This window comes from Sorghum bicolor, chromosome 8 (assembly GCF_000003195.3).
Source record: "Sorghum bicolor cultivar BTx623 chromosome 8, Sorghum_bicolor_NCBIv3, whole genome shotgun sequence".
In the NCBI taxonomy this organism is placed as follows: domain Eukaryota; kingdom Viridiplantae; phylum Streptophyta; class Magnoliopsida; order Poales; family Poaceae; genus Sorghum; species Sorghum bicolor.
Genome location: NC_012877.2, coordinates 15,901,770 through 15,973,060, shown reverse-complemented (window position 1 = coordinate 15,973,060; position 71,291 = coordinate 15,901,770). Strand labels below are relative to the sequence as shown.

Genomic DNA, 71,291 nt, shown 5'->3' with positions numbered 1-71,291 from the left:
GGATGTGCGTGCGCCGTAGGATCAAATCGACTTAACGAAGGGCCGAGATGACTCCTCGTAGGCGGTGGAGGAAGCTTCCAGAAGAGGGGCCAAAACCCTAGCAACAGGGGGCGGCTGGCGCTATGGTGGGGCCAGCCAACCCCACCAGGCGGCCTCTGGCCCCCGGCTCTTCGGGTGTCTTATGGATCCTTCCCACATCCCGATTGTGATCTTTTCGTGGCGGATAAGTTTCATGTTTATTTTACACTTGAATCCCTCTTTTTAGCTTTTCTAGAAATAGACCTTGGAAAATATAGAATCACCAAAACTCGTGGAAATTGTCAATTTAAACCCTAGACTAGTGTGTTTTCATGTTCTCCTTTAGGTTTAAAGTTCTAATAAAAGTTGATGTTATCGACCGTCAACAATTCCTCCAAGCTTACCTTTTGCCAGTCCGTTGGCAAACTAAGCCTAAGCAGTATATGTGGTATTTATGGTTCTCTCTTAAGGCATTAATGATGTTATGCCTCCTATAGCTAAAGGTATATATGGTAGAGCTTATAGGAGTGTCTGCAATGGATGTATTGTAAAGTCAACTAATGGATCCATATAGAATCGAGGCATACAATCAAACCAAGATGTGCATGTGTATGGAATATGGTGGATAGGTGTATTTGTGCTATTTGTGGCTAATTTCTATTTTTGGAAATATCTCTCTGTTGAAACTTTTTAGAAAAGGCATGGGCTATCTTTATTATTTATTTTTATTCACGGAGGTGGGCATCTAGTCCCCCTTGTTTTAATTACTGGGACACTTGTCCATCTTTTACTCCCTCTTTTCTCTTCTTCTCTCTTCTTTTTTAGTAACTTTTTGCATAGCCACATGCATCCTTTAAGTACAATAAATGAATCAAGAGATATAATGAGGACTTAGAGCATTAAAGACATGGGTTATCCTATAGGGTGATTCGAGCATTCGCCTTATTCTTTTTGCGATTTTTATTCCCTTAATTTGGGTATCCCGTTTTATGGTACCCAACAGTAGCCCCCGAGCCTATGGAGGGGTGAAGATGCCCCTTCAAAGGCTCTTTTAAGGGATAATCTGTTGGATTGAGGATGTTATTTTCTCCGGGGGGTGCGTGCGAGCGCACCCGCCGGGTGTAGCCCCCGAGCCTTTTGGAGGAATGGGGTTATTCCTTCAAAGGCTTTTACTACTTGGTGTTATCGTCGGGAGTATTTGGAGAGTAGGTTACGTGTCCTTTACACGTAGTGCTCATTTCCCTTGCGCGGGTGAAGCCCCCGAGCCCTTTTCCCCACAAGGATCGATCAGGGTCTTTCCCATCTTCATTTTACGCCCTTGATTCGTCCTTTGGCTCGGAGGAGGGATGGGTGGCACCGTACTACCCTCGATGGGCGAGTATCGGCGTTCCCGGGGAGCTGCTAGCGGGTAGATCCAAGCGGATGTCCGAGTCCCATTCAATAGGGGTCGGCTTGTGGCCCTATGGGCACATCTCGAAATACCCGACGGCAGTCACGGTGGATGTCGGAACCGTTCGATAGGTTATGAGGGCTCGATGCCTCCCTCGATGGGATCCCACTCGCGCGACACCCGCGTGGGTCTCGGATACGACTTGTAAGGATGCACCGATCCCCTGTGGGGGTCGAACCATGGCCTCTATCGTGCTCATCCTCAGTCATCCCTCGCTCGGTTATCCTGAGGCAACTGTTCGAACCCAGCTAGTGGGTCAGTCTTGCAACCTCTGGAACGTAAGTGGCCATGGCCTGGGGATTTTTACCTTGAGAGGTTTCAGCTCGGGCGCAGCAGAGGGGTCGGGCGTCGCTTGTCCTGGAAGGAACCGCCCTGACTTTCGGCTCGAGTGTAGGAGGGGTCGGGCACCGCTTGCCCTGGAAGGAACCGCCTTGACTTACCTTTTGGGGGCGCTCCTTTTGAGACGACTCACATTGGGAGCCAGAGCGACCGCGCCGTTGTGCCTGAGCCAGACGTGACGTTTTGCCTGTGAATTTAATGCGCGCGTGGGCGCAGTAGGCGTGAGAATCGGGAGAAGTGGGCGCTTTGGATATTTCACCAGGTTAACGAGGCGGACGGCAGTTGCTCTTTTTTCCCCCTGATGTGCTGTGCGGAAGGAGCCGTGATATGCCTTTCCTATAAAAGCCATCGCAGGGGTCTTCTGTTTCTCTACTTGCCTTTGCCTCCAGACGCTCTTGCCCCAAACCTTCTGCCGCCGGCTTCTTGACATCGCCTTGTTAGCGCAAGCGCCCTCCCTCGCAGCCATGGCTGGTGATGATGCGTCGTACTCGTGCAACACGACCAAGACGGCGTTGGACGCCTGTGTGAAGAGCGGACTTCTCCGCCCTATCACGGATGCGAGGGCGCCAGAGTGGATCGTTCCCCCGGCGAATGACAGGGAGCCCAACCCGCCTCCGGGCTATGTGGTCTCCTTCCTATCGTTCCTAGACCAGGGGTTCGGAACGCCCGCCAGCCGACTCATCCGGGCCCTCCTCCACTACTACAAGGTGGAGCTGCACAACCTCAACCCCAACTCCATCATGCAAGCGGCCATCTTCACCACGGTGTGCGAGGGGTATCTGGGGATTCCTCCCCATTGGTACTTCTGGCTCCACCTCTTCAAGGTGGAGATGTCCTCCCGCAATGAGGGAGGGGAGAAGAGGCCCCTGAGGGCCGGCGGCTGCATGCTCTAGCTTCGGCAGTCGCGCTCTCATCTGTACATCTAGAGCGTCATGCCCTCGTCGAACCGGGCATGGCAGAACGGATGGTTCTACCTCCGGAACGACAGCGGGCTTCTCCCGGAGTACACCGGGAGGATGGTGGTCGAGTGCCCCGCGAAGTGGGGGTGGGGCGCTCCTGCAGACGAGCAGAAGAGGCTAGACGCCCTCCATGTGGGCCTCAAGAAGCTCCGTCACACTGACGTCACCGCGGCCACGGTGGCGGTTGCCTTCCACAAGCGGAGCCTCCTGCCGCTGGCGCAGCAGGCGGTGCCCATGTGGGAGATGACCCGTGACACCCCCTAGGTCGGGACATAGATGCTGGAGGCGCCAGTGTCCGTGACGGAGATTAACACTCGGATTTTGAGGACAATATCCTCGGATCTGAAGAATTACCGTGTGGTGCCGATGCGTCCTGATAGGGGCTATATTTCATTGGTAAGACATCTTCTTTGTCTTTGATTCTGCCTCATTACCCCATTTCTTCGCACCAATTTTAACTTCCGCTTGTTTGCAGGGTATGGGTATCGTCAGATACGCCCTGCCCCCGGTCCCAGAGGATAGAGAAATCCGGGCTCAGAACTGGGCAAGGAACGAGGAGCAGCATCGTCGGAAGAAAGAGAAGAAGAAGAAGGCGAAGAAGGTGAGGAAAACGGAGGCCTCCGCCAAGCGCCGCTGTGAAGCCGAGAAGGTGGGGCTCACCGAGCTCGAATCTTCTGAGGCCTCGACCTCAGAAGTTGAGGGCAAGGAGGAGGGCTCGCACTGCCTAAACGAGCTGGCCGATGAAGAGGAGGATGAAGAGATCCCCCTGCTGGTGGGGGGACGGAGGCCCCAAGGGGGTCTCAGGCTCCAGGGGGCGCAAGGGTCGCCCCCTACATTATCGTTGATGACGAGGAGGACGGGGCCCTGCGAGGGGGCTCGGTTCCCCCACATCTCGAAGAGGGGGAGTTGGCGCCGGGCGGAGGGCATGAGGTGCCCGAGGGGCCGGAGGTGCCAGAAGGCCCAACTGAGCCTCGCCCAGCAGCAGGGGCAGAGGCAGAGGGTTCGGTGGAGGCGCCGAGGGATGGAACAACCATCGGAGCCCCTGCGACCCCTGGAGCGAAGACGGGCGCTCGCCCGATGACCCTTGGCGCCCAGGGAGCTTCGAGCTCCTAAAAGAGCGCTGCACCCCGGGCGAGGTAAGTGCCAAACCTTGATTTTTTTTCTTTTTTGTTTTTCTCTTTCTTCTTATTTGCGTCGCTTTTCTGTCAGCCGGAAGCACAAGGTGGTCTCGGTGGGGCTGGCGCCCCTGAAGGCCATGAAGAGGGGGGGCGCTGTCGACCCTTAGGTCAGCGAGGCCCAGGTCGCCGCCCCCTTTGAGCTGCGAAGAGGGAGAGCGCCCCACGAGGAAAGGGGGCAAGAGACGGGGCACGAGACGCCAGATCCCCCAGCGAGGGAGGCAGAGGCGCCGAGGCCCCAGGAGCTAGAGGAAACAGTCCTAGCTCTTGGGGCCGTTCCCCCTTCTGGGATGCCGACCTGGGGGATCCGGCGTGGCCCGGGAAAACCGAGGAGGGTCAGGCCGAGATGGCCCTCAGTGCAGTGCCCTTAGAAAGGCCCCACGGAAAGGGCCTGGCCCAACCCGAGGCCCCCACAGGGGAAGTAGGGGCCAGCGCGCCCTAGGGTAGGAGCCCCGTGGTCTGGCCCGACCTTGATGACCTAGAGGGGAGGGCCAGATTCGTGCTGGATGACCCGTCGAAGGCCTACCTTTGGCAGGGTCTGGACGCGTGTGGGTGTGCCAGCGTCGATGCTATCAACCGAGCGTCTGAGCTCATGAGCCGAGACATGTACAAGCTTGCCCAGGTAAAGTCGCCTCCCCTTTTTATGAAGGGTCTTTTATTTGTGCCTTTGGAATTGACCCCTTGTGTGGTATTCGATCCTGCAGGCGCTCAAAGCTGTCTCTGGAGAAATCAGTTTTCCTCCGTAGGGAGCAGGACGCCTGGGCGGCCTATGAGAATGAGAAGGCTACCCGTGAAGCGGCCGAGGGGGAACTCATGAGGGAGTGCGAGATATCCGCCGAGCTTCGGTGGAAGTGCTCTGATCTTGTGACCGAGCCTCGGGAAGCCCGGGACAAGGTCGCCCCCTTGGAGAAGAGGGTCAGTGAGCTCGTCCTGGATTCCCAGGAGCAGTCCGCCGCCGCCGAGAGGTACAAGGGCGAGGTCACTCGGGTAGAGTCTTTGCTCGCCCAGAGGGACCTTGCCCTTAACCAAGCCCAAATCGACCTATCTGGGGCTCAGGGTGAGGTTGCCCTCTGGCATAGGCGTGCAGAGGAGAATCGGAAGCGAGTTGAAGGTAAGAGTTGTGTTCTCACCTTGTTTTTAGTATGCAGATTCTTTTTCTAACTTTCACCCCTCCCCTCTGTTTTTTGGCAGAGCTGGAGAAGAAGGTGGCCGAGGTGACCTCTGCCGCTGATGCCCTAAAGAGGTCTCTTGACGCCGAGGTGTCGGAACGCTCGGCGTTAGAGGTCGCGGTCGCCTCGGCGTGCGAGGGACTTGGGGTCGAGGCGGGCGTGTCGGGGTCGTCTCTATGGTGCCGCGTCGGTGCTCTGTACTCCCGAGCCAGGGAGAGACTGAGGGAGGCTCTCCACGTTGGGGTGAAGAAAGCTCTATCCATGGTGAGCTCTCACTACGTCGGCATCGACTTCCCAACGACGAGGTGGAGGCCCAGGAGGAGTTGCAGAAGCTTGCCGACGCGGCGGAGGCTCCGAGAGACGCCTTGGCCAGTTTCTGCGACGCCAAAGTGGAGCTGCCCCCCCTTGGCTTGTAGGATCCTGGGCAGTCAGGGCAGTGAAGCCCTTGTATCTAGTTAGTTTATGTTTGTGAACATCAGAGGCCAATGGGCCTTGTATTTTGTAAACTTAATGTTAATATGAGTGTTTCTTTCTAGAAATTCTTTGTGCTTTTTGCTATCTTACCCTCGGGCCGACCCGGCCTCAGCAGTGCGAGGTCAGGTGCGCCACCAAGGGTCTGACTTATTAGTTAGAGCGTCCTGAGCCTGAGTCTCCTTTCCTTCCTTAGTGATCTAAAAGTCTGGACAGATTCATCTCCCGATCTTAGGGGGTGACTAGAGGGTGTCTTAGCCCATGGGTGTGGATCTTCCCTCAGGCTCACACCTTCTTAAGTTTTGGGTGATGAATCTACGGTTTTTTAGTTTCTTTTTAAGAAAAGAAGAGAAGACCTTGGGTCGGGGCGTTTCTAACTTGTGCGAAAAAATTGGAGTTTATCACAGGGGGTTCCCCCCGTGTAGCCCCCGAGGGAGGCTCGGACTCTGCAGAGTAGAGCCGAGGCTCACTCTCTAAAAAGAAACAGTCATATGATTCATATTTTTATTATTTCTCTGAGGTAAAGAACAAATGACTTTATTTACAGAATTTTAAGGATAGAAGCGACGTAGATGCTCTATGTTCAATGTGTTGTTGTAGACCTCTCTTGCTTCGTTGGCGAGCTTGTATGTGTCGGGTCGGAGGACCTCGGCGATGACGAAGGGTCCTTCCCAGGGAGGTGTGAGCTTGTGACGGCCCTTGTTGCTTTGCCTGAGCCTCAGCACTAAGTCGCTGACTTTAAAGGCTCGGCCTCGGACTCGTCGAGCATGGTAGTGTCGGAGGGCTTGCTGGTACTTGGCGGAGTGTAGGAGGGCTACATCCCTAGCTTCGTCCAGCTGGTCCAACGCATCTTCTTGGAACGTCTTGTAGCTATTTTCGTCGTAAGCTTGTACCCTCGGAGACCCGTACTTTAGGTCCGTGGGGAGGACAGCCTCGAACCCATAGACCATGAAGAACGGGGTGAAGCCCGTGGCTCGGCTTTGGGAAGTCCTTAGACTCCAGATTACGGCTGGTAGCTCTTTGAGCCACTTTTTTCTGAACTTGTCCAACCGGTTAAAAATCCTAGGCTTCAGTCCTTGGAGGATCATGCCGTTGGCACGTTCTACCTGACCATTGGTCTTTGGATGAGCCACTGCTGCCCAGTCCACACGTATGTGGTGTCTGTCGCAGAACTCCAGGAATTTTTGCCCGGTGAACTGTGTGCCATTATCCGTGATGATGGAGTTAGGCACTCCAAATCGATGGATAATGTCAGTGCAAAACAGCACTGCTTGCTCGGCCTTGATTCTTGTGATGGGTTGGACCTCAATCCTCTTGGAGAACTTGTCGATTGCGAGAAGTAAGTGAGTGAAGCCCCCGAGCGCTTTCTGCAGAGGCCCGACGAGGTCGAGGCCACAAACAGCAAAGGGCCAAGTGATGGGGATCGTCTGTAGAGCCTGAGCTTGGAGGTGGATCTGCCGAGCATAAAACTGGCATCCTTCACAGGTCCAGACGATCTGTGTGGCGTCAGCCACCGCGGTGGGCCAGTAGAAGCCTTGTCGGAAGGAATTTCCTACTAGCGTCCGAGGCGCAGCATGGTGGCCACAAGCCCCCGAGTGTATCTCCTCAAGGAGCTTGATTCCTTCCTGATGGGTGATGCAGTGCATGAGAATTCCCGAGGGGCTACGCTTGTACATCTCTCCATCGAGAAGTACCAAGGCTTTGGCGTGACGAGCTATTCGTCGTGCCTCGGCTTGATCTGGGGGCAAAGTGCCGTCGATGAGGCGTTGTAGGAGTGGATAGCGCCAATTCGACAAATCGTCTCGTGCAGGAGCCTCGGACTCGATGTCCATAGCTTCTGGTTCGGGTGCCGTGGGGGGCTCGAGATCAAGACCTAGGTTGGTTGGGGGAGGATCCGAGCCCCCATCTTCTTTGTAGTCGATGGAGGGCTTGTAGAGGTCACTGACAAAGACGTCCGGGGGGACCGTAGCCCACTCGGATGCCATTTTTGCAAGTGCATCGGTGGCCTCATTGTATTTTCTCAACACGTGGTTAAGTTCGAGGCCGTCGAACTTTTCCTCCAGGCGCCGAACTACTTTGCAGTACGCATCCATCTTGGGATCATGGCAACTAGACTCTTTCATGACCTGGTCAATGATGAGCCTAGAGTCGCCTCGGACATCGAGCCACTTGATCCCAAGCTCAGTCGCGATATGGAGACCATTGACAAGGGCCTCATACTCCGCTACGTTGTTTGAGGTGGGGAAGTGGAGTCGGATTGCGTATCGCATCCTTACTCCAAAGGGAGAGATGAAGACGAGGCCCGCACCGGCCCCAGTCTTCATCAGGGACCCGTCGAAGTACAAGGTCCAACACTCAAACTAGATCTGGGGTGGAGGGAGCTGAGTTCCCGTCCACTCATCCACGAAATCAGCCAAGACTTGAGATTTTATGGCCTTCCGAGGCTCATAGGTGATCCCGTCACCCATGAGTTCTATAGCCCATTTAGCGACTCTGCCATTAGCCTCTCGGTTTTGGATCACCTCCCCCAGAGGGAAGGATGATACTATAGAGACGGGATGAGACTCAAAGTAATGGTGGAGCTTGCGTCGGGCTAAGACTACCGCGTAGAGCAGTTTTTGGATTTGGGGGTATCGGGTCTTAGTGTCGGATAGTACCTCGCTAACGAAGTACACTAGCCTCTGGACCGGTAGAGCGTGCCCTTCTTCCGTTCTTTCGACCACAATAGCCGCACTTGCCACTTGGTCGGTGGTTGCGACATAGAGAAGTAGTGGCTCCCCCTCGGCGGGGGCACCAAGACGGGGGGTTGGTGAGCAAAGCTTTGAGCTTGTCAAGGGCTTCCTGGGCCTCGGAGGTCTAGGAAAATGCTCAGATGTTCTAAGTAACATATACAGAGGCAGTCCTTTCTCCACGAGACGGGAGATGAAACGACTAGCGACGCCAGGCATCCCATGACTCTCTGCACTGCCTTTAGGTTATGGATTGGGCCCATGTTCATGATGGCCGAGACCTTTTCGGGGTTGGCCTCGATCCCTCGCTCAGACACTATAAACCCAAGGAGCATGCCTCGGGGGACCCCAAAAACACATTTTTCGGGGTTCAGTCTGATGCCCTTAGCCTTGAGGCATCGGAACGTTTCGTCCATGTCGGTGTTGATGGTCCTTAATGCTCACATTTAACCGTCAACTAATCATGGAAAAGGACCTATATGCAACCAACATCCAAAATTAGGGTTTCATCTGACAGAATTCTACGAGTTTTGGTGTTTGTCTATTTCTACAGGGGGTTATCAGGAAATATGGAGGAAAGGCCCACACGTCGGGTTTACATAGAGATATTAACGTGTGCGCCAATTTTCTATCATCTAGAAGACTCCAGAAGCCACGGGAACGAACGGGAGGCCGAGCGGGCCCGGGGGTGGGGCGCCCGCCCTTCCCCCTTGGGCGACCGCTCTGCTGTCTCAGCCAATCAGGCTCCGTCTCGCGGATAATGCTCCACTGACCTAAAGGATTAAGGAAAACCGTGCGATTAAGGTCGGTTTGATCCGACGGCTAATATTCATTTGGAGGGGCTATATAAGCACGCCCCCACCAGCCCCTAAAGGCACACCTCTTCTACAGAATCAAAGCTAGGGTTTCAATTATTCATCCAAGTAGAGAGGATCCCTCTAGTTCATCCAGTTCTAGTTCTAGTTCATCTAGTTCTAGTTCTAGTTAGTTCTAGTTGTAATCTAGAAAATAGGGAGAGAGAAGAGGAGAGCGGAGGAGGAGCCAGATGTGTCGAATCTTCCTCAACATTGTACTTTTGAAGCAACTGGTTTGTTCTTCATCGTTCTCCAAGTTCTTTAATTCATAATTCCTGAGTTCTTTAATTACTTTTATTTACATTTAAGTTATTTATTGGATTCCCGCTTGCATCAAGTGCTCTAGTCTTTGCAACGCTAGAGTAGTAATTAATAGATTAGACGTGGTGTTTAGTCTTGCAATTACCTAGAATTGCACCTAATCCTGCAGATTGTTGTGGTAACCCTAGGGTAGTGACAGCCCTAACGGTCGACGTATTCCACCTCGTTCGGATCGATGTTTGTAGGACCGTAGTCAGAGCTTCCTAGTCCCCTTCTCATCTCCTTCTGTGGTTAGTGTTCTGCTGTCCTAAAATAAATAATCTTTGAAGTAATTCTTGATTCTTAGATCAACTAGAGAACTCTCAGAAAACTTCCTCTCTTCCCACCAAAAATAATTATATAGTTATCCTTGGGCGATTTTGAATCTTAATTAGTACACTCACGTTCCCTGTGGAAAATCGATACTCTGGAATACTCCCGGGTGAAAGCTACATCGGTATCCGTGCGCTTGCGGATTTTTCTGTTTGCGTTTAAAATACCCAACAAGCTTTCTGGCGTCATTGCCGGGGAACGGTAGTTGTGCTAGTTTCGAACCAAGTCGTCCGTGTATCCTTTTTCTTTTCTTTACCACACTCACCTTACCGTTTTCACCATACCACATGGATTTTACTCCTATCAATAAATTCTTTGCTCCAAAGGGCGAGTTATTAGATCCACCACCATCATCACATCCAATTCTTATAGATGGCTACGACCTCGGCCCTGATCTAATAGCCATGATTCAGGAGCAACCCTTCTGTGGGCAAGTAGATGAAGATCCATACACCCACCTTAGAGAATTCGAGCAGTTGTGCTCTTGCCGATCTATTTTTGGCATGACACAAGAAACCCTTAAATGGAAATTATTTCTGTTCTCCCTTTTGGGAAAAGCAAAAAAGTGGTATGCTCATTCTGTAGGAGGCGTTAATGGAAATTGGGATGAACTTCGGGACAACTTTTGTCTCGCTTTCTTCCCACTTTTTCGAATCGCTGACCTTAGAATCGAAATTCTTACATTCAAACAAAGAGAGAAGGAAACTTTGGGAGCAGCTTGGGCTAGGATCACAAGCCTTACCAATTCCGGTCCAAACCTTTCCCTACCTGACCATGTACTGTACTACCACTTTTATCGTGGTCTAAACAAGGAGGCTGCTCTTCACCTCGACATTGCTTCAGGAGGCTCATTCACACACAAACTCACAGATGAGGGGAGAGTTATCCTAGAGACAATCCTTGAAAATACCCCTTACACAGGCATTTATGATGAGTTTCCTGAAGAAGAAAAAGAAGTCGAGCCTAATCCTAAACCAAAAGATGAGGAACTTGCAACCGAGTTAGAAATTCCACCTGACCCATCCATTAATTTGGTTGTAGAGAAACCTCCTGATAAGGGAATGCAAAACCAACTATGGGATGATGAACCACCACCTTTAGAGCATCCCTTTGAATTCGAGGAAGATCTTTTTGAAGATTATGGAAACACCTCGAATTTTCCTATCCAAACACAACCTCTAGCAGGGATCACTCAATCTGTTCTAAGAGTAGAATCTATTGACGTAGAACACATCAAAAGCCTTTCGGCTATTCTAGGTTATGAATGGCTAATAGAAGCAGAGCTGTCTCCTGAGGTAGCTCGAATCATCACTCCTTCAACCATTCTTCTGTGCTAAATTACAGGGTCCACTAGGAAGGTCCACTACAATCCATATGTTGGGATAAATGTTATTTCCAAGGAGTTAGCTGACACTCTTTATCCCAACGAGTCCATAACCCCATCTCAAAAACTTTTACAAAGTCCATCTGGATTAATTCTAGAAAGCCATGGGGTATTAAGGGCAGTTCATGTTAGAATCAAGGACTCTGGAATATGTCTAGATTTTCACATTTTTGACATACCAGAGATTCTTCTCTTGATTGGCAGACCAATCATGAAACTTCTACAAGAACAACCACAACGAGGTCATTTAGACTTCAAGGTTGGGAATTCTACTATTGTTGTTCCTCTTGCTAGATCAATTAACACGATAGTGGAACCCAAACTTGAACCAGATCCTATTGAGGAGATCTTAATGCTGACTCAAGAGGAGATGGCCCAACCATTCTTTAATCATGAACACTTTGTTCAAGAAGAAGAAGAGTTGGTAGAACCCGTTGAGCTAGACAAAAATGAACAACCTTCAACTCCTTCGATAGAGTTAAATCCTCTTCCTTCTAGCCTTAAATATGTCTTTTTGCACAACAACCCAAAAACTCTAGTAATTATCAGTGACAAGGTTTCCAATTATGAAACACAACAACTTGTCACTGTTCCTGAAAGGCATAGATCAGCATTTGGCTACTCTCTCGAAGATCCCACAGGCATTAGTCCCATTCTCTACACTCATTGTATCCCTATTGATCCCAATTTTACACCTTCAAGGGAACCACAACAGAGACTTAACAATGCTATGTGAGAGGTTGTTAAGAAAGAGGTCCTCAAACTCTATCATGCTGGGATTATTTATCTTGTGCCACATAGTGAGTGGGTTAGCCCTGTCCAAGTAGTGCCAAAGAAAAGAGGAATGATGGTCGTTAGGAATGAGAAGAATGAACTCATCCCTCAACGAATTGTCACTGGGTGGCGTATGTGTATTGACTATCGAAAACTCAACAAGGCTACAAAGAAAGATCACTTTCCGTTATGAAATGTTGGAACGGCTTGCAAACCACTCTTTCTTCTGTTTCCTTGATGGTTTTCAAAATAAATCTTCAGAACTTAGTAATGCTAGGAATAAGATAAATAGCAGCTCAAACTTTCAATGATCATATCAACCAACTACCTAGACTTAGTTCAAACTTATGCCTCCACAAATTGCAGGTTCAGAGTAAACCTTCAAACTAAAACAGTAATGTCCAAAACTCGAGAGAATCTAACGTTGGAATCTAGGTACTTGTAAAGAATTATAACACAGCAACTATTCATCATCTCCTAGACAAAATTTTAATGTTCATAATTTTTTATTTAGCTCTAGTTTAACCTGACTCTAGATAGACTTTAACACTTAACTAATTATAAACTCTCAAAAAGACTCTAGGACTTGTGGACCTTCATGTACCCATATACTTTTGGTATTTTTATGACTATATCGACACAAAAAATCACTTAGGTATAATTACCTAATAACTAGGGGATCCTCCTCCCCCAAGATAGATGTTTGCAATATCTGATGTAGACGTCCTTCAGAGCGAGCTAGCCAGTAGCGGACCTAGTGGGTGCCACTGATAGACTCTCTTCTTACTATGATATTCCTGCATAGTCATACTCCAACAAGAAAACCAAAACTCGAGGCTTGAATTTAATAATGGGTTAACGGCCAGCCAATGAGCAATTGATTATTCTTATGAGCTAATTTTGTAGAATTTCATTTTTCTATCTTTTTTTTGTATTTTCTGATTTTATAATGCATGAAATAAATATGAATGTTGTAAAAAAAATTTTATGCCACCACAGTAACTCCTAAGGGGTTACCATAAGTTTATTCACATGGGGCATTGGTATTTATAATGCAGTAATTAAAAGTAAATTTTTTTTGTTTTTATATTAATATGCCAAGAGAAATAAATATGCTACTAGGTGTATTAAAGCAAAATTACTAATGTATGCTAACTTAACTAGATAACTACTATTCTAACCTTATGGCTAGGGTACGGAATTTTAAAGTCTACCGACAGGACTTAGATAGAAGGGAGCACTTACTTAGTGGGTTCATTGTCTGAGGTAACCTTAGTCAACTCCCCGTTTTATGGTGATGCATCACGTGCGTCTTCCATCCATCCTGCTTCTGTCTCTTTTGCTTCTTTCTTCTTTAGCTCCAACTTTTCAGCTTTATTCTCTTTCTTGGTGATTTGGTTCATCCTTTTAGCTTCTTCTGCCCACTCACTTCAATGGGGTGCTCACGTGTTCTCTTCTTGCTCCATGAAGCGATCTTCATATTTTCACAATCTTGCCAAGAAAGTCTTCCCATCCATAGTGAGGCTGGGCAGCCTGACGGTGGGCTTGGCGTCTTCTCCTGTTGCGTTGCTTCCTGATCTACACATGGTTAACTAGTGTTCTAAATTGACAACGTACCTTTCTAGCAGGTAGGTTGAAGTGGATATGTCTGGAACCGATGTAGATGTTGGCGTTGGCTGAGTAGAGGAACGGTCTTCCCAAGAGGATCGGGGAATCATTGTCTCCCTGTATGTCAAGAACTAGAAAATCTGCAAGTATATATTGTCCTTGAATTCTTACCATGACATCCTTGACCACTCCTTCAGGGAACCTTAGTGATTGATCCACCATCTACAACTGAATACATGTTGGGTATAAAGGTAAATCAAATAACACATCGTATACCTGTTTTGATATTATGTTGCAGCCTGATCCAGTGTCGCAGACGGTGTGGGCGAAGGTGGTGTTTTTGATTGTGCATTCAATGATTGGAACTCCTGGATCACCTCTCTTGGTTGGAAATGGCATGGGTAGCATATGATCATTCTCTATGTTGAGAGCAGTGATCAATTGAGTTGTCTCTGCTGGTGCATGCTTGGTCCTCCTCCATCTTCTGTTGTCTCTATTGTTCTTCTTCTTTGGCATTGGTTGTTGTTCTTGCTTTTTTTGTTGATGGAATTGCTTCGGGGCTGCAGAAGCTTTCAGGACGCGGTTCTTGAATATGAATCTCTCTTTCTCGTCCTTAATGGATAGGACAATCTTGGCGTACTCCACATAGATGATGGCTTTTGTTGTGCACAAGAATGGTTTGCCCAAAATGATGGGTGCCTTCTCATCTACTCCTGTCTCCATGACCACGAAGTCAACTGGGATATATGATTGCCCCACTCTAATGACAACTTCTTCTAGTACTCCCTCAGGGTAGCAAATGGATTGATCTGCAAGCTGCAAATGCATATTTGTGTACAACAGGGGATCATTTAAAATTTTTTCATAAATTACCTTGGGCATGATGTTGACACTTGTGCCGAAATCATAGATAGCCTCTGGAAAGCTGTGACATCCTATAGAGATAGGAATGACAGGTCTTCTAGGGTCTCCCATCTTCTCTAGTAAAGAGTGGTCAATCCACTGTACATCTACAAGCTCAATATGATATTGGGTTGCATTGTGAATATCAACAAGGTTAGCAGTTTCTAAATCTTCTAGTTAGCCTAGAATCTTGCCTTTTTCTAATGGAGGAACAACAGTAGCTAATTGAGCTAATTGTGATTCTAGCATTTTATTGAAACTATGTTGATTCTTTATGGCAGAAGCAAAAGTATCCATTCTAGCATGTATGTTTTCCAAAGTTTTATCATTTGATGTTAGTTTCCTAGTCATTTGATCTAGCAGTTTGGATTGACTAGTAACTAATTCTCTCAAAGGCAGAAGGTTGTTATTAAAATTATTACCTTGGTTGTTACCTTGGTAATTACCTTGTCGAGGTTGTTGGTTCCACCCTTAATTTTGTTGAGGACGATAGTAGGTGTTGTTGTTGGTGAAGTTCACATCCTCTTGTAGTGTAGGGCAACTGACAGTTGAGTGCCTATAGTCTCCACATTCTTCACATGTCATATGGGAATCACTGATGTGCATGACTTCCTTCTTCTCTATGTCGAGCTTCTTCATGATGAGGTCTAGTTTGGCAGTGACCATGTCGGCTTCCTTGAGATGATGGATTCCTCCTCCTTTCTTCCGAGGCTGAGTACGTTCTTCATTGCATGTTGAATTTGAGGCCATCTTCTCAACAAGTTCTTTAGCGTCTCAGAGCTTAAGTTACAGGAAAGCTCCCCCAGCTGCAGCATCAATAGACTCAAGGGTACTAGAGATGAGCCTGTGATAGAAAGTCTGCATTAACAGCCACTCCTCTATCCCATGATGAGGACAGTCTTCAATGTAATTCTAGAATCTTTCCCATGCTTCAGTGAATGATTCACCATGTTGTTGTTGGAAACTTGCAATCATCCCACACAGAGCATTGGTCTTGGTTGTAGGAAAGAATTTTGCCACGAAAGTAGTCGAGCAAAGGTCCAATGTATTGTGTTTGTCTTTGTTAATGTAGAACCACTCCTTGGCTTTCCCTAACAATGAGAACGGGAAAAGACGGAGTAAGATAGCATCTTCTGATACACCTCTGATCGTGAAGGTGCTGCAAATCTCTAGAAAATATTATAAGTATGTACTTGCATCTTCATGAGCTTTTCCATAGAATTGGCTGTCTTGAACCATGGTAATGAGAGCAGCTTGAGCTCGAATCCATTCTCCCTAGTGTTGACTGCTGGTCCAGTCCGAATGTTTGTTGTTGTTGGGGCAGAGAACTCTTGCAATGTCTTTTCAGCCATGTTTTCAACCGCAGGAGCTAGGTTTTCACCTAAATGCTCTTTTGCTTGTTCTTCTACTTGTTCATCAAATTCCTCTTCCAATGTTGGAGCTGGCTCCTCTGAAGAACTAGCTTGAGCAGCAGAGGTGTTCTTGATTGTGATTCAAATTTGTCCCTTGCTTCTACAAACTTCTTCTTTCTAAGGAGTTTCTCTAGATCTTCAATAAAGTTTCTTGGAAGAGAAAAACCATTCATTCATCACCCTGTATAAGATAAGAAAATGATAACGATGAAGGGTGTACCTGATTGAGTTAGAATCGATTGGTAATATGAGTTTATTCATGTGTATATATGTTATCAATATATCCTAAGATTATTGTGCCTTCCCCAGCAACGACGCCAAAAATGCTTGTTGACATTGACTATCGTCATTACGAAAAACAGAGATAAACTCTACCTCTAGCAACAACGCCAGAAATGTTTGGTATACAATTAACTTGTCATTTAGCAACTAGCCATTGTTGACGGTCCTTAAGTATCAAATATAATCATCAAATAAATAAAGAAAAGGATCCAAATGCAACCAACACCTAGACGGGTTTTATCTGACAGAATTCCATGATTTTTGATGTTTGTCTATTTCTGCAGGGGGTTATTAGGAAATATGGAAGAAAGGCCCACACGTCGGGATTACATAGAGATATTAACGTGCCGCGCAATTTTCTATCATCTAGAAGACTCCAGAAGCCACGGGAACGAACGGGAGGCCGAACGGGCCTGGGGGCAGGGCGCCCGCCCTCTCCCCTTGGGCGCCCGCCCAGGTGTTTCCACCAATCACAGAATGGAGTACACCATTGCAAAGATCTCGTCGAGCTGATCGAAATGCATATATTATTTGCTATATTTGGAGTTCGGAATCAAGAGATATTAATAAAAGAAGGACTCTATATAAAAGAGCTGCGGGATTAATTGGGCCCAAATCAGGTTTTGGTCCATTAAGGCCTATGTGCATTTTAATGAGATATGGTGGAAAGTTTAGTACCACATCGCCTGCTGAACCAAAAACGCATAGAGGAGAAGGACTATATAAGGAGACCCCCCTGGCCCTTGGAGGAGAGAAGAAATTATCATAGAGATTGAGGGGTGCCCTCGAAGGAAAACCTCTTCTCTAAATAATATTTCTTTTTAGGCTTAGCAACCAATGTAAAGTAGAAATAGATCTTCTAGTTTCTATTAGATTGAGAGAGATAGAGTGGAGGTGTAGATCGGAGGAAGGCCGGCCTGTCGGTGTCTACTCCGAGTTGTACCTGCAGGATCAAGTCTGCTAACCCGAGGCTTGCTTCTAAGATTCTTCAGTAATTCGACTTCTAATGCTAGTAAGTTCTTGTTTTATTGTTCTTTGGTTTATGAGTTTACTTTAATCCTCTTCCGGTTGAGTATTAGAGTAATCACTTGCTAGCGTAAACGTGGTGTTTAGGCTAGGGTACTCATAGATATCCCCTGACTAGCTGGACCATGGTAGTAGCGAGGAACGTGACATTTCTGAGTTACCTTTGTATCCCATATCTTGTTAGCAGGACGGGTAGGTTTATAGGTGCGGGTCGAACATCCTTTGTGTTGTCTAGATTCCGTGAGCCTCCCCAATAGAACAGTAGATCATCCTTACCAAGGTTAGAACGAGACTACAGTTGCAGTCTTCTCTATACATCACTCACATCGAGAAACATTCTTTGTAGCCTAAAGGGATAGTAGCAATAGATTTGGTTAGTCAGATGCACCCTTTCTCCCAGTGGTAAAAATATAAATACGATAACTCTGGATAACCTCCCGGGTGAAATGCTCCCCGATATCCGTGCGCTTGCGGATCATTTTCTAATTGCGTTACCAAATATCAACAAGCATTTCTCGCGCCGTTGCCGGGGAGAAAGACGGTTTGCTGAGATAACTTTGAATCGCTATTATCTTGTATTATACTTTTATACTTTTATTCTTTTATCTTTTTATTTTTATGGATAACTTAAATTCCATACCTATTATTGAATTCTTTGCACCTTCGGAGACCAACCATAGACCATGGGAGTCAACACGTCCTGCCCCTAATTATGATCTGTGTCCGAAGTTGATTGCAATAGGTCAAAACCAACCCTTTTCTATAGCCGAGGTCCTATCTTTTAATCAAGAAGATAATGCACTTTTAGCTACACCTAGGGAATCTGTTAATCTTTCTATAAATTCTGGTTTAGACCTAGCCCTACATGACCATGTTTTTCCTAGATATTTTCACATTGGTCTTAATCATATAACCTTTGGTAGAGTCTTTCTTTCTTTATCTATTAGTAAAGGAAGGTATGTCTTCATTTGTGGACATCCTTCTTGCACTAGTCTTCATAAAAATATCCTAGAGATAGAGAAGGAATCATCTCCCAGACGAGGAAAGGAAGTTTCAATAGCCAATTTCCAAATATTTCAATCCCATGATTCGGCTATCCGACCCATCCTTGAGCTTAATAGTTTCTACTATGCTCTTTCTCTTGAACCTCCCGATAATCCTATGAATCTCTCTAGACATCCCATACATAAGAAGGAGGATCGAGAAGAGCAACATCGATGGCTAGAGGCATTAAAAATCCATGTGCTATCACCATTGAATGGATAGATAAAACAAACTTGAGAGACAATCCTAGAGGAATTTTAAGCATTCATGAAGAATCATCCTTGGAGTTTGAGAATGGGAGAAACAACAGTGAGCATGGAAGTTATTTCATAAATACCTTACCAAGTCCATGCTCATATGCAACATCTCCCCAATCAATTGGTCTCTCCAACATTACCACATTTGAGATCTCCAACCCTCTCTTCTTTTCTATTTATAACAACTTTAAAAGAGCGGTTGTCGATGCATATGTCTATAATAAATATTGCAGATCTCGTTGAGTTAATTGATGGTTTCCCAAGGACAAGCTTAGTGTCCTAAAACAAGCACTTCTAATTATTTGCAACATTGCCTTGTGTATTGAGCATATAAAGATAATTGTAGAAATATTCCTTCGGGTATTCTTGGCACTAACCTTTCCAGGATTGGAGCAAGAAGATGAGATGAATGACAAGTACAAGGTATGCCCAACCAACCATCATGCAACATTGAATTAAATTCATCCAAGCTTGAATTTTGTAAAATTCAAGCTTGGGGGAGTACTTTACATAAAAACATCTTTTGCCATGTTGCTATGTTGGTTGTCCTTACCTTTGAGACATGCTCAATTTGTTAAATACTAATTACACTACTTCATCTCCACTTAAGTAGATCTCTATAAATGCTCTCATGCTACCTTTATTTGCTTTAGTATATGTCTAGGTTTGGAATAGTTTCATTTATCTCTTAATTAAGCATGGTGCTTAGTTTAGGAATGATGATCTTACTTCCAAGGGATTTTAAATTAAGCATGGTGCTTAGGTTAAAATGCCCTTCTAAATCAAATTAGACATGGTGTCTTGGTTGATTTTTGAGCCGATAGTATGCTATAGTAGATATGGGATATTTTGTTGGACTAACCCCTGCAGGAAAACTTTCAACCTGGGAAGTCCTGAGATACAAACTCACATAGGAGATAAAGGAGACACATGAAATTTAATGACTTGCACAAGGAAGACATAGCTCATTCATCATAAAGAGATGATCCATGGAGGGTGCCACAAACACGATGCACAACCGCTAAGAAAGGAAAGCTTCCACAAGGTGATACTATACCGTCACTCTTCAAGTAAGGTAACATTTTAAGGTACTTGACTATCACTTTTATAAGCTTCTCCTTGGTTCTAGCGTTCACATAAAATAAAGAAACAAACATGTATGATTTGTAGCTCCAAATTAATCAACCCAATTAATTCAACATGTTTAGTCCTTTAATCTTTGTTCTTAGTACTACCTGTGTGATCCCACGCTCCTAAACATATAAGCTAATATGTTGCACATTCAATCTTTGGAAGATATAAACAAAACATAAATATAGATAGATTATCTTTCCATTAGGTTGAGCCATATGATCTGACAAATGTTTCAAATGCTACACTCATGATCCATCAACTTTTTCTTGGTCACTATGCTTAAGGTTAGAGAAGAACAAATACACTTTTGGTTCTGTTGGTGTTTTCCACCAACAGGGCCCATGCACTTTATCTCTGCCTTGTCTCTATGAATAGGTACACTTCAAACAAAACATGGAGGAGTTTTACAACTCCCAGACTCCACCAAGTGAAGGACTTGGATCTATGAGCACAAACATAATGAGCAGGATATTGTCAACACCGCACTTCGAACTGCTGGGCGAACAAAGAACATGGGTGACTCCATATCAAGAGGTGCAGACGTCAAGATTCACACCTAATCAAATGATACACCTAAAGGATGAAGACGGTGAGAAGTCTTGTCCAAAAGACTTAAAACATTGGATCCTTGTCGGAGGAGGTCAAGATCGTCGACTCAAGTCGCCTTTCCTGATCAAGAAGGACGACCCTGGTGTTCCAAGCATCGAGTGCACAATCAATGGATACTCTTTTCAGAAGACACTCTACGACACCAGATCTGACGACAACATAATGGCCGCAGTCACTTATCAGCTCCTGCATGGAACCATGCTCCTACAACCAACATACATTCAGCTCCAGATAATTTTCAGGTCATTAACATGGGAGAAGACGAGTATGATCCACCCACCATCCTTGGAAGACCGTTCCTCAAACACTATCAAAGCCATCATCTATATTGGAACCGGAGAAGTTTACATGCACTTCCCCTCTGAGAAGGTACGCCGCTATTTTACTGACCCTAACTATATAGTTGAAGACTCTAAGCAGGTCAGTACAAGAAGAAGATAACGCAACCGCAACCAGAGGAGGCAAATCATCAAGGACGGATGGGTAGACTACGAAGGAGAAGTGATAAGGTCTTAAGACATACAACTTGAACAGAATTGTCCTGAGGAGACCGTAGCACCGAGTCAGGTGTGGAGGGAGAAGATAGTTATACACGAAGAGGAGGCACCGCCGGAACCACCGACTACGCCACCTAGCGAATCCCAGGACGACTGAGAAAACGGAGAGTCCCGTTCGGAGGACTTAAAAATACCGAACGCCTTGCCAAGAGGTAAACTTGGTAGTTATCCTTTTCCATTCAATAGTTTGCTTAGTTAATCAGGTTCATGCTATCTTGAAAAGAAAATAAAAATGTTAAAAAAAACAAAACATAGTAAGCCCCATGTGAGTATGCTCATGGCATAAAACCCATAAGTACATTCACTGTGGTGGCATAAAAATAAAATAAATAAGTTTTCATCTTACAATAAAAATATAAAAAATAATAAGTGCATGATCCTGCTAAATAAGTAATATTTATTGAGGAGGCTCAACATGATAAAGGCTAGATATTTATGCTAACACTTAACTAGTTCCACAAAGCTTTGTTGTCTATTTGAGCTCTACAGAATTTAAGAATCAAGAAGACTAGCAGACGGAGGACATTCTAATCGCTGTCAGAATACTGCTGACTTTCAAATACACCTCTACCACCTGCTAGCTACATCAGAAGAAATTACGTCAAAACCCAGCTTGGGGGAGAGCACCCCCATTTATCCAGCTAAGTGTTTCTACTCGTGTTTATACTTTACTCAAATAATAAAAAGATGCATAATCATGAAAACCCAAATAAAGATTTTGTGCTTATATATATATATATATATTTGCTTAGTATGCTAAATAAATAAATAAATAAAGTTTGCTATGAACCCTCATGATAAACTCTCACATGGAAATGATGAATAGTTGCTCTGCCATGACTAGTTCTTAAAATTGAAATCTCTCTCAAGTTTAGGCATGACTGTTATGAAGTAAGATTTGCTCTAAACCTGAACTTGTGGGAAGAGTACTTGATCTAAAGTCTAAGTCGTTAACGGATATGATATGGGAAGGTTGAGCTGCTGTTTATCTGTTCCTAGATATGCTAGAATTCTGGAGAATTTTATCTTTAAAAATCTTTAAAATAACACATGATGAGTTCCTGTATGATGAGAGTTTAAAATCCTACCACAGCCATATATACATGCTTATTAGACTTTGAGCCACACATTTACTTTTTACTGCTTATGAGCATTGAGTGTGGTCAAGCTGTGTAGACCCTTAGGAGCTTGTCATGTGGTTAAAATCAAGATTCACTTACACGTTCACTCATACATGCTACTTCTACTCCGGAAGTACCATCCACATATATCCACTCATTTCCATCTCCAGAACCACCCAAAAACATTCTACTCCTAATCCGGGAAAGAATGGCCAAAAATATTTCTGTTATTCCCTGTGAAATAAATGCTCCAGTTATTTTGGCTACTACCACTTGCTATATTATTTCAAGAGATGAGTGCTCTAGTAAAAAAAAGAGAGAGAAAAAAGAGAGAAAAAAAAGAGAAAAAAAAAGAGAGAGAAAGGATACGAGGAAATAAAAAGGGGCAAGTGCCCGGAACCTCGAAGAAAAGAAAAAGTGAGACGAGAGATAAAAATGGACAAGTGTTCGACAGTAAAATTAGGGGTACAAGATACCCACCTGAGAGGAAAGAAAAAGAAAATGTAGAGCATCTCATTCTCCCCAAAAAGCTTCAAAGTGCAAGAAAGGTATGTATCCCCTCAAAAGAGCAAAAGTAGAATTAGACTTTCACCATTATTATCACCATCATCACCATACACCATTCATTCGCCACGCATGCACATCTTGATTTGACTTATTGACTTGTTTCTCTGGATCCATGGTTTGACTATGCAATAAATGTCTTGTAAGTATGTATTAGCTGTCTCCCACCTATGAGCTCCAGATATCAAAACCTTATTAGAGTAGGGTGAGAGAGAAGGCAATATCACTATGCACTACACCAAAAATACCACATACTTTGAGAGAAGACATATACAATTATTGCCGTGGTAAGGATCCAGAAATACCATAAAAGAGAGATTCGAGAGAATCATATAAGGAATCTCTGAGTTTTATTTGAAAATCTACAAAAACTCCAGAGCTATAGCTGATCAAGAATAAGAGACATGGCGCTTGACTTGACCGTTCTATCTTTTAACTGCTCAAGACACAAGTGACGGTTACAAGCCCCATGGTGAAAGGTAAAATGAGTATGTTTTAAGTCTTAACAGTTTATTCTCAGAGATGAGATCTTGCTTGAATGCGTGTGTACTTTTAAGGCATAAAACCACTGCAGAAACTCTTGAGTTCATCCTTGCTCAGGGACGAGCAAGAGGTAAGCTTGGGGGAGTTTGTTGACGGTCCTTAAGTATCAAATATAATCATCAAATAAATAAAGAAAAAGGATCCAAATGCAACCAACACCTAGACTTAGGGTTTTATCTGACAGAATTCCACGAGTTTTGGTGTTTGTCTATTTCTGCAGGGGGTTATCAGGAAATATGGAAGAAAGGCCCACACGTCGGGATTACATAGATATATTAACGTGCCGTGCAATTTTCTATCATCTAGAAGACTCCAGAAGCCACGGGAACGAACGGGAGGCCGAACGGGCCCGGGGGCAGGGCGCCCGCCCTCTCCCCTTGGGCGCCCGCCCAGGTGTTTCCACCAATCACAGAATGGAGTACACCATTGCAAAGATCTCGTCGAGCTTTACAGTATACACTTTCTGAGTATTTGTATGATATCTTCATTATATTTAGAATTCCTCATTTTATTTCTTTTTAGGTCTACATTCACTTCAGGGATAAATGGTGCTTATTAAGAATCAACTGTTAAATCCTTCATGGATTAAATCCTTCAAGGATGTTCTCATTCTTAGCGAATAATATTTCTCTTCTATGAGATATATTATCTACTACATGAGAGATTATTATGTGATATACATAATGAAATAGTGATACTCACTACAAGGTCATTCAATGACTCTTTTCCTTCTAGGATATGCTCTTCTTGAGACTTCAATATTCATACAGGAATATATATTCTATCTTAGACTTCTTAATACTTAGTATGTGATTAATTTTTATATGTTGCGATTTCTTTTCTTCAGGAACTATATGGATTTTTTGAATCCACTTACTAACTGCATATTTCATATTTATCATTTTATTTGCTAGAGATATTGCAGAACATTTATTTCTTCTTAGTAGGAGATTCAACCTCAATTGCTTTCTTTATGACCCGATATAATCGATTCAAGCAACTTTGCCATGGACTTTATTTTCCGGATCCGGATTCTCATAAGAGAAACATTTGCAATTGTAGAGGTAGCATTGTCGACAACTATTATTTTCTTCCAATACGCTCACAATGTGAGATTATCCTATCTCTTTGTCATTTTCTAAACAAGAGATAATTTGTTGTTCCGCATACCAATACTATGATGCGCACGCTTAGTGTGTTGGATTCCATCTTCATGATGATCCTCTTCATGAGGTGTCTAACCTTCTTCATGAGGTGTTCTCTTCGTGAGAATGGAAGAATTTTATTTTTATTTTATTTAACAAGTATACACTAAACTAGAACTCATAGGCGTCCCCATAGATTTTAGCTTCATAGTATACATTTAGTTTACTACTAGTAAACACAACTTCTTGTTTATAACTTTAAGTTACTCCTCTCATTTTTAAAAAATATCTTGCATATGCTCTGCTTCATGCTTCAAAGAGCATTAGTCAAACTATTGTTTGATTGTGCGTGGTATTATTTTTGCTTCAAGCTTTAAGGAATATTTTCTCTTAAGATCATTTTCCTTTTATGGAAATAATATTTGGCATTTAACATAGGCTTTCTCTCCCACTAATGTCAATATTATATCTTTAATAGCATACTTCAAAAGAAATCCCCTATGATGAGCTTAAAATAGTTCAAATTCATATATCTTCAACTACAAGCGGAGGCCCATTCATATATGCTATGATAAAATTTTATGTGAAATATTCACGCACATATTTAAATATGGGGGTTATTATATATTATATGCAGTGAGCTAGAATAAAGTACACTTAAGAACGTTCGGCATTCCTACAAAATCAAGGATGTCTCCCCCTGATTTGCACATATCATAGTTTATAAAACTATTTTATCATCTAGCTTCTTTATTCTTTAGCCTAAAAATTGATCCAAGTACTCATACATAAAAAATTGACCATACACTTCAAATGTATAAAATACGCAACATTCAAATTTACATAGAATTTCTTCAAAAATTTTAGTTGCCATTAATGCAACATCCTCAAATGCCTTTTCTTCATAAATCCCAAATCATCTAAGTGTGTTATCCACCATATTAATTCTACAATAATTACTCCCTTCAATTGGGTTACTTCTCTATTTAGTTAATTTCATATTAACTCACTCTCATATTTACTTGAAATTCCTCCCCCTTTTTATGCCATAACTACTTCAAGTAGTAATATGCTTCATGCATCATCTATGATTAATCATTTCAAATGCTCCATAGAATTTAATCATACTTCTAGTATTCAATGGTTGTGGCATAAAATTCACATATCCCGTGTACTATTCAGTGTAGAGCAACATATTCGGTGTAGGACATAAACTTCTAGTTTTTGGATAAGTCCAATTTATTCTTGTGCTTAGGAAATCTGGTTTCCCTCCAATCTACATGGTAGTAGTGCACAAAGACTATAATCTGCATGGTTAATTGAGGCTTCTTCATGCATAAAATTAATAAAAACTTATTTAGATAGGCAATAATTAGCAATTGTTTATATGTAAAAATATAATCTAATTTATTCCACATATATTACTGAAAGTATGAATTGCAAAAAAAAGAATATTAAATGCTTTATATTAGTCTTCAAGCTAATAAAATAACCATTAACTCTTCTACGAGTTTATAAAATCCACTTAATTCAATGGGAATTAAAACTTAAAGCATTGCCACCACTAATACTTCAGGATAGTAATTCTAAAGACAAAACAAGTCTATAAGCACATGATTTAAGTTCTTCTTCAAGAAAACCTTAAATATTCTATTTTTTATCTATTCTTACATGTCTTAGCTTCTATGCTTGACATTTAGCAGCTTCATGCATACTCTACTTTATAGTTGTGATATGTAATCATAATCCTTCTAGGAGTATAACATATGCATATCATATATCCTAGTTCATAGAGCCATCTAAAAATTCTAACTCAACTTCTAGTTGAGTAATTTCTGATGATAAATTTAAATACTTCATGTATTATATTGCTCTTTGATACTATATATACAAGAGAAATTTTTTCAAGAATATTCATCGATAAAATCTTTATTTACCTTCATGTCTTCTATGACATTTAATACAAAGCTTCAAGCCATTGTATTTGTTTGTAGAGGAGCATATATATCTCATAGGATCGTGTATAGCTTGAAAATTTAATTTTCAATAATATGGGACATCTTCTAAAATTTCTCATGCATCCCACAAAGACCTTTGAGATTTATTATGGCCATATACTCATTTAAGAGAGTAATACTAGGAACTATAGTGCCTGAGTCTACTACACTTCAGTGGTAGTAGAATACCCTACTAGGATTTAACAATGACTATTGTTATATAATTTTGTCATTCAAAACAAACCCAGGATATTCCTTCTTCATGAAGGTATGCATATATATCATTATAACTAGAATCATTATGTGCTTATAAGTTTACTACGAGTAAACAAGTAGCAAGGTGCAAAAAGATAATGGATGGTTATACAAAATACTCTTTAAAAACATCCTAGCATTTTTCAAGATTATGGTATATATAAATTTTCAGAACTAATACCAATCATTATATTATCCCAAAAAATCATTATGCTAGGAAAAACGGGTTTTTTAGTTATTTGCCACCACATGCCATCGTTATGGGTGTGTTCTTGCAGATTTGCCATTGCTGGCCCACATGTTAGTGATTTATATGGTCCCACATGTCATTGACACACACAGGGTTGGCACACTTAAGGGTGGCAAATGAGAGAAGTTTAACATCAAATTTGCCATTTTTGCATTTGTGGCATGCCACACCAGCTTAACATGTCAGCCAGGGCATGTAAAAAGTCCATCCTACCCCTGCGTGCTCTTCTCTCTCCCTCTCCGATAGCCAGGTCCCGGAGCTCCTCTCACTGCAAGGCAGGCCCCACTTGTCAGCTTCGTCTTCTACCTCCAGCACAAGCAGCCCTAGCCCGACGGTGGCCGACAGTAGCCCCATCCCGGTGGTGGCGCTCCCTCCCGTTCACGAGCGCGGGCACTAGCAGCCCCGCCGCTCAACCACGGCCTCGCTGGCGCGCGTGCGAGTAGTAGCTCCGTCGCGGCCTTGCCGGCGTGCGCGAGAGAAGCAGTTGCGCTACGGCCTCGCAGGCACAAGCGTGAGCAGCCCTTGCTCGGCTCCCTTTTGCCGCCGGCGGAGCAGTCGCCGGACCATCGCCTGTGCGCGTGGCCAGGGTGCCACCGCTAGCCTAGGACCATGCAGAATGCCTCCAATGGAGCACGAAGGCCCGAGATAGCTGCGGCATGGCCACTCATCAATAGGGAAGCCTCCCCGTGTGGCTGGCCTTTGGCCCTAGCGACCATGCTGCTGCTCTACTCTCGTTGGGGTGAGGTAGGAGATGAAGCTGACGAGCAGGGCCTAGCTGGCAGTGTGAGAAGTTAAGGGACCTAGCTGTTGGAGAGAGAAATGTGGTGTAGAGGGTAGGGGCAGCTTTGTCTTTTCACTAAGATGTCTCCATGCTGACACCGTGACATGGCACGCCACATACACAAAAATGTTCGCTTTTGGTAAACTTGTAAGATTTTTTTCTTTCCGATGATAATTTTGTAAGTGACATTCCAAAGATGATATTCGGATAAGCGACATTCTTTATAATGGTAAAAATATAAATCTCCCTGGCTTGGGGGATCGGGACATTTGCTATAAATAATTGCTCAGCTGTTCTAAAAATGGCAATGTCTATAGATTGGACCCTCTTGATGATGTTGAAGCTGAGCAATTATTTATAGCAAAGGCCTTTCCCCACAAAGGATGCCCTCCTAACCTAGATGAAGTTTGTCATAAAGTATTGAAAAAATGTGGTGGGTCTCTATTGGCAATTCTAACTCTGTCTAGTTTGTTAGCTAATAAAGAGACACAAGATCAATGGGAAAGGGTGCTAGATTCTCTAAGTAATGCAGTTGTAGAGGACTCGGATGTTAATCTGATGATGATGAGGAGGATACTATCTTTCAGCTACTTTGATGTTCCCCAGCATCTAAGGACATGCCTATTATATATGAGTATATTTCCTGAAGATGCTGTGATAAAAAGGAAGCACTTGGTAAACAGATGGATTGCTCAAGGATTCATCTCTACCGAAGTTAGGAGTACAACTGAAACTAGAGAACATTATTTCAATGAGCTTATTAACAGATGCTTGATCCAACCAATGAACATAAAGTACGACAGACGAGCACGTGCCTGCAAAGTTCATGACACAATCTTGGATTTCATCAAGCATAAATCTAAAGAGGAAAATTTTGTTGCATTTCTCAGTTCCCAGGAAGGAAGACCAAAAGGCAAGGCCCTTCATTTCATTTCACGTGACATGGCAGTCTTGGAAACAACGCCGTGAAACTCCCCACTGAGACTGGCCCTTATTATTCTTTTTCAAGATTCACTAGTTTGAGAGTTCTAGATTTGAAGAGTTTTCTTCCACCATATCATACAATACATGAGCACCATGGTACTGTTATCGATGTATTAGTATCACTGCTTTTTCACCTGAAGTACTTCGCAACAGGCTGAATATTTGCAAAGGCTAGGATGCGCCGCGTATGGTGGGCCTTTACTGGCATTGCATCACTGCTGCTTCCTAGCAGGTGGCTGCTATGCTGGCTGCGGCGGCGGCAACTGCGCTAGGCTGTGGTAGCCGTAGTGTGCATCATGCTTCATCCAAGGCATAGAGCTTCAGTCCTTGGTGGTGGTGATGTCGTGGTGGCTGTGGAGGGCTCGCATATGTGAAGTGTGGATGCTTGGAGAAATCACAACCTAGCCATAGCTCCTCGGCGGTGGCGATGTCGTAGCTTGTGTCATTTACCTTTTTGTAGGCGTCATCGAAGATTTCATTCTATCGTCCACTTGCTAGTGTCGGTCTTGGGTCAATACCCTTCTTCCGTGGATGCCACTCTCCTTCTTGGCGATGTCGTTGTTGTGTACCTATCGCCCTGCCTTCATTGGATCTATATTTTCTCTCGCTGGTTCATTGTAGTGACTAGTTTTAGGGCCATCAAAAAGTAGTCATTGGAGGCATGCAGTGTCGCACCCCGTTGCGTGCACAGACCGTGCAGTTTTTACCTAACAGCTTGTTGGTTGTATAGATACTTGTGTGGCTAGCCATTTTAGGTCCCTTGGCACCCTTGGCTGATATTGTGACACATATAAAGCTCAAGCAACTACTCCAACTCAGTTGCTAACTTTGTGATTGCATTTGTTTAAGTAGGTGGTCTAGTGGACTGTAAATTGAGAGATTGCATTTGGTGGCACTAGGTGGTCTTTGTGACTTAGTATTTCTTGTTACTCGTGGTGAGTGACATCACCTAGCTAGTTTGGTGTTTGTGGAGGATCATCAAGGGGCTCTTGGTGATTGTTGCTACCCTCCGATCATTGGCCATTATGAGAGGTTTTGTGTTCAACCCCATGGCAGATTCGCAAAGAGTAACTATAGTGAAATCAATCGAGGCTTGGAGAGGTCCTTTTTTGATCTCTGGTCTTCTATGTGAAGTGGTGATCTAAGGAACCACCTCAACAAGGACGTAAATTGCCAGAAAGCAATAGAACCTCAGGGAAAAATCTTTGTGTCACTTGCCCTCGTTGGTGCGCCCTCTAAACACTTGCATTTACATTTCATATCGTGTGCTTGTGTTGTTGCTTGATAGCCTAACTTAGCTGTAATGAGTAGTATAGTTTTGTTTCTCTCTTTGTTGGCTCACTAATGCTAGGTAGCCTTTATAGTTGCTTGCTTGTTTGAGTGCTTAAATACTTGTCCTTGCAACTAGACTTGTGTAGGGGCTTGCTTTGTATGATTACACCTAGAGTTTGAGTTTGTTGATTTTTCTATTAGACTATTCAACATCTCTACACCACTACAGAGATTGTGTGTGCCAAAGTACGCATGTTGGGACTACTCGAAGCAGAGATCATACATACCTAGGCTATGACAGAGGCCGCAAGTGCTAGGGGTAATACATGTTAGGTCGTCACACCTTGTATCGCCCTTGCCACCCATATGGGAGAGAAAGAGAGAGAGGATAAAGTGAAATTAGGAGGGAGAAAAAAAGAGTTTACAGCCGATGTGAGAAAAATAAAAATGCACACAAGAGTTCATGGATCTATTAATATATGTCCCGCTTGTATTCTAATCATCATTCTGAGAAAGCACATGCGAGAAGATGATGTCACTTATCTTTACCATGAGTTCATATTATGAACCGTTAGTGAAAATCACTTTATTTTCACCTACGGTTTATATTACGAACTGATGATGAAATTATTTTCACCGTGGTCCATACTATAACCAGTGGTGAAAATTTTCACTTTGCGCTTTTTATAAAACCGGCAATGAAGGTATCGTTAGCAAAAAAAAGCAGCAGATAGTTATTTTTGGCACCAAAGGCATCAATACGTTTGCGTGGCAGCGAGCGTATGCAGTTTATCGGTGGCTTGCACACATCCGTTCCTTGATTGCGGCTAGAGACACCCACATATGCCCATCCTTGACACGTGCAGCCACCGATGCATGCACGGGCACAGGTTGTGCAGTTTTTTATAATAAACAACTTTATTATTAACAGCAAGTGGCTGTTAGCAGAGATATAGAGTGCAAAGCTGCAGGGAGAAGTGCTTCTCTTAAAGAGCACTGAACATGATCTGCATGGGAGCAGGTATTAGTGAAACTAGAAGAAGAAGTGGATTGCATTTGGATGAAACTTTGCATGGCTAAAGTATCAGCCATACAATTTTGATCTCTCTTGATCCTATGAATTGTATTGGCAGCCGCAGTGGAGAGATTAATGAAGGTCTAAGTGTAGTACTTGATTCTCTAGTCAGGTGGATCGGCTTGATTCGGAGCATTAAGGAAGTGCACTAGTTGTTGGTTATCTGAAAGGAAGGAAACCTGCTGTAAATCAAGAAGATTAGTGGCAGTTGCCGCAAGGGCAAGCGTTGCTGCTTTGGCCAACAGTACAGAAGAAGTTCCCTTCATAAGTGCTTTGATGTAGATGGTTTGCACCGGATGTACCTAGTTGCTGATAATAAAAATACCAATGCCTGCATTTCTAGATGAGTTAGAAGAAAGATCAGGGGATGTGGAAGCATCAATGTAGCATCTAACTCCTCTCAGCAAAGCTGGCAGTCGAACAAGGTAGAGGTCTCTGTCATTTGGTCCTGCAGTGGAGAATGGTGTATCCCTGCTTCTGGTTGTGCTTGGATGGTAGCCCTGTTGAGTATGTACCTGTACCAAGGATAGATGTTGTATAGTATTTGGAGTAGCTTGTGAAGTAGAATGGTTGGTCTGGGCTGCATTGTGGTGAGTAGCGTTGTTGGAGTCCTGATGGTTAGGGTTGTTAGAGCTGCAAGGATCATCATTATTAAGGTTGGCCAGCATAGCAGCAACTGCACTATGTACCTGAATAGTAGACCAAGTTTTGTTGTTGAAATACTTATCATTCCTAGCTTTCCAGATGAATCATAAACTTATTAAGATACTTTGTAATTGAACCTCAGTAGTATTAGCATTGACTATAATCTGTAAAATATTTTGTATACCATCTTGTTCCTGAGGTAGAGAATCAGTTCCTAGAGTAAGATTGAAAGTGAACCAAACAGCTCTAGGGAGTGCGACTATGCTACACAGGCTGCTAGGTAGTACTACTCTTTTCATATGTTCCATTCGTGAACCTTGACTACGGGCGTGGGTCTATGACCGATCGACCCAGCAAGATGAATTGTCACCACGTGGCCCTGCGTGCGTGCGTGCACGGCTCATGCTATTCGTCCAAGCAAGCACATGGGAAAGCTGCTAAATGAATGAAAGCCCTAGTTTGGTTTTGGATAATGGATGAAATCCTAGTACTAACCTCAATACTAAGTGTGTGTAGACTTATTGAGGTTGGTACATGCCAAGTTATGGAGCAAGAGATGATCATGGTGATGATGGTGGTGACCACAAGATGATCAAGTGCTCAACTTGGAAAAGAAGAAAGAGAAAAACAAAACCCTATGGAGATCAAGGCAAAGGTATTGCTTAGGGTTTTGGCTTTGGTGATCAAGACACCAAAGAGGGTGTGATCACATTTAGGATAGATAGTCGTACTATAAAGAGGGAAATTCTTTGGCTAAACTGTTATCAAGTGCCACTAGGTGTCATTGTTCATGTGCATGCATTTAGAACCTAGTGAGCTAACTTAACTCCTTCGAAGAAAATGATTGTGAAAATTCTGACACATGTGCACTTATTGGTATACACTTGGTGGTGTTAGCACACTTTGAGAAGGAGGTGGAGGTTGAAGAGTAGAGAGGGGTTTGGATCCCGGATTCAGCGCTTTTGAGAAAATAAAATGCATATTTTCTATTGTGCCCGTGGGAAGTTTGGAGAAGTCACGGGAGGAGGCACCGGACGCTGAGCCTGTGCGTCCGGTGTACTGTCAGTGCCTGGCCCTGTTAGGGTTAGGCACCGGACGCAGGATAGATCCTGTTGGAGCGTCCGGTGTGGCTTGACTACAGCGGGTGTTTCTGACTGAGAGCACCGAACGCTCTGGGCGCGTCCGGTGGTGCGAGTCCGGTGTCCACGCATTTTGCAAACCTCTCTGGGTAAGGGATCGGACACTCATGAGTGCGTTCGGTGGTGCGAGTTTGTTGGTCCTGAGGTTTTGCAAACCTCTCTGCGCACGTGACCGGTGTGCACTGGACGCGTCCGGTGCTCACTTGACTGCGTCCGGTGGTTTACAGGTTACCGTTAGAATTCGACACATGAGATTCAAAGTGCTGACACGTGGCTGTTTCTGGAGCACCGGACGCTCTATTTCAGCGTCCGGTGCGTCACCTGCAGCGAGTCCGGTGACCCCGTTTTTTGCCCAATGAAAGAGCCAACGGCTCTATTTGTTTGAGGGGCTTATAAATAGTTGTTGGCCGGCTTAGGGCTCACTCTCTTGGCATTCTTGACTACTAGACATCCTTGTGAGCCTAAGCAAACACCTCCCACTCATCTCCTTCATAGATTAAACATCTTTGTGAGATTGGGAGTGATTCCAAGTGCATTTGCTTGAGTGACTGCATCTAGTGGCACTTGGGGATCGATTTAGTTGTGGTTTTCTTGTTACTCTTGGTGGTTGTTGTCACCTAGACGGCTTGGAGCAGCGGAGGAGCTTAGGCACGAGTTGGTGATTGTTTGTGGCCATCTCCCGGTGATTGTGAGGGATTTGTGCCTACCCCAACGGAGATCCAAAGGCAACTCTAGTGGACTGCGCGTGTCATTGAGCTACCTCACTTGTGGGTAGGTTCTTGCGGTGTCCTGGTGAGGACGAGGTTCGTGCTACACCTCTTAGCCGCGTGAACCACCAAGTGTTGGTCGACACAATGGGGACGTAGCGTGTCGGCAAGCACGTGAACCTTGGGAGAAAATTGTGTGTCTCCATTGTGATTGTTCATTGGATTTCTCCCGGAGATTGGACTTCATATTTTGTGATTGGTTCATCCCCTCTACGCAGCGGTATAAAGATCAAACACTCTCTCTTACTTTCTTGCAAACTAGAGTAGCTTACTTCTTGTACAGAAACTTTAGGTAGCTCTCTAGTGTAAGTAGAGACATAGTTCTTGTGTGCATAGTGATTATAAGCAACTAGAATTGTTGGTTAGGTGGCTTGCAAACACCCCATTAGAGCTAGATCAAAAAGCTTCGCTTTGTTATTTACTAACCTCTTGCTCTAGTGAGTTTGTATAATTTTTAAAAATAGGCTATTCACCCCCCCTCTAGCCATATTAGGATCTTTCAATGAATCGTCTCAAATGGTCTAGCTAGATTCATGTCTAGCATCATCAAAATGGCAAACAAACGCTAGCTTACACCGTATAAAAATGAAAACCTGTTGTTTCAATTTTGACTTTATTTCAGTTGCAATTCACAGAGGGTGGGAAAGGATCAACTCCAAGTCTCCGAGTGACTTGGGGAATTAACCGTTCCCTCGTGGCCCCAAAATAAGTTCCAAACTTTATCATGTAGGAGTTAGTTTTCTATAGTTATTTCGTAGATGACTTGAGATATTGCAACAACTATGTTTTAGTGTTGTAGTCATTATCTTCTTTTCTTTCATACGTGGGTGGTGCAACCCCCAAGGACGTAAGTTGTTGCATGGTTGGACTTAGAGCATCTCCACCGGTCTCTCAATTCTTAGGAAAACCTATCAAATCCCTATTTTAACCTTCCGCGATGAGAAAATCTTTTTCTCAATCCCTCAAAATCCATCCTCTAACCCCTTAAAGATGAGAGAAACCTCCCTCCTCTCAATACCTAAGATTTTTGGCACGACCTCCTATTGGTTCCAGGACGGGGAAGGAGACGACGACGACAGCAAGATGGTGGTCGTAGTCGTAGGTGCCATGGCCCAGGGCAGGGAAGAAGACACCCAACTTGCAGCAACTTCTCATGCTACCTTGCTACGACTCCTGGCATTCCAGTCTCGTCGTCCAAAGGAGCGGGATGGGAAGAGGAGCGGCGGAGGAGTGCTCACGAAGATGGGCGGAGCAGATGTAGAGGATTCAAGGGAGGGAGTCACGACGGTGGAGTCACAAATGCGTCATTCGGAGTGTAGAGGGAAAGAGAAAGATGTAGATGGAGAGAAAAAAGGAGTTATATTGGGCAACAAATAGACTCCACATACTAGAGGAGATATTGGGGATGAGGTTTCTCATTCGGTTGGAGATGAGGTCTTTCAAAACCCTCATACAAACTAGTTTTAGGATTGAGATTTTCTTTTATGGCTGCATATGCTCTAGTGGCAGACTTAGGGGCAGGGCTACCCATGTTGCAGCTCAGTCCTTGGCTAGAGAACTATATATGAACTTACTCCAATTAAAGAAAAAATGGATTTAGGCCCTTATTACAGGGTTCTATCCTAGGATTAGCAGATTTCTAGGTCTGTTCCTGATTGGGCTCACTGTGGGCGGGCTAGGTAGGTGAAAATTGTCGAAAAAGTGTGAAATGTGTGTCGAATATCTCTATCTATATATCTATCTATATTTATATCTATATCTCTTATAAGGATAAACCCCACTAGCTATTTCTCTTGTCATGCAAAGTGTCCACAGCATCCACTAGAACATCCCACTAGCACATAGCACATTTAACTATCTCGCCATGCAAAGTGTCCACATTAGCATCTACTAACACAACCAACTAAAACATGTCATTATGTCTTCATTCAAGCTATTTATATTAGCAAACCACATCATTTATTAACATATATTGCTACATTACCAACACCATACTTATATATCTCTTGATTCTTAGTGATTAACACTTTAACCTATTTATATTCCTTCATACCTACGACAACACGTGGGGAATCCTCCTAATTTCTTATAATCTTAAATCCTTTATAATTATTTTTCAACATGCTAGACATCGATATCAACAATCTAGTAGCGCATATAATTACAATATTTATCTATTCATGCAAACAATTCACATCACCATTACATCATCCATTAAAACTCACTTGTGATTTATCTAACGACCGTGTGGGATATGCTTCTAATTTTCTTTAACCATGAGAGCGACACACTCTACTCTAAATTATAAGATATTTTGACTTTTCATATATACTATTTTATCATATATAAATGTATATTAAAATAATATATGTAGAAAAGCTAAAATATTTTATAGTTTGGAATGAAGATAGTATTTCTGAATAATCCCGAGCTTCTAGGTGTACCGATTTTCTACAACTACTCTCTTTGTTTCAAATTATGAGCCGTTTTGATTTTTTTTATCGTTTTTCATTTCCTGAGAAGTAAGTTTGACTAAATATATATTAAAAAAATAAAACTTATGCTATAATTAATATCATTAGATAGATTGTTGCTAATTTGAAGATACAGATATTACTATTGTTTTTTAACAAATCTAGTTAAACTTAACTGTAGCGATAAATATTTAGAGATAGATAGGGGATATATATTAAAAGTCAAAGCTGACTTATAATTGGAAACGGACAGAGTAGTACCGTAAAGAGTAAAGACTGTAGTCTGCGTGTGGGGTAATAATTGGCAAGTAATGATGGATGAGCAGGTGCTCCACAAGCAAAATTAACCCCAAAGTTCCATGTGACCTCGACTCTACGAGCTCTCCGGATTTCGATTAGGAAAAAAGAAACTCGCTCAGATTCTTTCCTTTCCTTCCTCTGCTTCGGAATAGTTTACTCCGCTTTGCTTTGGGTCACGATCTCTTCTCCGTCCGTCTCCTCCTCGACGCAGGGGAGGACGGCCGGCTGCTTTGTATCCAGCGCCTTGTTCGCCCCACCCACCGACAACCCGGACTGCGCGTCCACGAACACACTCGCCCAACAACAGACCAACGTGAGCAATCCTCTCCAGCCGATGCTTCCTCCCCATCAATCTTTTCCGGCTCGTTGCATTGCTTCTGGATTGGCCTGCCCCTGGTAGATTCAGGTACCTGCTGCATCTGCGGTTCTTGACGCGTTTACTTCGGTTTTCCCGAGGTCCTTGTCTTATCCTTCTTCTCTCAGCATTTCAGCTCGATTCGATTGATGCTTCCTCATTTGGTTTCTTGATGAGTGCAGCGATTTAGGAAGCATACTGGATTGGTTTGGGCGTCTGTACCCTGTCCACTCCCTTCACCTTTGTCCTGGTTTTTAGTACGCCATTTTGGTTGTCCTAACTTGCTTGTGCTGATTTAGAGTTTAATCGGCATTCATTGTAATTCCCGTACTGAGTCCTCTTGGGTTGTTGCTTGGCTGTTTTGCTTTGCTAGCACTAGCAGTACTGCATCTTTCTTTTTCGTTGTTAATGTGGGTAAAGTTTTTGCTTTTTCTTCACCCAATGCTCCCTTTTTTCTCTCCATAAACTGGTTCCTTGATGGCTCAGGCTCACTTTATAAGGGCTGTTCTTGAAGATCAGCTGGACTGGATTTAATGCAACACGCTCTCTGGTTTCTTTGCCTCTGTTATGGGGCTGGTGCTTCCCATGTTCTGGATGCTTCATTGGTTAGTCTCAGTCCAGTCCGGTCAAAGTCATCTCTTCTCTCAGATCTCGTGCTGCCGCTAGCATTTTCCCTAGTTTTGTTCGGTTCTAGTTAATGTATCATCTCCCTTTGCTTCATCGGCTAATGCGTCCGTTTTGTTTGGGTTTTACGCCACCTTGTTCTTTTTGCTAAAAGTTTTGCATTTTAAGGACATTTTTCCGCTCACTGCAGCCCCACTACGATCATCTTGCTATCCCACTATTATTGTTTATTTTCGTTCCTTTTTGTGCATCATCGCATTTGATTAGTCGATATCTTTACAACGCAGATGTGGATGATATGAGTTGCACTTGTGCAATGATTGACTTAAATTCTTATATCCTCCATCATTGCAATAAATTTACTTTCTGGTGAATTCTTTAATTGTTGATAGGTGCTTATAAACTTGCCTCTTGACTTCTACTAGCAATACTTAATTGGATAAGCATCTTAGGACTCCATGTACATGATCTTAATCATTAACTGCTCTTAATCACTGCCTTACTGAATGCAGGGACTTCGCTTCCAATGTCATCGTCTGATTTCTTCTGTTCGGAGTGAATCACATAAGTTGAGAGGTTTCTTCTTCATCCAGTAAGCTCAGTCTGTACCCAGTACTGCAACAATGGTGCTTGGCCTCCGAACCAAGACAAGGAAGGATTCTGCCTTCCATGTGGATTTCAATATTCTCATCCAAGAAATCAGCCCATGGCCCCCTTCTGAATCCCTGAAGTCTTTGCGCTCTGTAGTACTCTTCTGGGAAAATGGCGAGCGCAATTCAGGGAAGACGAGCACTGTTGCGCCTTCAATTGGGTCAGGTTCCGCAGCAGGGAAGATTGAATTCAATGAGTTCATAAATCTACAGGCTGTTTTCCAGAAGGAGGGGTCATCCAAGAGTGGAAAGTGGCAGAAGAACCTGCTTGAATTGAACTTGTATGAGCCGAGAAGGGATAAGCTCAAGGGCCAGCATTTGGGGACTGCAACACTAGACCTTGCAGAGCATGCAATGTTTCATGAGGACACCAGTGTCCCTGTGCCTCTCAGTTCCAAGAGAAGTTTCAAAAACAATGCCCAACCCATGGTTTACCTCCGAATCCAGCCTTTGGATGGAGATAACTCAAGCGTTTCTTCAAGAGATGCATTATCAAAAGAGGCGTCAATTGATCAAGATTCAAAGGAATTTGTCTCGGCAACGATGAGTGAGGAGTATACTGAAGATACAGAGTTTGCTTCCTTTACTGATGATGAAGAAGAAGCAACTCCATACATGTACCACTCGGGTGGAACTGCTCTCACAGGTAGCAGTAGATCTCAGGCATCCCTCAAGGTAAAAGAACTCCATCGTATATGTGTAATTCACTCTTATTGCATCTGTTTATCGTACTTTAAATAAAAGGTTCCTTTTCCAAATTGTCATGAAGAAACAGCATGATACTCCCTCTGCTTTTAAATATATGGCATGTATTATCCTAGACGTCACATATTAAAAAATGGAGGGAGTAATAATATTGGGTGAGTTGTTGCTACTATGTTGTTTCCATTACATTACCAAGTTAGTGCTATTATATCATGTACTCGTTTTTTGGACTTACACATTGTTCCTGTCAAGGCAAGATATAGCTGCCGATATAGTTAATACAAGAGCTCACACTCCACGTGTTCTTTTTCCTTTTGTTATCAATGTTCTGTTATTTGTCTTATATTCTTGTCAAGTAAACAATATGTTATCTATTATAAAGTAGGAATTTCACTTACAAGCTCCAATAAAAATAGTAACAGTGTAGTTCATCGCCATGTTTATTGTATCCAATCACAACATTTTGGCATTGTCTCTAATTCCATATCTGAGCCTACTTTGAACTTGCTAGGGGAAGGATATCAGGTTAGCTGGTAATGAAGGTACTAGCTCATCGTTGGACTCTCAGCATGAAGCGACATCATCCAGTATGAAAGTGAGGAGTGAAGAAGTTGAAAAGTTTCCAATTCAAGTACAAAAGCAAAATGGCCATCCATCAAATCTGTCTCTCTCATCAGATTTGCCCAGAGAACAAAATCCGTCTCTTCCACCACACAATGCATTCAGAAGTGGTCGTAAAATGTCATTTGCGTATGGTATGACTGAATCTAACCAAAGACAGTTTGGGGAGAGAACTTATAGCACTTTAAATACAGATAGAACAAGGAATATGAGGTTCAGTATGAGAGTTCCAGATGTTAATGGAAGTGTCATAAATAAGAAAGTTGATTCCCAAAAGGAAGAAGTGAAAGAAGTTGATTCCCAGGATATTGCAATTACTCATGAGAATAAGGTCAGTGCTGATGATGGATTGCAAGTCCAGGAGCCAATACGTATTTCAAATAATCGAAATGACAACAAAGTTCGAGAACTAGAACTTAGAATTGAGTTGCTTGAAGCCGAGCTAAGAGAAGCTGCAGCTGCTGAGGTAGGCCTTTATTCAATAATTGCAGAACATGGTAGCTCAGTAAACAAGGTTCACACACCAGCACGAAGGCTCTCCAGGCATTTTGTGCATGCGCTTAAAAACTGTTTAAGAGACAAGATGGGAAGTGCAGCAAGAAACGCAACCTCTGGGCTGGTTTTGGTTGCAAAAGCTTGTGGATATGACATTGCAAGGTGCTTGAGAATTGAGATTCCCTCAAACATCAGTATTTTAAGGAAACTATAACTTTTTTAGGGTAGAACATTTGGCATACCTAGAATGTAGTTTTACTTAACAGTAATTAATGTAATTTTAAACTCAAGTATTTCTTTATTTGTAGGCTCACATAGTCTTTCTCTAATCAGGTTGAGTTTCTGGTTGTCAAACTGTGTTGTATTGCGAGCAATTGTTACGGAAACTTCTAGGCAATCGGGCACTGTAAATAGCATCAGTTCTGGTGATTATAATTCCAAGACAACATACAAGAAAAACTCTGCATCAATGTGGGAGTCACTTAATAGGAAGAAAGGAAAGTTACTTTCCCCTGAGTTTGATAACTGGGAAGATGTTGACACATTTATAGCTGCACTAAAGAAGATCGAATCATGGATATTTTCACGAATTGTTGAAACCCTTTGGTGGCAGGTTTGTTCCCCTTACCGATTGCTTTTATCCCTTCCTTCATAGGAATTTGTTGAACATGTCATAAAAACCATGATTTGCAGACATTCACACCACATATGCAATCTGCCAATATAACTGGTGATTTGAAAAGTAGTCCAAATCCAAAGAAAAGCTATGGAAGAATTACTGTTGTGGGCAACCAGCAACAAGCAACCGTATCAATGGACATATGGAAGAAGGCCTTTAAGGAAGCGTCAGAAAGGCTTTGCCCAGTAAGGGCAGCTGGACATGAGTGTGGATGTCTGCCTATGTTGACCAAATTGGTGAGCTCCAAATAATTGATTAGTAACTTCTTGTTCATTCTCAGTCAGATACTTTTTAAATAGTTACTCACTTATCTGAGGTTTTTTGAAGCTAGTATTACTGTAGTTATCCATGGTATATTTACATATTCTTTTTTGGAGTAAATGGTAGCTCTGCAAGAAGATCCCAAAAACTCTTTACTAAGAATATAAGATTTCCTGTGTATCCAATTTTGAATTTTATTTTCCTCCCAAAAAAATGTTACTTTGGAATTTCATAACTATCAGAACTAAGATTGCATTAAAATTGGTCTGGAATCACACTGGCCAGTGCGATACTTACTGGTCTGGGAGTACAACCAGTAGCCAGCTGGTTTTTTATTGCTGGTGAGCACTTTGCCATACGCTACAGCTGCTTTCTTAGGTCTGTATGGTGAAGGTGTAACTTAACACTTAAATTTTCGTATTGCATTTTAAATGTCTTTATTTTAAGACTTCCTCAATGCAACTGGATCTTGATTCAAGATTGAGGCTCTGAGAGTAAAAGAAATACAGACTATGTATAAAACCCTTTGACTTGTTCTAATTTCCAACAGTATTTCCCTTCTACAGGTGATGGAGCAGTGCATAGCTAGGTTGGATGTAGCAATGTTCAATGCTATTTTGCGCGAATCAGATGATGAAATTCCAACAGACCCAATGTCTGATCCAATAACTGATCCTAAGGTTCTCCCAATCCCATCTGGGAAATTCAGCTTCGGTGCCGGGGTCCAACTGAAAAATGCTGTGAGTTAAATGACAACTATGCTTATTGAGTTATTGTGAGGTCACACAACTTACTGCAAATGGATGTTTTGTCTCCCTTAATTCTCACTTGGTACAAAGACCATTGACCCACTTCCGTCTTCTAGATTGGCAGCTGGTCTAGATGTCTTACCGACTTGTTTGGCATGGATATGGACGACTATCCAGAAGCTGAGAATGGGGATGATGAAAATGGCTTTGGTGAATCTCTAAAGCCATTCTATCACCTGAATGCACTGAGTGATCTCCTAATGCTCCCCAAGGATGTGCTCATGGATACCAGTAGCAGGAAAGAGGCATGAACTCCCATCTTGTTCAAAAGAGTGCTCTATATTATAATGACTTATTACTGATATAAACTATTTTATGTTATTTCCTGTCAATTTGAAACATTTAAAAAAAATCTTATACTGTCACGTCATGTTTTACAGCTTTGCCCTGCCTTTAGCTCATCAATCATCAAGAACATCCTGGATGTCTTTGTACCAGATGAATTTTGTCCAGATCCCATTCAAGGTTCTTTACTTCAAGCATTAGAGTTGGAGGTTAGTTTATTGAACTCTTCGTACACTAAATGTACTCAAAGTTTAAGATCTTAATTTGCTGTTTACCTGCATTCCATCAAAACCATTAGATGTCGAGTCAATCATGTGGTTATGGGATATAAAACCCATCCCAATTCCATTTGGCATTAAACACACAAGGTAGGCTGTTACTGAGTGGGAATCTATGTTGCAGAGACCTAATGCCTTTTAAATTTGTAACTAGTTTATACAACTCAGCACGTTTTCCAAATATATCAGCATCTTTTTCATTCACCAGCACAACTACTAAAATTCAAAAGCAGTACGGAGTAGTTCTCTAATGCTAAATATGAAATTTTGAGGGTGGGTGTCAGCTAACATTTGTAAACTTTTATAATAACCATTTTTCCATGACATATAGATTTTAGGTATATCTTCCATTAGGCTACTAGTTTCACAGGAAGTAAACTACAGTAAAAGAAGCATGTGTACTTATCTGCAGTTTGAGTGAAATTACTCTATTTCAATGCAAATTAAGGAAGGTATCTGACCATGGGAGCCATAAATCTCCTCTTTTAATAGGACCACCTGGAGGTTAACAAGGGCATACGGTCGATCCCATGCAGCGCATCCCCAATTTTGTACAATGCCCCTGCATCTGGGGCAATACTAAGCGTCATCGGTGATCCTAGGAAGAGCGGGTCCACCATCCTTCGCAAGTCCAACACGAGTGATGACGAGCTTGATGAGCTGAGCTCCCCACTTACCTTCATCTCCAACACCTCATCGAACCCGCTTGCAAAGCTGAAGCGGATCAGCAACTCAAGCACAGCGAGGTACAGGCTCCTCCATGAGGTGTGGAAGCTTGATGACCAGTAGGACTTGGTCCTATCACCTCCATGGTTCCTCCCTTTTGTATATGTATATATAGGTTTTCTCCTATGATTCCGGCTCATGTATAAGATTTCAGTCTATTTGTTATGTTATGTTATGTTACAAGATCAGAGGAGCAAGAAATAACAAGGGTTGAATCTTAATAAATCCGGTGTGTCTAAATGCAAGATTGTTCAATCTGTGCTGTGCTCCGGTGTGGATTATGTGTTTTGCATTTTTTTTATTTTTTTGAGTGGAGCAATGTGTGTGTCTAAATGCGAAGATTGTTCGATCTGTGCTGCGCTCCGGTGTGGATCATGTGTTTTGCAGATGTGGCAGGCTAAATGCAAGTGGGCCTAAATGCAGGTCAGCAAGAAGTCGAGGTCTGACTGAGTCCAATGTGCAGGCCCATTTCTACTCCCCACCCGCGGTGATACTAGCGCAGTGAAAATCTTTAGTCCCACACCGCTGGCTCGCAGTGACACTCACTGCTTTATATTGCTGAGCTGAGAAGCAAGACCAACAACCAGAGGGTGAGATGATACCTAGGTAGGTGTCCACGCATCACCTGCACGTCCCACGTGCTGTTTTAACCCTAAACCCTTACTTGGCTTAGTCCGAGGAATGGTTTCGTGGTCTCAAGGCTTTCTGCCAGTGCTTTGGCCTTCATAACATAAGCACTGATGCCTTGCTGGCCCCTGCCTAGGTGTAAGGGTTGGTGGGTCCAAGTCCTGTTTCTGGGCCCTATATATCCCCCTAGTAACCCTCTTTTTTGTTTTTCAATTTCACTCTTTGTTTTTACTTCTTTTTCATGTGTGTTTTTACTTCACTGATATGTCCCGTGCATGTTTCTTTCTCATGTGTGTTTTTACTTTACTGATATGTCCCGTGTATGTTTCTTTCCCCTTTGAGAAACGATACTGTAGGTCTAACTAAATAAATATATTCGAATTTTTGCCTTTCAAAAAAAATGAGGAATCAAACCTTAAAGCGTGCTTAAATTTTGAGGAATTCAAACCTTATCTTTTCCTAATATATAATTGTGAAAATTTTAGTCCACCGTATCTTTATATGTCTACCGGTCGAAAAAATAATTAAACGATGCTCCTCTCGTTCGGATATGGTTTTCTATTATTTTTAACTTTTTTTTTCTGTTTATGGCACGAGGACTCTTGGTCCAATTGGGTTAGGGGAAAAAAGGTTACGGGGTGAATCTAACTCAGAAGCGTAACATGAGTTTAAACCAATTTTAAACCGAAACAAGCGAATAGTTGGGCTCGACAAAAATCTAAAACAACCAAAAAATTTTGCCTTTTTATTATTAGAGAAGAAGAATGAACTACATATTAGAACTTTGATTTTTCTTTTGCCTCCGATTAACATCTAACTAAATAAAGAAAGCAGAGAAAAATAAAGAACGTAATTCTTATCCTTTTCTATTTGACTATTAAGAGTTGTATTTAGAATACTTAGGATATGAGAAATCTATTTATATTAGGGCTCCTACTCCATATTGGTTTAGACGTAAGTTATTCTAACTCGTATGAGCACAGGTTATATATATATAAGTCCAGATAAAAGAAACTCTCCATCATCTCCATCATCTGGGAGTTAGAGGAAGACAGACAAAAAAAATAGTTGCCTCTTTATTATTACGTGTATATATATATATATATATAGGTAATAGAGATATAGATATAGATTTGATAGCTTTTTTTCTCCCGTTGCATCGCACGGACATCTTAAGTGTGCTTAAACCTCCTAGAAGCCCCCGTTTTAATCCATAATCTCCTAACATAATTCCTGGGCATTTATCAGTGTATATCAGTTTGAACCCAAATAGTCATGGATAGACATCGCTCAAACATTATAACACATCAATCGATAATCGCAGAGTGGTCGCCTCAATCAAAAGGAAGAAATAAGAAAACCAGCTGATGTATTAATCATAATATTTTGCATTGGACTGTATAGCATAAACGGATGGTAACATGGCATGGTAAACTCAATTGTCACCCAAATACATTGGGACAAACTCAAAGAAAGTGTACAACACAATCCCATCAAATACCCATCAGTCTGCAATCACTAGGAAACTCCCATGAAAGAGATTTTTATTTCTAACAATCAACCAGACAACTACTCAGATACCCTTTTCCAGCATTGCCCGGACCCGTGTCGGTAGACCATACAGCCTGATGAACCCCTCCGCGTCAGCCTGGTTGTAGATCTCCCCATTCTCAAACGAGGAGATATCTTCCCTGTACAGACTGTAGGGGCTCTTCCGGGACGCGACGTTCACCGACCCCTTGTACAGCTTCAGGGTCACCGAACCAGTGGTCGTCGCGGTAATCTTCTCCATGAAGGCGTCAAAGGACTGACGAAGCGGGTCAAACCAGCGGCCTGCGTAGACCAGCTCAGCGTACTTAAGGGCAATGATGTCCTTCCACTGCATTGTCTCCCTGTCCAGAGTCAAGGACTCCAACTCACGCACCGCGGCTGCCATGATGGTGCCACCGGGGGTCTCATACACACCACGTGACTTCATGCCGACCAGCCGGTTTTCCACCATGTCGATACGCCCAATCCCATGCTTTCCACCGATTTCATTGAGCTCCGAGAGGAGGGAAGCTGGTGAGAGGTCTCGACCATTGATTGAAACAGGAACACCGGCAATGATACCAATCTCCAGATACCTGAATGTATGCGCCTCAGTATTAATCTATCACAGCATTGGTACATATGCACTGTGCAAATGAAAAACCTATGTTTATACTAATCATATCAAATTCCAGACCAATCCTGCTTGGGTGGATCCAACTCTGGAATACCAGGTGCAATAATGGTCTATGTAAAATGGGGTCAATGCTCAATTGTGCATACACAGTAAACTATGCTACAGACTGCAGCAAACATGAAAAATATATAAGCGAAAAGATTTAACATTAATCACTCACTCAGGTTCCGAGGGTGCATTTTCCGGAGCAACAGACATCATATACATATCTTCCTTTGGCTCATTTGCTGGGTCCTCCAGGATGTCACCCTGCAATGTATAGAGAATGATTCAGTTCATCTGACATCAAAGATAAGCTCATGTTGTTTGGTTAAAGGCGTCAAGAAGGTAAAGATGCAGAACATTAATCGATAACACTAATATGACATTTTGCATATATTGGCTTAAAAGTTGGAGTGACTATCTTATAAGATTCTGGTAAAATAAGATTCTGGTCTACATGTAAAGAAAAGATAATGAATCACAAAAATGCTTTAATAAAATAAAACTAGAAGTAATAAACAAGAAAATAGATAATACCTCATGGCTAAGGTGCCACAAGTTTCGATCTCGGCTGTATATTGATTTCTTTGAAACTGGAACAGGTACATTATGTTTCTTTGCATATTCAATAGCATCTTCACGTCCTGTGATATCCCACTCCCTCCAAGGTGCCACCACTTTAAGTTCAGGATTTAAAGCATAGAACGTAAGCTCAAAGCGAACCTGCAGAATAGGGTGGCATTAAAAGATGACCGGCCATATTAATATTCAAGCTAACAGCATCATTACCTGATCATTGCCTTTCCCAGTGCATCCATGGGCAACTGCATCTGCACCAACTTCCTTGGCAACATCAACCATTGCCTGCAGTGGAGATACAATTTCTTAATATACCTAAGTTAGGCCATAAAACTTGGGGCATCCAGAAGAATAAGAGCATATTAATGCTGCCAATGCAGCCCCACCTACAGATCCTAAACAATATATGCAGCATTCAGCATATTATTTGTAGCATATTAAATATTTTATTGCAACTAAATAAACAAATAGTGAAATACGAAACAACACGCCCTACCCATGATATTCTTGTTCCACTAGTTCTACTGCATGATGCCCATAAGACTCATAATAGGTTAACTGAAAGATCATTCCATGCCAAACAACAGCTGAGCAACCTACTCTACAGGACTAGCAAATCAAATCAACAAAATAAAGATGATCATCCAATCCAATGGAACAAATAAGAGATAACAATGTATTAAAGAAAAAAACTGTCAAGCCTATATATATACCAAGAAGCATACCATGTTCTACTGGAACAGATTTGATATATTCTACCATAAGAGTAAATGGCTACCAAAGTTACATCAAGTTTACATGAGCAACTTTGATGCTGTAGTAGTGATTATAATTCAAATTATATTTCTTCTGTCGTGTGCATTTACAGTACACTACAGCCATGACGTCAATCAAATCTCAAGGGAACATGCAATATCAAAATTTACTTTTCAAGAAATTATATGATGCAGATTATTTGTGATTATACAATAACAAGATGCAGTTACTGTATTAATTTTACCTTAGCAATAACAGGCCTAGCCATCGAAGTCCCAAGCAGATACTTTCTTTCATAAACTGCACCTGCACGCAGGCAGGGGTATATATATTCACTAACAAATTCTTCTCTCAGGTCCTTCACAACAAGCTGGCATGCACCACTGGCTTTTGCCTTCTTCTCTAACCCTTCCAATTCAATGGCACCCTACGTAAATGTATTTAAACAGATGGTTAGCTACAAGAAAATGGATAGAAAATCCAAACTATGACGCTACCTACATATTGACAACCAAACAAAATAATCAATCTCTAGAAGATTAGAATATAAAAAGATTTACAACTTTAGAAATTAAGACAATGCAAAGCCATAGAAACAACAAGTGAAGAAACCATTAGTTTTGGAACTCCTGACAGAAATGCAACAAGAATGAAAAAATATGCAAGTGTGCTAAATAAGAAAGAGACATGGGAGGGAAAGAAACAGGAATATGTTGGCTAGACATTACAAAGCTTTCAGTAGAATTGTACAGCAATTTCATTATGTATGGTAAGAATAGGTCAAACTATAATATAAGGTTACAAACCTGGCCAACATCAGCAGTGAAACAGACGACTTCACAACCATAGTTCTCCCTTCAATTAGTAAACAAAAAAAATACAGTTTGCACAAGTTAGATAATTGTAGACTTCAAGCTTCATAAAAGACAAATTAAAATAAGGAATATCTGTACCTGAGCCATGGAACAATAACGGAAGTATCCAAACCACCACTGTAAGCTAAAACAACTTTATTTAATTTTCCACGCAATCCACCCTTGGTTTGATCACCACTACTAGCAGTGGAAATTGCACCCTGCTCTTTTCCAGTTGCCATTGCACACCTGATAGCTGTGTATTTTCACAAAGATACAGGAGTTATTTATCATATAGTAACAGAAAATTGCTATTCTGATTTCTAGATAGCAGTTCCAAAAATATATTAAGTCACTAAAGTTTCCTATTACAAGCAGTAAGAAGCTATTTTGTTGCATAGGGAAGTTCATGAAGAACAACAATATTACAGGACCACCCTTCCAAAAGCTTTTTCAGTCAACCCTTTTTGCCTAAAATGGTTGGTCCATACTCCATAGATGAGAATAAGCCAGTGTCCACCAAATTGAAAAGAACAAGATTGAACAAAATATGTGTTCAATTAGATTCCTAGTGATGTCCATAGTGATTCAACCATAGATGGTTAGCATCATCAAGCAAGGAGGAATTCTAAGGGCAGTTTCGTTGGAACAATGCAATTCAAGGAAGTGACATAATTTTTGCAGGCCAAGAATTTTAAGAATGATCAAATTCAGAACCACTAAGATAAATAAAATCAGTGGGAAGTACAGAAAACAGGTGGTTCCAATAGTGTGTACTACATTGCAGGTATAGAGGTTCTTAATATGTCAACGCGCACAAAAGAAAGACTGAAAATACCAAAGGCTGTTAGAATATGATACCCCTAGTTATGTGCAGCAACACTCGGATCTTTAAAAGGATAAGCCTGCACCGTATTAAGGACGGCGTAGACGAATCTTGTATAAAACACCTAGTAGTCTCACAGCTCTACTTGATCCTCTAGGCCCCTCCTATTCTTGTCCTATACAAGAACCTTGTGCAATAGAACTGTCTTAACCTAATCCTCTAGAGCGCTTCTAAGATGAGACCTTTGTGCTTGCTTGATTGATGCTAATGGTCCCCACCCCTTGTCTACATAGTACCCACCAAGACCCTGTTCATGCAAGTAGAAGCTCTATTCCTAGTAGGATTTTACACTAAGACCTAATAGAATAAGACGAACCTAATAGAATTATTAGAAGCCCTATAATACTTCACCTATGTAGAGTCTTAGTCCAAGAAGGATTTGTACCTTGGCCATTGCGGACCCTGTTCTGGTGGCCTTGAACCTGAACAGCCACCGCTCCAGGGAGAGAATTCGACGGCGCTCCAACCTGGCATCCATATCAAAGGTTATGTCGTAACAAGTGGAAAACAGAGGATGGCAATACCGTCGTTTTTACCTTGTGAATAAGGCAGGCCGAACTGGAGTCGGGACGGACACTAATCCCTGCAGAGCCATAGCAAGAAGCCGTTAGAGCAACAGCATAAACACGTATAACAAAGCCCTAGAAACATCTAGCGCGGCCCTGTTGAGCAAACACGCAATGCAGGACAGGGACGGACTCGGCGCCGGGGTTCAGCTCAGCTCAGCTGAACCCTTGCACGAAGATTTGGGATTCGGGAATATGAATCAAAACGGCGCACGGGACAAGACGAATCCCCCTGGTCGCCTCGACGGGATTGAGGTGCCCGCCGCCGCGTCCATCCCGGCGAGACGGATTGGGTTTGGTCACTAGCGAGCGACGCGACGGAAAGACGGGCACGGGTTAGAACAGAGTGAAGCGGGCGAGCAGGCGAGCCGCGGCTTACCGGCGATTCGGGAGGGGAATCCCGCCGACGCCATTCCTGGTGAGGAGGAGAAGCGGAGGGGGAGAGCTGCGAGGGCGCGGGTCGGCGGCGGCCGCGCGGGTAGGAGTAGCCGAGTAGGACTGCGGAGGAGAGGGTTTACCCACTGGGCTCTGCCGACGGGCGTTCGGGGGTTTTTGACCAGCGGCGGGGTGCTCGACGGAGCCGCCAGTGCTACTGTGGGGCCGGACTGGGCCGGCCCACTGAAAAGCCGTCGCCTGTTGACAGGCTGAGTGAGTGAGTGGTGACTGGTGTGGCCAAGGCCGAATTAAGGATGGGGATGGTGTGGTTCTTCTCTAATTCAATTTAATAAACTAAATTAATAATTTTTTATTATTTTTTTATTTAATTTGGTATCCATTTGAAACATCACTCCTATCCTTAGGCCGAATCTCCTCTTCTCTTTTTTGATCATCATCTTCTTCCTGTGCAAAAGTCAGCAGTTACAAAACAGTCCCCTTGAAAAAAAATAAAGTTACAAAACAGTCACCACTTCTGAATTTATAATTGGAACTAGCACACAGTTGATAAGTTTAGCTGATTGTTGACAACCAAAGTTGATAAGTATCTTTCTATATATAGTTTGAGCTTTACAGTATGTTTATAGGCAATATTTGGCCCGATTATTTGGTCGAGAGCAGGTGCACTTTCATGCCAGGCTTTTTTTAAAAACAAGTCGGCAGGGAAGTCTCCTACCTGCTTTTTTATACTAGACATTCAAAGAGCAAGCGGGACTTTGATCCTTGATAATCTTAGGCCTTGTTCGGCAGCACCTGTATTGGTGCCAGGCCCATATCCTATCCAAGCCAGGATTAAGTGGCCACTAGAACCGGGCCGATGAGGTTCCGATTTCATTTCGGACCGAATTGAGACGAAAATGGTCCGGATTGACTAGTTTTCGATACGGGCCAAATCTAACCGAACAACAATTCTTGATCCGGCCTGACTTGGAACCGGGCCTATTCAATCCGGGGGGAACGGGCCAGATTTCGGACCGTTCCGGCCAAAACGAACAAGGCCTTAATTAGTTACTTAGAGCATCTCCAACAACTTGGTAAAATTCACTTGTCAAATCTTAAGTTATAGCAAGTTGCTAATTTGTTTAGCAAAAGAAAAAAGATGTGTCTCCAATAAGTTGTTATTCTCACTTGGTAAAAATAGAGGATGACAGATGAGACCCGCTCACTTGGTAAAAGAATATGTGTCTCCAACAAGTTGCGCTCGGGATAGCAACTTGGGATAGCAACTTGACAAATCTCGGCAGTAGAAACCTCTGGATAGCAACTTGGGAAATTTAGCAAGTTGAGATAAGAGTTGTTGGAGGAGGATTTTTATGCTTTTAGCAAATTTGGTAGGATAGCATGTTGAAATACCAAGTTGTTGGAGATGCTCTTAGGAAGTGTGAAAGGAAAGAAATAACATGATTTTTGAGCAGACCAAAGCGACAAGCTAGAGTTTTGCAAAACAATGAAGATGAGGCGGGACTTTGCATCGCAGCGGGAACAAAAGCACCTTTCATATGTCTCCCTCAGCATGGTTGACTGTGTTTTTTACCTCATTTTTGAGGTCTTGAGCTTGTTGTTATTTTGTTTTGTTGTCAGGCTTTGGCTGTGTCTGTATCGTTTGATGAGGGAAAAAAGATACTTATAACTTCATTACAAGTCATTAAAGCTCAAAGAGACGGAGAGCAAGCCCCATATCATACTTTTCGATTCCCCCACTAACTGACTAACATTATTTCCCATGGTAGAGTGTTGTCTGATACAAAGATCAATCAAAATTCATATTAAGAGTTGGTGATTGACCGGTCTTTCCTTGTCCTGCTCCAGAGGCTCTTCCGATGAGGAGGTAAAGGGGTTTTCTTTGTCCTGAAACCGTTCCTGCCCTAAATCCTTGTGCAATTTACATAGCAGATTCTGGCCATGAATGATTCCGGCTAGGAATCAGCACTAAACGAACGCAGCCTTAGTCACAAGGATAAAATGTGTCTCAAGAGAATCTAGATCTAAAATATTTCTATAAAAATCTAAATGAATCCTGAGGGGGGAAAAGTGTATGGACATTTTATCAAAATGGAATCGTTCACGTTCATTGACCAACCGATTCAAGATTTAAGAACCCTTCATGCATGCACCAAACCTTGGCTATCTCAAAGTATCAATTGTTTTCAAACTGCGTTATGGTAGAGACCTTTTTTATTTCAATTGAAGTTACAACCTTTTACAATATTGGGTTGAAAGTTATCGTTGAAAAAAGAAATAAGTTGAAAGTGGTTGGTGTGAAGTTGGTTGCTCTAGTATCTGATCTAAACTTGTATATATACATCTGTCTCTAAATAAATTAATTTTAGAGTTATTTTAAATCAAATTTTTTATGTTCAACTGAATTTATAGGAAAGAACAATAAAATACACAAAATTAGTATTATTATATAAAAAAACGCTCATTGGGTGTCACGAATATTTATACATTTTTCTACAAATTTGATAAAACATAAAAAAAAGTTCAACTTAGCACCACTTCAGAAAAGTAATTTGCAATTGAAAATTCGTTTATCATCACTTGATGGAAATGAACCGACAATGAGAGGACTCCAGTGCAACGTACAAGTAAGAAGACATGTGATGAGAGATCACAAAAAAAGAAAGACGTATGATGGAACTGGCTACGAATTACTACTGTACCATCTATTGGGTGTACTACACGTTACAAATGCAAATCTTTGGAGAATTCGAATACGTAATTATAAGTGGCCACTCAAGACAAATCTCTAAATTCCATCGCTCTACACGTTCCCCTCTAGTTAATTACCAGACACCACAAAGTAGCACTTGTTCTGAATCTTCACAAGATACACATCCTCACTATCTACTTGAAAAAATAAGCTGGAAATACCGTTTCTCCTACATATCTCTCTCTATATACCATTACGAAAATCATGAGAATTGCACCCAAAAGAATAACCAAAAATTACAAACAGCCAATTGCAAGAGAGCACAGCAAAGAAAAAAAACTGAATTACAAGAGAAAGAGAAAATAGGGGAGGAGATGGAAAAAAAATTAATAAAAATATAAATGACCTTGGGTGAGCATTGTGCTAGCCTCATCCGTGGCCGCCGGCAACGGCCATCACTGTACTCATGATCCGATCTTGTCGAGGCTGTCAGCGACGGCCTTCATCCGCGGCCGGAGCTCCGGGTCGACCTCCGTGCACGCGAGCGCGACGTGGAACGCCGCCACCACCTCCTTCTTGGGCAGCGCGGGGCCCCGGAGCAGCGCCGGGTCCACCATCTCCGCCACGGGCCGCGCGTCCTCCTCGAAGCCGCGGCGCACCCACCGCACCACCTCCGGCACCGCGCCGCCGCCGTGCTCCCCGCTCCCGGACCGGTCCGTCGCCGTCGACCCGGACACGGGCGCCGAGAACGACGCCGACGTCGACGGCGACGCGTGGTCGGCCGCCGGTCCTCGCCCCGTCAGCAGCTCCAGCAGCACCACCCCGAACGAGAACACGTCCCACTTCTGCGTCGGCTTCGCACTCGCACCGGCCGCCGCCCGCGCTTCCGGCGCGCGGTACCCGCCGCCGGCAAAACGGTCTGGACCCGCGCCCGGCGCGGTCGCTGGTGGCTTGACGTACGGGATGGCGCCGCCGAGGAGCCCGCCGGCGCCGCCACCCGAGGAGGGCGGCCCGTCGGGGGCGCAGCCGGCCACGGCGAGCAGGCGGGCCAGGCCGAAGTCGGCGACGCGCGGGGTGAAGTCGGCGTCGAGCAGGATGTTGGACGGCTTCACCTCGCCGTGGACGAACCGCCGCGGGCTGCACTCGTGGAGGTACGCCAGCCCGCGCGCCGCGCCCCTTGCGATCTTCAGCCGCGCTGACCACGACAGGGCAGTTTGACCGGGCCGACCTGGAAAGAGAGTGAGAGAGATAGAGTCAACGGTCAACGCATTCAGTGAGGAATCAGGAGTCAGCTTTGCATCGGATCGGAACTTCAGTTTCTGAATGATGACCTGTGATGTTTTTTTTTTGGGTGTGAAAAACATTTCTGTATGACGAAAAAGCATGCAAATTTCACAACGCAATTTCCAGTTTTGCAAATGTTTTTTTTTGACACGCGCTTTACAGTTTGGTAAATCGCAGCAAAATCGAAACTAACAACAACCATGAGAAAAACTACAGTGTGGCAACTGGCAATTCCATCAACAGAACGTAATCAATGGAAGGTGCAGTGCACATTGCCTGGTGCTGTGGCTGTCGGTAAACCTAAACCTATGCAGCCCTCCGTGCCATGGCTGTCAACTCACTGTTCATGAGCACCGCATGCATCTTGCTTTCATCAGAAAGCTTAAAAGGGAATGGCACAGTGAACAAACAAACTAGACTTTCAGAAAGGAAGACGTCGGTCAGTGACCAAACAATGTGCCCAAGTGAACCATTATTACGTACATGTGTCTCCCAGGCTAAAGAAAGGCTCATTAGCATGCATGCAAAGGTGTCGTCCTTTGTCCCATTAGCCCCCCAAAAAGCCTCCAAATCTGGCATCACCAGCCTGAGCACACCCCAGTGCTGATCGACACCCATCATTAAGTAAGCACGTTGAAAAAAAAGGGGAGTTCTAATGATGCATTTACCCAGCAGGCGTGCCTATGCCGTGTTGCCCATGCTCAATCATCACATTCTTTACACATTTCTCTCTTTCTATATTATAATTAGGACGAGATCGGAGAAATAGAGAATATTCATGCTGTTAAGGCATGGATGGGAGTGACAAAAGGTTTCGTCAGGCTTAGAAAGGCCTCTGCTTTTTTTTCAGTTTGGCACCCCTCTGTTCGATCGATCGACCGACATGCTCTGCGGACTGCGGTCTGCGTGACGGTGGAAAGGATGGACGAAAAGGGACCTTCCATTGCAGCCCTTTTTTTTTTGGGTCTGTCAGCGTTGTTGCCCAAGAAGAAGAAGGAAAAAAAAAGGAAAGAGCCTTTTGGAGCTTGTCAGCTGGGTATGATTTGGTGTAAAGCTTTTGTCCAACATTAGCGTTAACGAAGCGTGCCACTTTTCTCCTTTTTCCCTCGTTTATTTATTGTTATGGAGACGTATACTGATATAAACCATCCGCAAAGTAAGTATGGTGCATTGCAGTAACAGCAGCTACGGTACCTTATGGCTTAAGCAACCAACTTAATAATAGGAGTATATGCAAATGCAAAATTCAGTGGCTTGGCATGCTACTGCAATGCCTAAGAGCAACTCCAACCCACCTCCTAAACAAGTCCCTATTCTAAATCTAAGGACTTGATCTAAAAAAATCAACTTCAACCCACCTTCTACTTGGGCTCTCATTTTCCACGCCCTCCCAAATTATAGTTTCAGCCCTTCACATCTAAAACCCCATATCCTACTTGTTTAGGAGGTGGGTTGGAGTTGGGTCTTAATTTAAGCCCTTACTTTTTTTATCGTAACATATAAATAAAAATTTAAAGGCTTAATTTAGACACTCAGACTGGAGTTGATCAAGACCCCGGATGACCGTACCTGAGCGGCTGAGGAGCTCCAACAAAGAAGGGGCGCAAAAATGCCAACTGGGTTCAGCATTGCAGTTTGTCTCGCTACCACTGCATGGAGTTGCCTGCTACTGCTACAGTACTCCGTATGATATAGGTTATGGGCAAGTCAAAGACGATGATGGCCACCCACAAGAGCACTGCCGAGGATCACATTCAGAAAATCACAACTCATCACAAAGGAAGGGGGAGATGGTCACCAAGGACCATGCATGCAGGCGCCCATTCCATCCAGGGCAGCAGGACCAGCCAGCCGCAAAAGGATCAATGTCCAGCATGCATGCACTCATCGCAGATTGTATAGCACAGAGCGTCGTACGTGGTCCAACAGAGGCCCAGGGGGGACAAGACGGTGTGCCTTCTTCAGCGAAGGTTTTGGAAGCTTTCGTTGCAAAGTGCGTTCCCGTGGGAGTAGTAGTGGACGAGTGGTCTCGTCACGCTATTATATAGGAGTAAGTAAATGTCTTTTTCTTCCTAAAGGATGGTATATATATAATTCACCCTCAGTCTGGTTGATGTAAGATAGATGCAAGGCCAGTCATTTTCACTTAATCAAACATGCACGTGCCAGAGGTTAATCTTTGAGAAAAAAATTAATGATCGACCCAGTCACTAACGACACTATCAAAGCTATATTCTCATGGTTACATTCTTATAATAAGATATGCGTTGTCTTCTGCTAATTGTAATTCTTAAAACCACTGGCAAATATAACCAAACTGACCTAAATTCAGTTGTGCAGTGGAGTACAGTGGACAACATTACATTGTGTAAAAATAAGGTGGGCTATAGCCCCGCGCTACGCCACCCCATCATTAGAAGAAATTAAACATGAGTAATAAGTGAGAGCACCCAACAACCATATATAAGAGCATCCCCAACCGTTTTACATAATTGGTTTGGCAAATAAGAGAGTTTGCCAAGTCCCAAAAGAATATAGCAAAGATGAAAAAAGATAATCTCTAATGGTTTGGCATTAATCACTTGGTAAAAGATAAAATTATGGACCCACAAAATTTTTTTGCCGAGCTTTTCTCATCCTCGTGCACGTCTAGAGAATGTTAACGGAAAAAATTTTCCGCCGACGCGCCGTTTCTAGAGTTTGGCGGCAGCAGTAGTCCCTGCCGGCAAAAAAAAAGAATCGTGACCATCTTGGAGACCACATCAAGGCGTGCGGCTGGAGTTTGGCGGCCGGACTCGTTGCCTGAGTTTGGAGATCACATCCAACCGGCGATGGCAAGTTTCCGCAAAAATCTGGCGGCGCGACGACGCCGCAGAAGACGCGCAACCTCGATCGGAGCTACGGACTTCGCGCGAGTTTCTCAAATGCCATCCGACGACGGGCCTGGCATATATGCCAATTCTTCTCTTTTTTTTTGCCAAGTTAATAAAAATACAAAGCCCAATTGACAAACCGTTGGATAGATGTTTTTAAAATTTTTTGGCAAATACATGAATGCAAAGTCTATTTGCAAAATGGTTGGGTTGCTCTAACAGACCAAATCTTAGCTAGTGACCAAACACACCACGTACAGTATAGCCTACACTGTACAATATCCGCTAGTGCTAGGTTCATAATTGCTCATAGTACTATACACTGTCCTGTGCCATGGCTTGTACGTTTAGCATTCTATAGAGATATACATAGCGTCCTTGGGCATGGCCGGCCCTTTATTAACCGTCCTAATAATACGATGGGAAAGCTTATACATATCGCTAATAATAAAGGCGAGGATGTACTAATTTGAGGTCATTCTAATTAAAGTGGTATGAATTATCAATCTCAACCGCGTTTATATGTTATGATGAAAACAAATTCAAACTAGAATCACATAAATTAAATTGCGCGTAGATATTGCAAGTAATTATCAATCTCAACATTTTTGCATGTCTCGTCCTACTTTTCTATAGGACGATTGGTTAATCAGTATCCAGTACTAGTACTAAGGTTGTTTCTTGTTTAATTTTTATGGACGTGGCATGTGCTCTTTGTGACTGGCTTGTGACTTTGTGAGCAAAATCTGCCAACTCGAATATAATCACTGCATTAATCAAATATAATCCACGGCATCTACCACGTTTCTCCGACAAGAAATCACAGTAGGATCCAACGCTAATGAGCAATTAACAAACGCAAATCGCGCATCTAAACTTACCAAAAAAAAAAACAACTAGTGTTTCGAGCAGCAGCAGCAGCTTGCAGCTAGCGAATTGAATGAACAATGGAAGAATCGGTGGGTGCTTAGCTTACCACGCAGCGCGGTGGCGAGGTTGCCGTTGCCAACGAAGTCGGTGACGACGAGCTTCTCGTCGGCGGACCAGTAGTAGGCGCGCAGGCGCACGACGTTGGGGTGGCGCACCCGTCCCACGGCGCGCGCCTCCGCCGCGAACTCCTTGCACCGGTCCGCGCCCCCGCCGCCGCCGCCCAGCCGCCGCACGGCCACGGGCGTCGTCCCGTTCGCCACCACCACCTTGTACACGATCCCCTTGCCGCCCTTGCCCAGCACGTAGGCCGACGACCGCAGCAGCTCGTCCAGCTCCACGCGGAACCCGCGGTCGATCGCCACCAGCTCCCCCTCGCCGCCGACGCCGCCGCTGCTGTACTTGCCTGCTTCGCCGTCGCCGTCGTCGCCCGAGGACGCGTCGGACGAGTTGTCGCTGCCGCCGTGCCGCCACAGCATGCAGCGGCAGAGCCCGGTCTTGCTGCTGTCGCCGCCGTCGCCGTCGTCGTCGTCGTCGCGGTAGCACCCGCGGTGGTGCTCTTTCCGGTCCTTGACCTTCCAGTACACGTACACGAGGATGATGCCGACGAGTGCCACCCCGGCGGCGTCCGCGACGGAGATGAGCGCGATCAAGCCCGTCCTGATGGGCTGCTGGTGCCCCCGGTCGGAAGCGGACGCGGTGGAGGAGGGCAGCGGGGTCGTCGTGCCCGGCGGCGTCGGCGACTGCGTGGGCGGCGGGACGGCGCGGCAGGGCACCTGGAGCGGGTACCCGCAGAGCCCCGGGTTGTTGAGGAACGCCGTGGGGCCCTGGCTGGCGAGGGAGCCCGTCTGCGGGATGGCCCCGGAGAGGTTGTTGAAGCGGAGGTCCAGCGTGACGGTGGCCGGGAGGCGGCCCAGCTCGGGCGGCACGACGCCCGAGAAGCGGTTGTGGGAGAGGTTGAGCGTGCCGGCGAGCCGGGGCAGCTCGCCGAGGTCGGGCGGGAGCGAGCCGTTGAAGGCGTTGGAGGAGAGGTCGAGCTGCTGCAGGCTAGGCATCTCGGGCCACACCCCCGCGGGGAGCTCCCCGGAGAAGGCGTTCCGGGCGAGCACGAGCCGCTGCAGGCTGCGGCAGCCGCGGAGGTCCAGCGGCACCTCGCCCGAGAGCGCGTTCCCGGAGACGTCCAGGTTCTGGAGGCGCGGCAGGTCGCAGAGCGCGGCGGCGGGGAGGGCCCCCGTCAGGCGGTTCCCGTAGAGGTAGAGCGAGTGGAGCGACGAGGCGTTGGAGAGCGCGGCCGGGATGCCGCCCGACAGCCGGTTGCCGTGGAGGTTGAGGCGGCGGAGGAAGAGCAGGGAGCCCAGCTCGGACGGGATGTACCCGGAGATGTTCTTGCCCGCCACGGCCACGCTGACGACGACGCGCGGGGCCGAGGAGGAGGAGGACGACGAGGCGTTGGCGCACCTGACGCCCGGCCACCCGCACGGGTCCGGGTCGGACTCGGACCACCGCGAGAGGGCTGAGTACGGGTCGTCGGTCGCCGCCGCCTTGAACGCCAGCAGCGCCAGGCCCTCGGCGGTGAGCGCCACGGCTGCCGGCGGCGGCAATGCCAGGAGCAGCAGGAGAAGGAGAATTTCGGTCATTAGCTAGCTAGTGGCTGACTGACACAGTACTTGCTGATCTGTGCTGCTTGTGAAGTTGCCAATGCCTATAGCTAATCTACTTGTACGTGTGTTGGGTCAGTCAGTGGTGTGTGGAAGCGGAAGAGAGGCAGAGGCCGCCAAGGCAACGCTGGCTAATTGGCAGGATGCGTGCGAGAGGGAGGAGGGTCAAGAAGAGGCTAGCGGGAAGGTTATAGATCTGCAGGAGGGCAAGGCAAGGCTAATTGTTGGCATCTTGTCATGTGGGAAAACTGCCAGGACAGAGTTGGATTCTAGAGTTTTCAGAATCCAGATGGACTGATGGAGGAAGGCCAGTTGGGATAATGAAACTGCTTTTAATTCATTCCCGACAGAAGGGGAAAAGACTGTGTTCAATTCTGCGATGGGAGATCCTTTGCTCGAACTGACGCTGGCACTGGCACTTCATTTTTTATCCAGTACACCTTCTGTTCCATTTGCTTTGACTTCGTACTATGTTTGACCAAGTTGGCAAGTTTGTGTAAGGCCCTGTTTAGATTGAGGATGAAAATTTTTTGGGTGTCACATCAAATGTGTCGGAAGGATGTCGGGAAAGGTTTTTAGAAACTAATAAAAAAATAAATTACATAGCTCGTCAGAAAATTGCAAGACAAATCTATTAAGTATAATTAATTTATCATTAGCACATGTGGGTTACCGTAGCACTTAAGGCTAATCATGGAGTAACTAGGCTTAAAAAATTCGTCTCGCGATTTTCAACCAAACTGTGTAATTAGTTTATGTTTTTATCTACATTTAATGTTCCATGCATGTGTCCAAAGATTCGATGGGATGGATGAAAAATTTTTGGGTGGGTAACTAAACAGGGCCTAAAAATCCACCGACAACTAAAACATTGAAAATTATTTCATTACATTCTTCATGACAATATATTTTGATAGAGAGTTTATTTAAAATTATTGATATGAATGTATTTTTTCTTAAGGGAAAACCAAAATAAAATCTTATTTAGAATGGAGATAATAGTATTATTCTTTTTGACGTAACACCACAAACTTTATCTTTTTTTCATATGCATGGATGCTTTGCCCATTTTTTTACCTAGCCAAGCTAGCACCTAGCAGGCAAGGCGAGGCCAAGCAAGGCCAATCGAAATAAAACGATGTTTGGTTGTTTTGCTTAGTGTGCAACCACTTTGATTTTTTTATAACACTAAGTGCTCATCTGGCCCGATGGTCACTCAGCCATACATGGGTGTCAAAGGAGCAAGTCTCCTATCGCACAGGATGTGCTTCCTACTTGCCTTGCTGGCGTGAGAGAGCCGATCTGGCTCTCCTGCCTGGGCGTAGATTTTTTTGCTTGGAAAGGCAAGCTAGCCTATCAAAGCATGATTACACATCCATCACCCAACACATATTCTGGCTTAGCAAAGTTAGGTAAGCTTCGGTAAAAGATTCAAATACCCTAAGTCTTTGGCGAGGAGTAGGGTTTTTGGGTGGTCTATAGCAAGCCTCCGAGGCTTCCTCGAGCTCATAGTAGATCGATGATGCTGTTGAGAAAGTGGGATGCATATAGGTGGAGCAAGGATGTGGGGTGTGACTGCGCGATGACGGATGTGATGTAGCGGAAGCCAATTGGCTAAGGTGTGCACACATGGGGGTGGTTGTGTAGAGTCTCTCATAAGAGCTTCATGCCAATGGCTACTAGATGCGAAACATGTTGAGGATTCAACCTTGAAGATCATAAATTATAGCTACTCTATCCACGATTTCATTTGCTGATTTTCAAAATGTTGCTTGCGATCTGCAAATACATTTCAACTGGTCTCCAAGCACATCACATCATATTGGCCATCTTCTATGCTATATTGACTCTGCTCGAGAAAAATACTAACATTAATATTATTAATGTCATCTGTCCATCTTTTCTTTCTATAGTACCGATTACAAGTTCAAACCAATGCTCTATAAAAATATATTATCAAGTAGATTCTATTAAACTTAATTGATATTTCTAGATGTTGGTTTCTTCATCTATAATTTCGATCAAAACTATTAGTTTTTGTTATTAGAATAGAGTCAAAGTGAAATATAATTTGGAACAAGATCAAGTATAGGTAATATATATGCAGTTCCGATCCCTATAGGGCGTGCGACGTGACAGTGCAGATTTATTCCTTTTTAATTAATTGCACTTGAGCGAGAATTTAAGGGCATATTTTTTTTCCAATTGTAACAAGTGGACACTTAAAAGTGTTGAAAACGTAGTGCATGCTAGTGTAGTAGTGGTGATTGATATTTTTCCCTTGCCAAGTTAGTGAGGAAGTGGTTATGCTTATGCATGCGTACGTGGATCGGAGGTGGCCGGAGAGAAGACTGGGAATATATACATGCACGATGGGATATATGGGGCTGGCTGGCTGCTGGGGCCACCAAAGCACATTTGCTGCTAATGGCGGTGTGGACTCTGTGTCCTGTACTACTGTACGTGGGAGATGTCTCGACCGGAGGATCGGAGGAAGCCGGGAGTAGAAGGGAAGCAAAGGCCGGCCGGCCAAAGGAGATGGAGAGCGACGTGCATGAGCGCTCAAATCATAAAAAGTACTGCTAGCTAGCTAGCAGTACTACTAGTAGTAGTAGTAGTACCAACAGGTGATGCCGTGCCGCGCGCCTTGTAGCTAGGGGCATCATGAAAGGACGTTGCGGAGAGCCAACGCCTGCCTGCAGATAATAACATCGTCGCGCGCCGGCCTAATCATGCTTAGACCACGGCCACCGCGCGCGCCCTTTTCTTGGGTGCCTTGGTTGGTGACCTCGCTTCGCTTCGGCTCATGCTAGCTCATGCATGCATGCATGCAGTGATTAATTAGTTCAGTTCTACTGATTTGCAGATCATCGCAACGGTAGAGGCTAGAGCAAATCAGCGACGAGGACGGCAAGTCGATCGACAAGCTTACCACGTCCGGTTTGAAAACTGTGCAAATTTTGGCCTTGTTTGGCACAACTGAACTTCATTAGTAAAGCTGTTTTTTTAGAAAATAGCTTCATGAGCAACTTTCTAGATGAAGCTAAGTTGTTTTGGAAAAAGTGTTTGGTAAAATAACTTCACCAACTACTTCATGCATGGTTGAGAGAGATAAATGAGGGAGAGAGCTGGAATAAGCTACTTTTTTCAGCTTCATCCTAACTCATGAGCTGTTGTGAGCTATACCAAACAGGCCCTTCATGTTTTCCGGGCATGAATTGAAACCCCGTTCGATTTGTGCATCATGACAAAGATTATATTTTCCGGGCATGAATTGAAACCCCGTTCGATTTGTGCATCATGACAAAGATTATATAATAAAAGCACGTAAAGGAAACTAATTCCCATGTTCTGAGCAGAGCCTAATTTAGCAAAAAAAAAAGGTTGAGCATCGTGGAACCTCTGGGCCTAATAATATTGACACGCATGTAAGCGTATATAAGCGTGATCAATTGATAATTGATCCACGCATGCATATGCTTGTTGTTGGTCTTAATCACTAGTAGATCGTGCACTAGTTCTCAGTCAATCAGCTGTGATCTCTCATCTCTCTGATCTATTAGTGATCTTTTAGGTGTCCCGACAAAGTGCGGTGTAATGGCGGTTGGTGCAGGGCGTGTGCGTGCACACAGTATAGTCGTGCGTTGTATATATCATGAATGCAGGGTGTACAGTACAGGTCTTTACTTCCACCCCAAAACTTAAAACTTTTCAAGATTTTCCGTCACATCGAATCTTTAGACGCATGCATGAAGTATTAAATATAGACAAAAATAAAAACTAATTGCACAGTTTGGTCGGAATTGACGAGACAAATCTTTTGAGCCTAGTTAATCCATGGTTGGACAATAATTACCACAAACAAACAAAAGTGCTACAATGTCGTGAAATTTTTTCCTTCAGTAACTAAACACGGCCTTAGTTTCTCCAAAAAATAAAAAAAATCAAGATTTTTCGTCACATCGAATTTTACGGTACATGTATAGAGCATTAGATATAAATTAAAAAACTAATTATACAGTTTGTCTGTAATTTACGAGACAAATCTTTTGAGTCTAATTAGACCATGATTGAACAATAATCGCCACATCTAAACAAAATGCTACAGTAAGGCCTTGTTTAGTTGTGAATTTTTTTGCTTTGCTACTGTAGCACTTTCATTTGTATTTGGTAATTATTGTCCAATCATGGACTAACTAAGCTTAAAAGATTTGTCTCACCAATTATAGATAAACTGTACAAATGGTTATTTTTTATCTATATTTAAACTCTATGCATGTGTTCAAAGATTTGATGTAATGGAGAATCTTAACAAATTTTAGGAAGGTCTAACTTGAAAAGTTTTTGAACTAAACAAGGCCTCACTATGATAGGGAATGGCAAGTATAGTTCAACAAAGTAGTTCCTCAGTGGAGGTTTTATGACCTAGTTTATTTTAGAAACAATGTAGAAGAGTTTCATCCTCATGAAACTCTCTCTACGCCTATGAAACTCTTATCACCTCTGTCTTCACTAATATAGTGTCATATCAGCATATTTAATGTCCATGAAACTCTAACGAAACACCATTAAGCTCCGGATGTTTTCTCATAGTTTCATGAACATTAAATATACTAATGCGACATCGTATTTGTGAAGATAGAAGTGATAAGAGTTTTATGGGAATGAAAATATTCTACATCGTTTTCAAAAATATAGATGTGTTGAAAATTATGTCATAAATTCGCCACTGACGATTTGTGTCACATTTGTCTTTGACATGGCACGACACCTAGCTAAAGAGAGGCTCATGGCCTTAGGGCATCTTTGCATTGCAATGTGGCCTAGAAGATCCAGCTGTCAGGCGCATGAAATCGACTACCTAGGGGATCATAGCCCCCTATGAACTTTTGCTAGTTAGAAACAAACACGCCCTTAAAGCGCTAGAGGGGATTGATGGATTTGGCATCCGTTGTAGCAATGTTTGACAACAAAACTAGGCAACAACTACAAGAAGTTGTACTGCCTCTGCAAAAATGGTAGCTATAGCAATAGCGTTCATGCTATGTAAAAATGATAGTGGCAGAAAACGGTGTCAGAATGAGAATGACCTTCAAGCACTCAAATCTCACCACCCAATGCTTTTCCCTCTCAAGCCACATCTCAAATCTCAGAAGAATCAAAGCTAAAGAGTGAGAGTGAGAGAGAGAGGAAGAGTAAATGTATTGCATGGGTGTGTATCTCAACATAGGTGAAAGTTAAGATGGAGAGAGGAGGACCATATCAAGCCTCCAAATTCTAAGGCCTTGTTTACTTCCAAAACATTTTAAAAAATAAGAATAGTAGCACTTTTGTTTGTATTTGACAAATATTGTTCAATTATGGACTAACTAGGCTCAAAAGATTCGTCTCGTCAATTCCGACCAAACTGTGTAATTAGTTTTTATTTTCATCTATATTTAATACTTCATGCATACGTTTAAAGATTCGATGTGACCACTACTATAGAATGAGGCATTGGTCGATGCCCAAAATGGCCAAAAACCTCAGCCTTTTTGCGGCCCGGGGTTAAAAGCCCCTTTAACACCGGTTCGTAACACGAACCGGTGCTAAAGGGTCCTGCCCAATGGCTATGATAGGTGCTGTCGGGGCAGAGACCCTTTAGCACCGGTTCGTGTTACCAACCGGTCCTAAAGGGTCCCCTTTAGCACTGGCCAGTGCCACGGGCCAAGGCAAAGCCTTTAGCACCGGTTTGGCACACAAACCGGTGCTAAAGGGTGACCCTTTAGCACCGGTTTTTGCCCTGAACCTGTGTTAAAGCTCCGGTTTATAGGCCCGCCGTCTCCTCCCCTCTGCCCATTTGAAACCGAGAGCACCATTGTTGTTCTTGGAGCTTCTTCTTGCTTGTTCTTCATTTCCGACGCCCATCGTTGATCTTCTTCGACTCCGTCATCGTCTCTTCGTGCTTGGAGGTGACTAACTTCAGCATTTCTTGTCTTTTTCATGTTGTTTTTGGCTTGTGATGTTCTCATCATTTTTAGCTCAAAACCACTTTGTTATTTTGAATCATTCACATGAATATATATATATATATATATATATATATATATATATATATATATATATATATATATATATATATGACCTAGTATTAATGTAGTTTGCAAGAATGAATTATAGTATCTTTTTATGATGTTAGAAAGTAGGATAGTTCAAATTAATTGGTTTGTTAATATCACTTGATTTATTTTTATTACTACATAATGTCCATTGTATAATTTAGAAGATTTGTTGAAGTAACTAGACAAATAAAGGATATTATTAGGTTCTTCTTTAATCATACATGTTTACTAGTAAATGTGAAATTTATAATTGTTTAAAAATTGAGTATGGATAGTAGATAGGAACCGTGACCGGGTCTTCGGTCTCTCAACGGGTTCAAAAGCGATACCGGCCGGAACTCCCTCTGATTACTTGTGGCAAGTGTGGGCAGAAGATTGTGATGGAGTACAAAGTGTCGAAAGAGGAAGTAAACATCTCCACTTGGACGCCACGACGCCACCCCGAGCGCCAGCCGACCTCATTCGCCTCCCCAGCGCTCTCTCTCCTCTCCACTTCTTCCTCGGCGAGCTCCGACGTGAGTCAGCGACTCCGCCCGAGCTTTCCTCGCCGTCTCTGGCCAAGCCAGCCCGCCCAGAGCTCTGCCAGAACCTCCTCTACCTTGGCGTCACCTCCATTGCCACTGTCGAGCGTGGGTAAGGCGGCATTACCAAGCTCTGAGCCGTTCTTCCTCACCGGAGTTCTGCCGAGCTCACCGGCGACGTGGCCAGGCCTCCCTACTCCACCATTTCTTCTCATTTTTGTTCCGAGAGCTTCCCCTTGACTCACTGATGCTCCGCGTGAACCTCAACTGGGTCGGCATCGGCCGAGCACGCCATCGTATCGCCCGCAGCGCCGCTGAGCCGCCATTCACGCCGACGAGCCCCCATGAGCTTGGTAGAGTTAGGGTATCGTACCTCGGTAGGTCCGCCTTGGTGAGAGGGTCATGACCGTGCCCTTGGATTCGACCGAGGCCTCGCCGTCGTCGAGTTTCGCCGATGACGAGCTCTCCCCTGTCTCTGTGTCACGGTCGAGCGGGTCCCGCTGACCAGTGGGTCCCCCTGTCAGCCTCTGCCTTTCTCTGCCCTATTTCTGTTTTGGCAGATTCAATGCTATTCTTGGATAATTCATAACTTGAGTTAGGTAGATCCAAATGGAGTGATTCTAATTTTGTCAGATTCTTGAGTTAGTCTAATTTTTAATAAAAATATGAAGCATGCCATGTTTTTGCAGAAATAAATAGATATGATTTAATCCTTGGTAAAAAGAAGATAATTATATCTTGAGATCTATAAGTCCTATGGCCATGCAAATTTAGGAGATTGTTCTTTATGCTATGTATAGGCGCTGATAAATATCTCATAATTTTTGGATGCCTGTTGGTAAAGTTATAAATACCCTTTTGTTTAAATAGGAGTTTCTTGTGGTATTTTTAATAAATAAAGTATGACTCCTTTTATGATGAAAGTTGCTGAGTGATATAATCATGTGTAAGCAAAGCTAAGAAAAATCTGAAATATGTTGTTTGACAATTTTGATAGGGTTTCACATTTATGCCATTAATGCTATTGTTAGCTTGTTATTTTTTTATCTCACAATCTGCATGTGAAAGAGCTATGAAAATTTTACAGTAACCTTGTGGTCGCCTAGATAGCTTGCTGTAATTTTATTAGAATTTTTAGAGCACTTGTACTACATGCTCATTAATTCATATTAACAATTAAATAAATAGAAAAGGGGATAATAAAAATAAGTTTAAACCTTGCCATGATGTTTTATGGTGTTTCTTAGACATATTCTAGCTACTGGTATTTTTGGTTTGAACCAATGTTGCATTCTTAATATGTGCTAAAATATTATTTTGCTAATTTTGCCTTGTCTAGAGCATATTCTGTGTAGCTGATAGAATTTACTTAAGAACTGCTTGAAGATGAAGTTTCTGGAAAACTTGTCTATAACAAACTTGTAGCTAACTTGCTTATCTACCTTGTGTCCAAATTTCATGACATTTGGCTTAGTAGTTTAAAAGTTATGACTATTGCAAGTAGCTGCTGCGAAGTGCTTGTTCTCTGGATTTTCCAGAACAGCCAGCAGACTTTGTCTATTTTATTCTTTTTCGGTTGGGAATCTTTCTGTGATGTCTAGAAGTTGTTAAGCTTTCCATAAAGTGCTTACTTGCTTAGTTTGGCCTACCGATGACTAACACTACTGCAGAATGAGGCATTGGTCGATGTCTAAAATGGCCAAAAACCTCGGCCTTTTTGCGGCCCGGGGTTAAAGGCCCCTTTAACACCGGTTCGTAACACGAACCAGTGCTAATGGGTCCTGCCCAACGGCTACTGACAGGTGCTGTCGGGGCAGGGACCCTTTAGCACTGGTTCGTGTTACCAACCGGTGCTAAAGGGACCCCTTTAGCACCGGCTAGTGCCACGGGCCGAGACAAAGCCTTTAGCACCGGTTTGGCACACAAACCGGTGCTAAAGGGTGACCCTTGAGCACCGGTTTTTGCCCTGAACTGGTGCTAAAGCTCCGGTTTATAGGCCCGCCCCCTCCTCCCCTCTACCCATTTAAAACCGAGAGCATCATTGTCGTTCTTGGAGCTTCTTCTTGCTTGTTCTTCATTTGTTCTTCATTTTCGACGCCCATCGTTGATCTTCTTCGACTCCGTCATCGTCTCTTCATGCTTGGAGGTGACTAACTTCACATTTCTTGTCTTTTTCATGTTGTTTTTGGCTTGTGATGTTCTCATCATTTTTAGCTCAAATCCACTTTGTTATTTTGAATCATTCACATGAATTGGTATATATATACATATATATATATATATCATATTTCATGGTTGACCTAGTATTAATGTAGTTCGCAAGAATGAATTATAGTATCTTTTTATGATCTTAGAAAGTAGGATAGTTCAAATTAATTGGTTTGTTAATATCACTTGATTTATTTTTATTACTACATAATGTCCATTGTATAATTTAGAAGATTTGTTGAAGTAACTAGACAAATAAAGGATATTATTAGGTTCTTCTTTAATCATAGATGTTTACTAGTAAATGTGGAATTTTATAATTGTTTAAAAATTGAGTATGGATAGTAGATGGCAACCGTGACCGGGTCTTCGGTCTCTCAACGGGTTCAAAGCGATACTGGCCGGAACTCCCTCTCATTACTTGTGGCAAGTATGGGCAGAAGATTGTGATGGAGTACAAAGTGTCGAAAGAGGGAGTAAACAAGGGTCGTATATTCTACAAGTGTCCGGATCGTAATGTGAGTTATTTCTAGACATTTGCTTATATATGTGCATATTTTTTTAAATGATATTAATTAAACTTTTGATTCTCTCTTTTAATTTTAGTGGGACGGTACCGGCGGATGTACATGTTGGTACTGGGAGGAAGAATACATTGAACACATTAAGAAATCTTTTGCACAGCTGATTGAGGCTGAAGGTGGTGAGGCAGTGAGCCGACGAAAGGAGTTCAATGATATTGATCAAGCGAATGATCTATCTATTATAGTTGTTATCGGACGCGAACTAATTATGTTGCTTAAGTGCATTTTAGTTTTGGTTTTTTAGTGCTAGTTGCGATTGTATTTGTTGTAGCCAAGCTTTCCTAAATTAATCAACTATGTATCTTAGACAAACAGTGCAATAAGATGAGAAACTATATTTGTGCATGGTTTTCATAATATATATGTTATATTTAATGCAGATGGTAACACGTAATTAGATGTATAATGCCGATCGGCGCTCCGAAGAGTTCATTAATGGCGTGCACTATTTCTTAAGTGTGGCCGAGACAAATAAGATGGACGGTTTCATGTGCTGTCCATGTGCCGTGTGCAAGAATTTGACGGAATATTCTAACTCAAGAACTCTTCATTCGCACTTATTAAAGTCTGGTTTCGTACCAAACTATATATATTTGTTGGACCAATCATGGAGAAAGCGGGATTATAATGGATGAAGGTGAAGAAGAAGAAGAAGAATTGGACTATGCCAATATTATTGCTCAGTACGGTGGCTTCAATGATGTTGCAATGGGGGGAGATAATGAAGAAGAGGTAGCGGCAGAAGATGACCGGGGCGATGATGCTTTTGGTGATGCCATCCGTGATGCACAAAGAGAATGTGAAAGTGATAAAGAGAAAGCCAAGTTCGAGCACATGCTAGAGGACCATAGGAAATCGCTATATCCCACCGCTGAAGAGGGGCAAAAAAAGCTGGGTACCACACTGGAATTGATGCAATGGAAGACAAAGAATGGTACATCTGACAAGGCATTTGGGCAGTTATTGAAGATCATAAAAAAGATGCTCCCGAAAGGGAACGAATTGCCCACCACTACGTATGAAGCAAAACAGGTTGTCTGCCCTTTGGGATTAGAAATCCAGAAGATACACGCATGTCCTAATGACTGCATCCTCTACCGTGGGGAGGAATACGAGAATTTGGATGCATGTCCAGTATGTAAGGCATCACGGTATAAGATTAGATGAGATGATCCTGGCGATGTTGAGGGTGAAGAACGTCATAGGAAGAAAATTTCTGCCAAGGTTATGTGGTATGCTCCTATAATACCATGATTAAAACGTCTGTTCAGAAATAAGGACAATGCAAAGTTGTTGCGGTGGCATAAAGAAGACCGTAAGATAGACAATATGCTGAGATACCCTGCCGATGGATCCTAGTGGAGCGCGATAGATAGAGAATTCCCAGATTTTGCAGATAATGCTAGAAACTTGCGGTTCGCCTTAAGTACAGATGGTATGAATCCTTTCGGTGAGCAGAGCAGTAGTCACAACACTTGGCCAGTTACTCTATGTATCTACAATCTTCCTCCATGGCTATGCATGAAGCAGAAGTTTATTATGATGCCGGTGCTTATCCAAGGACCGAAGCAACCTGGCAATGACATAGATGTCTACCTAAGGCCATTAGTTGAGGAACTTCAACTTTTATGGAGCAAACCAGGAGTTCGCGTGTGGAATGAGTACAAACAAGAGCACTTTGACCTGCGAGCATTGCTGTTTGTAACAATCAATGATTGGCCAGCTCTGAGTAATCTTTCAGGCCAGTCAAACAAGGGATATAATGCATGCACACATTGTTATGAAGACCTTGACTGTGTATTTTTGAAAAAATGTCGAAAGGTCATGTACCTTGGCCACCGTCGGTTTCTTCCTGTGAACCACCCAGTACGAAAGAAAGGCAAGCATTTTAAAGGCAAGGCAGACCACCGGACCAAACCTCTCAATCGAATCGGGGATGATGTACTCAAAATGGTTAAGGATATAAAAGTGGTATTTGGAAAGGGACAAGGCAGTGAACCTATTCCCAAGGATGCTAAGGGACACGTACCCATGTGGAAGAAGAAATCCATATTTTGGGAGCTACCTTACTGGAATGTCCTAGAGGTCCGCAACGCGATCGACGTGATGCATCTGACAAAGAATCTTTGTGTGAACTTGCTCGGATTCATGGGTGTCTACTAAAAGTCTAAGGATTCACTTGAAGCACGACAAGACTTGCAGCGCATGAAAGAACGAGACAACCTGCATCCAGAAAAGACAGATGATGGACGCCATTACTTAAGCCATGCTAGCTACACTCTGAGCAAAGAAGAGAAGGAAAGCATGTTTGAATGTCTTAGCAGCATCAAGGTCCCATCTGTATTCTCCACCAATATCAAGGGAATAATTAATGTGCCAGAGAAGAAATTCCTGAACTTGAAGTCCCATGACTCTCACGTTCTAATGACGCAATTGCTGCCGGTGGTTTTAAGAGGAATTTTACCTCCACACGTACGTCTAGCCACCGTAAAGCTATGTTTATTCCTCAATGCAATTTCTCAGAAGGCAATCAATCCAGAGCAACTAGCTATTCTGCAGAATGATGTCGTTCAATGTCTCGTTAGCTTTGAGTTGGTGTTCCCTCCATCCTTCTTCGATATCATGACACACCTCCTAGTTCATCTGATCAAAGAGATTCGTATTCTCGGTCCTGTGTTCCTACACAACATGTTCCCCTTCGAGAGATTCATGGGTGTCCTAAAGAAATATGTCCATAGTCGTTCCCGGCCAGAAGGAAGCATTGCCAAGGGCTACGGAACAGAGGAGGTCAGAGAGTTCTGTGTTGACTTTATTCCAGACCTTGACCCAATTAGCATTCGTTAAGCTCGACACGAGGGCAGACTCAGCGGAAAGGGAACACTTGGGAAGAAAACATATATTGGTACGGGAGACGATTACTTCAATAAAGCACACTACATAGTTCTCCATAACTCCTCATTGGTGGAACCATATGTTGAGGTAC

General features: G+C 43.5%; 4 protein-coding genes across 7 annotated transcripts; 1 reads left to right on the top strand and 3 right to left on the bottom strand.

Annotated features, from left to right (window-relative positions):
* Positions 6,585-7,851, bottom strand: LOC110437521. Its single transcript, XM_021465994.1, has 2 exons — positions 6,732-7,851; positions 6,585-6,616 (listed from the first exon to the last, which is right to left on the bottom strand). Exons 1-2 carry the CDS (start codon positions 7,849-7,851, stop codon positions 6,585-6,587), a joined length of 1,152 nt encoding a protein of 383 aa, XP_021321669.1.
* Positions 36,150-42,844, top strand: LOC110429782. Of its 4 annotated transcripts, none has more exons than XM_021446357.1 (9): positions 36,150-36,412; positions 37,591-38,403; positions 38,945-39,711; positions 39,883-40,162; positions 40,243-40,464; positions 41,056-41,229; positions 41,355-41,543; positions 41,679-41,792; positions 42,354-42,844. In XM_021446357.1, the coding sequence occupies exons 2-9, from the start codon at positions 37,702-37,704 to the stop codon at positions 42,648-42,650; spliced, it is 2,745 nt and encodes a 914-aa protein (XP_021302032.1). In that variant the 5' UTR covers positions 36,150-36,412; positions 37,591-37,701; the 3' UTR covers positions 42,651-42,844. The 4 variants fall into 4 exon arrangements, with proteins under 4 accessions (XP_021302032.1, XP_021302031.1, XP_021302033.1 ...); XM_021446356.1 differs by having other exon boundaries at positions 36,150-36,505; XM_021446358.1 differs by having other exon boundaries at positions 36,150-36,555.
* On the bottom strand, positions 44,567-49,603 carry LOC8086129 (argininosuccinate synthase, chloroplastic). Its single transcript, XM_002442008.2, has 10 exons — positions 49,444-49,603; positions 49,035-49,081; positions 48,884-48,965; positions 47,712-47,868; positions 47,565-47,613; positions 47,003-47,185; positions 46,213-46,287; positions 45,961-46,146; positions 45,602-45,690; positions 44,567-45,340 (listed from the first exon to the last, which is right to left on the bottom strand). Exons 1-10 carry the CDS (start codon positions 49,475-49,477, stop codon positions 44,788-44,790), a joined length of 1,455 nt encoding a protein of 484 aa, XP_002442053.1. The 5' UTR covers positions 49,478-49,603; the 3' UTR covers positions 44,567-44,787.
* On the bottom strand, positions 52,250-59,207 carry LOC8086128 (receptor protein kinase-like protein ZAR1). Its single transcript, XM_002442007.2, has 2 exons — positions 57,286-59,207; positions 52,250-53,380 (listed from the first exon to the last, which is right to left on the bottom strand). Exons 1-2 carry the CDS (start codon positions 58,871-58,873, stop codon positions 52,617-52,619), a joined length of 2,352 nt encoding a protein of 783 aa, XP_002442052.1. The 5' UTR covers positions 58,874-59,207; the 3' UTR covers positions 52,250-52,616.

Coding starts and splice junctions, on each gene's coding strand:
- LOC8086129 (XM_002442008.2), bottom strand. CDS start 49,477: ATGGCGTCGGCGGGATTCCCCTCCCGAATCGCCG. Junction 46,147..46,212: donor CTGGGAAAGGCAATGATCAG/GTAATGATGCTG, acceptor CCTATTCTGCAG/GTTCGCTTTGAGCTTACGTT. Junction 45,691..45,960: donor TGTGGCACCTTAGCCATGAG/GTATTATCTATT, acceptor TATACATTGCAG/GGTGACATCCTGGAGGACCC.
- LOC8086128 (XM_002442007.2), bottom strand. CDS start 58,873: ATGACCGAAATTCTCCTTCTCCTGCTGCTCCTGGCATTGCCGCCGCCG. Junction 53,381..57,285: donor CCTCGCCACCGCGCTGCGTG/GTAAGCTAAGCA, acceptor CTCTCTTTCCAG/GTCGGCCCGGTCAAACTGCC.
- LOC110429782 (XM_021446357.1), top strand. CDS start 37,702: ATGGTGCTTGGCCTCCGAACCAAGACAAGGAAGGATTCTGCCTTCCAT. Junction 40,465..41,055: donor TGCCTATGTTGACCAAATTG/GTGAGCTCCAAA, acceptor TCCCTTCTACAG/GTGATGGAGCAGTGCATAGC. Junction 41,793..42,353: donor TTCAAGCATTAGAGTTGGAG/GTTAGTTTATTG, acceptor CTCTTTTAATAG/GACCACCTGGAGGTTAACAA.
- LOC110437521 (XM_021465994.1), bottom strand. CDS start 7,851: ATGCGATACGCAATCCGACTCCACTTCCCCACCTCAAACAACGTAGCG. Junction 6,617..6,731: donor CTGCGACAGACACCACATAC/GTGTGGACTGGG, acceptor GGACAAGTTCAG/AAAAAAGTGGCTCAAAGAGC.